At 45.1% G+C, this 72,089-nt stretch overlaps 1 protein-coding gene across 1 annotated transcript; it reads left to right on the top strand.

The window, feature by feature from the left end:
• Nucleotides 1-35,622: 35,622 nt before the first annotated feature.
• On the top strand, nt 35,623-39,924 carry LOC123146391 (uncharacterized). The gene is made up of 7 exons (XM_044566054.1): nt 35,623-35,970; nt 36,895-36,984; nt 37,128-37,208; nt 37,276-37,407; nt 38,886-39,104; nt 39,202-39,294; nt 39,396-39,924. Exons 1-7 carry the CDS (start codon nt 35,725-35,727, stop codon nt 39,576-39,578), a joined length of 1,044 nt encoding a protein of 347 aa, XP_044421989.1. The 5' UTR covers nt 35,623-35,724; the 3' UTR covers nt 39,579-39,924.
• The last annotated feature ends 32,165 nt before the right edge of the window (nt 39,925-72,089 follow it).

Below are 72,089 nucleotides of genomic sequence, written 5' to 3'. Positions count from 1 at the left end.
GAAGCCTTGCATCGATAGAACATCATCATCGTCACCACGCCGTCATGCTGAAGAAACTCTCCCTCAACACTCGGCTGGATCGGAGTTCGAGGGACGTCATCGAACTGAACGTGTGCTGAACTCGGAGGTGCCGTGCGTTCGGTACTTGATCGGTCGGATCGTGAAGACGTACGACTACATCAACCGCGTTGTGTTAACGCTTCCGCTTTCGGTCTACGAGGGTACGTGGACAACACTCTCCCCTCTCGTTGCTATGCATCACCATGATCTTGCGTGTGTGTAGGATTTTTTTTGAAATTACTACGCTCCCCAACAAGTAGTGCCCTGACTCCTTGCACCTGAAACAGGTGATATGATGCAGGTCCTTCCTGGTATCCAATCTACTTCTCTTCCTGGATCTTTCCGTTCCAATCAGGGCTTCTATTCCCTGTAGGTCATACTCTACTTCCTCTGTCGGGAATGCTTCTAGATCCCCATTCAAACAATTATGGGAGATGTGCCCTTCTTCTCCACATGAATAGCATGACTTGGTACAAGGTCTAATTGGTTCTTCTTTAGGTGAGTCCTCCACCTCTTCCTTCATCACAGGTTCTTCTAAAGTTTCCATGAGGGCTCCTTTCATTACTTCTTTCTTCTGCTGGATGGTTCTTTGTACCATAGGATAAATGTGACACTAAGCAGGGTAGTGGGTAGTTCCTTCACACAAGAAACAAGTAATCTGCCTAGTTGGGCATTCTTCAGCTGTGTGACTTCCTTCACAATTAGGGCATTCATCCTTGTGTTCTTTATGGGTGTGTCCTATTACTCCATAAAGCTTGCATGCATGAGGTTTCTTCATACCTTTTCCATAAGGCTTCAACTCCTGGGACACAAGCCGAGACCTTGGCAAAGTCAACTTAAACTCTTTCCAACTGGTTACTCCTTGCCATCCATTGATGGTTTGGTATAACCTCCACCAAGTAGCAGCACCTCTTTCAAAGCACTAAAGAGCATGTTGGGCCATATCCTTTCAGGCTATAGTGTTATTCTCCATATGATCTTCCATATTCTGAATCCATCGATCCGTCTCCAATTGACTCATCGGTCTAGAAAATATAAGCTCGTCTCCATTCATCATCTATTGGGTCCATGGGTTTTGGGGTGAGATAAGAGAGATAGAGAGGGATACACACAATGCAAACAATGGTTTTGAAAAGACAGATTTTTATTGTGGCTGTCGGAAAAACATCAAACAAGTGACAACTCACAATCATTGCATCTAACATAGGCATATAACAGGGGTTTGGTCTTCTAAAGGTCAATAAATCTTCAAAGTCATCAAACTCTTCAAGTCTTGTTCATGCCTCCAATGGCTTCTTCCGATAGTGCTCGCTGACCTTCTCAAGTTCTTTTGCCGGATCATCTCTGTTGACGCGAAGTCTCTCATGACGTCCTTTAGTATTCTAGAGCTGCGTTCCAAACTTCTGGGTTTCAACATCCTTGACCTGAACCATGGTCCTACTGTCCTTCACTTCTCGGCGAATCCCCGGTGTCTTGAGGTTTTGCTCCTCCAGCTTGGCTACTTCAACTACTGGGTCCTAAGTTCTTCACAAAAAGCTTCTTTGTCGAATATAGCTTCCTGCAGGTCCATCTTAAACTTCTTGATGTAATACTCCAGATCCTGGTGATACACCAGCTAAGGTTAAAGCTGCATCCTTTGCTGACAAATGCTCCATCAACCTTCTACCATCCAATCCTTCCGAAGAAATGCAGGCTTAACTCAGCACGGTGACAATAGCATAAGTGGGCATTAACATCATGGATAGCCATGTCTATGCCCATGTTACTGCCATGAGCTTTCATTCCATAATTGATATCTCCTGTCTTAGGGTTTTCTTGACAAAATCTTTGAGCTTTTAACTCTCCATGTTCCGGTCTTTCTCCGATACACCTTGATCTCGGGTATTGACAGCTTTCAATAGTCTGACAAATTCCATAGGGGTAGCCTTTCCTAGGTCATACAATATTTGGAAATTCTTCATAGCCTCCAATTCTCCTAGTCTTCGGAGTCTTCAACCGCTCCATTTTTATAATGCTCGGTAAAATCCTCTTCATTCCAAAGTGGTCTTAGTTGTCCGATATCTTGTACTTCTTGGAGTGGTCTCATCAGTCGAGTCTTCGTGTGGTCAAAAGGGGAAAGGGGTATAGTCTCACTAAAGGGAATATTTGAATAAGCTCAGAAGAGAAGAGAGGTAAAAGATATTTTTGAAAATGAAACTGTAGGGAAAATCTTTCCTATGGGCTTGCCAGTTTCTAGGGGTCATGTCCTACAGTCAACATGTGCTCTGATACCATCTTGTAGCGACCCGACCTCAGACGGTCAAGTCTCTGTGCTTAAGTGTCATCCCTGGATCGGTATGCTGACACACACAGTACTCGAGGATTTATAACAGAGGTAAATCACATGTATAAAATAACGTAAATACTATTACCTCAATCCAACTAGCGGAAGTAACAACAAGGTTGTGGATTCCCATCAACACCAACGGCAAAGTTGAGTGTAGAAATCGTAACCCTAACGTATCACTTACTTGTCGTAAGAATCCTGCAACATGAGATGTTGCAGCCACAAAGGGTCAGTACATTGAATGTACTGGCAAATTCACACCATAGGAGAAATAATGAGTAATAACTATCACTACATGCATATATGGCTGGTGGAAAAGCTCTATGGTTATAATGTTTTTGCGAAAAGCCAATTTTCCCCTGCATCAAAGGAATATATTTTATTAAACTACAAAGTTGGTTGATAAATAATGAGAAGGTTCCTCCAACTCAATCCCAAAATAATAATCATTAACCCAATCAAATTAAATAAATAAAGTGTTGAGATCAACATGATAATCCAAGAACCAGATACTCAAGATTGTCCATAACCGGGGACACGGATAATCATGATTAGTTTGTACACTCTGAAGAGGTTTGCGCACTTTTGCCCACAAGACTCGATCTCCTCCGTTGGATTTCTCACACTACAGGGTGTTTGAGAAACGGATGACCGAGACACAGTCTTTCAGAAGCATTAACTCTCTACTCTGGATAGACAGTACCACCTACAACCCACTACATCTGCTAGTCTACCTCTTCAAGAGCTTCATGCAACACTCAACTATGCTAGAGCCCATAATAGCTTGTGGCTGCACACGAAAGTTTCTAGCATGAATAATCTTACGATCCCTTTGAGCCTGGGTGGCGAGCCGTAGGATGATCACACGGGTCCTCCGGGATATCCGAGGACAACACTGGATTCTCCAGGTGCCCGCAACCAATCCACCCAGATGTGTATTAAAGTAGCCACCTTAAGTTGAACCATTAAGTAAACAATCTCACATCTGTCATGGAATAAACTCAAACCCAATCCACGTATACGAGCATAGCATGGCAATATAAGCATAACGTAATAGTAACTCCCAAGGTTTGAATGCAGGGCAATAGGTTCCTACCTCATCAACTACTTCCCAAATACCCACATGTCATCAAGTCCTAACCATGCAGTGTTTGAGGGTTGAAACTAATGCATAAAAACTGGGTAATGAAAAGTATGATCAAAGTGTGAACTTGCCTTGTATTGATAATGAAGATGATTCGCACTCATAAATCCTGATAGTTCTACTCGTCACACTTCAGTCAATCTATCGTAAGCAAGCAATAGTAACCACACATAAGCAATCACTCAAAAGATCGGAAAGAACGAAGAAGACAATTCGGTAAACATCAAAACCAAGCAAATAACTCTTGCAACATGAAACAATTCCTAACAGTACCAAAATTAAGTGAATTTGGCCTTATCAGAAAGCTTAAGTCAAGAGCTTCAATTTGCAAAAAGAATCAACTAAAACGGAGTTATAAAACTCAAGTTACGATCAAACGAAGTTCAAATACAAAACTGTTTGAATTCAAATATTAAAACTGTCAAAAACATGTTTAAGTTGTTTTACTGGATAGAAGAGATCATAACGAAGAAGTGGGCATTGGTTTCGTTGGATTTGGATAAACTGGCTAAAAGTTGTGACCGTTTGAAGAACAGGGACTATTCGGTAAAAATTTAATTGCGAAAAGGTCCCTGACCTAAATAAAACAGAAAAAGAAAAACATAACCGACGAACGTTCGCTAGAGAAGCATAAGTGACGAATTCGTCCACTACAGAGGCCTAACTAGTAAACGTTCGCTATTTAGAGCATATCGATCGGTTTTTAAAAGAAAAACCTAATCTAATAAAAAACGGAAAAACCGGGTAGTGGTTTTACCGGTTCACGGATCCGGCCGGCGGCGAACTCCGGCGCAGACGTCGGGGCGGCGACAGCATCCGGCGATGCGGGGCAGCGCTGCGAGCGGCGGCGGCGGCGTCCGGCGATGCGGGGCGGCGCTGCGAGCGGCGGCGTGGAATGGGAGCGGGGCGACGGCGGCGGATCTCGTCAGAGCTCGAACTCCGGCGAGTGCGGGCGGTGGCTGCAAACGGCACGACGGCGGCTCGGCTTCGAGCAGCGAGATGCGGGAGAGAGAGGGGTGTCCGAGCGGCGGCTTTATAGGAGGAGGGGAGGCGCGGTGGCAAAGTAGGCGGCAACGCAGGCGAGCAACGGCGGCGTCGCAGCGCGGTGGCGGGATCTGCGGCGGTGGCGCGATGTGGGAGGGCGGCGGCGAAGCAGAGAGAGAGGTGGGGCCGAGGCCTCGGCTTTAAAGGCGGGTGGCGGCTTCTTAGGGGAGGGGGTAGTGGAGGCCGGAGGCGGTACGGCGTCCATGGCGGCGCGGCGGCGGACTCGGGAGGAGTCCCGGTCGAAGACGGAGGCGGACGCGGCGGGGCACTGGGCTGCGGCCTGGCCCGGCTGGGCCAGCCCACTGCGAGGGAAGATTTTTTTTAAACAGAGAGAAAAAGAAAAGAAAATAAAATATTATATTATATAGGCATATAATATATCAAAATTTTCAGAAAAAGATTTCCTACAACAAGAACATTTTTCTAGCATAAAATAAAACCCAAAAAATTTCAAATAAATTAAACAGTGCTACAGCTCTAATAAAATCCAATAAATATCATTTTAAAAATACCAAAATAAATTCAAAGTTATTTCTCTCCAATTTTCTATTGTAGGGAATCATTTTACCCTATTTTCTGTATATTTTATTTTTGGAGAACAATAATTTGAATAAAAACCAAATAACTCCAAATTGAAAAATAATTTCAAAAGGACTTTAAATTTGATCCTCCGGAACTCCCAACTCATATTTCATATGTTTTGAAGAAGTCATTTTATCTTCTCTCATGAAAATCATAGAGTTGCATGAAGTTTATGAATTGGAAATATTTCCGAATGAAATTCAAATCTTTTCAAAACCCTTTTTCATTTAAACAAATGGAAGAAGTCATGTCATCTTCACTCTAGGGTTTTGTATTTGAAAGAATTTGAATTCATGGAGATCACAAATGCAAGCTGAAAGTTTGGGAAAGTCCTTTTATTCCCTCTCATTTAACTTTCAAAAGTTTCAAATTTCACTCACTTTCAGTCATCACAATCAAGCAAACAATCAAAACTATCTATTTAATATAACATTCCAAATTTAGAATTTTGGAATGTTACACCGTCGCTTCCCGTGAGCCTTGGCCGCGCTTGCCGATGCTGCGCCCCTCGCCGGCGCACAAACACGTCGCCAGCCGCGTGGGACCTCCTCTCCTCCTTCCCGAGCTCTCCCCGCGGCTATAAATAGCGCCCCCGAGCTCTCTCACAGTCCTCAAGCCTCCCCAAGCCACTCACCCCTCCCCGGAGTCGCTCTTCAACCACCACCGCCGCCGCGGGTCTCTCTAGATTCCGGTGATCCCGAGCTCCCCTCGATGTTCCACCTCCACCTATGCATCCCCTATGCTCCGGCGAGCCTCCTCGTGGCCTCGGCCTCTCCTCTCCTCCACCGTAGCACCTACCCCACCAGCAACCGAAGCCCTGCTCCGCCGCAAGCCCTGATGCGGCCACTGTGAAGCTCGCCGGTGGCAGTAACCACCACCCCGAGATGCGCCTCTCAGTCCTGCGCATTTCGGTAGGTCGCACGACCCCCACCGTGGCCGGAGTCGCCGTCGAGCGCCGTCGGGGGGAATGCCTCCCTCGGCCTCGCTCGCTCCCAAGCGGAGGTTGAAGACGCCAGGCCAGGCGGGCCACACCCCGCGCGACCCCACCTGTCGGCGAGAGGGTGATGCCAGGTCAGATAAGTGGAGATGCCCCCAGCCCTTTACGTTTTCCTTTAGCCGAACACGTATTTCCTGAAATACGCTTTCTATTCTCTGGAAACGTATTTTCTTAAATGCGCTTTCTCTTTTTCAGCCTCGCCCGCCGAAGTGCTTATTTTGTGAACGTTCACTGCTTTAGTGTATTTTCTACCTAAAAAGTGAACAGCCACAACTTTTCAACCGTAACTCCGATTGAGGTGATTCCAGCGCTTACGTTCTCTGTTCATCGAGCTCTTTCCGTTGGTACCATTTTCATAATGTTTTCTAGTGAAAATGACCAGTTTGCCCTTGCCCGTAAACAGCCCCCTTCGAGAGAGAACTGTTTCCGGTCGATCCCCAGGCAAGCCAACCTCTTATCATGAGCCCCGAACTTGCATGTTGACTTTGCTTGCACCTTGTGTGTGTAGTTGCAGTTGTTTCTTATCGTTTCGTGTGCAGTCATTTCGTTATGCTTATCATGCATGCTTGTGCTTTCATGATAGCTTTTGCCATGCTAATTAGAATGTTGTTATTGCTAATGCCATGTCACCACTCTACTTTATTTTCATGTCATCGTTATAAAATGTTATGATAATTATAATGCACCGTTGATATGTTAGTACTTGATATGTCATGTTCTTTATGTTATAGATGTGCACTTGAGAAGTTCGATATTTTGTCCATGCATTTGTACGCTGCATGCTCATTGTTGCATTCCTGTTAAATATGCTCATGATGATGGAGAAGTTAATAAGATGACTTAATAATAACAAACCTCCTCCGTCATCGATGGGATCGAGTCATAGTGCCACCAAACCAAACTTCTTCAATGCAGCCACATTTTGCCTTTATGGGAAGGCCTTAATGCAATCTATTGTCATGCCTCTCGCCGGTGCCTCCAAAGAGGGAAGGTTATGGGTGCGCGCTACCCTGATCAGGTAGGCGGACATAAGCCTTGTGTTCCTGGGTTTGGTTTTGAGCTCAGGTCCCCGTTTGGGACGTTTATGTTTGGCCACGACGGTGGCCATTGTGTCTTTGGTAGACACGGGGCCACCCAGGACTAGCCTAGTGGGGAGTGAGTCAGAGTGGCCGGGAGAGTATCATGGCAGTAGGTCGGTTTCGTCGGAATGCCGTTGGTCCACCCGAATGGGATGACGAGGCCTTGGGTTCCGTGGTGTGGGTACAGTGCACTACCTCTACAGAGTGTTTACAAAGTCTATCGATAGCACAGAGCTCGTAGTAGCTCACACTATCAGGTCTTGGTCGAAATGGAGGATAAACCTTAAATGACTAATGTGATAATAATGTGATAGAAAGAACGAGGTGACTTGGACTATGAGATAGTCATGAGAAGTCACAGCGATGTTTTGATATGATCACGAGACGAGGTCTTGGTGAGTGTTGGAGACCAAGTGTTGGTCATGGCTGTGATCGCCGGAAAGATCACCATTCGGTTGCGAGGCAACCCGTTGGTAATAGAGTCCCAAGGACTCGGTGCACAAGTTTGGTTGCATTGCATGAGCAATACGTTTGCATTTAAAGCACCATGGCAGAACAAGAGATAGTTGCATAAACTTAACATGTTATGACTGCATTGGATAAGACCGGTAGTTTATGTTCAGCATATTTCATGATGCCATGCCATGCCATGATTGATATGTTAAATTATGCCATGATTGATGCTATGTTTTGCTATTACTATGTTATAAGCATGTTTTGATATGCCATGTTATTTCCATGTTAGTAGATGTTATGATGTTGTTCATGCTCAGTTGATTTATATCATGCCATGTTTAGTAATTGATATGAGATAGGTTGTTGCAGACACTTGGTTCCTGCTTTGTCTTCTGCGTGTTTGGATGCTATGTATTTGGTTGTCTTGCAAGTACATTCAATGTACTGACCTGGCGTGTCATGCCAGTTTTGTAGGTCGTACCCGCATTGTTCGCTTGATCCGTCGTGCTAGGCCGTAACCTTGCCAGTCCTGTGAGTTGTGGAGCCCAGCCAGAGTTGTTATGCTGTCAAACCAAGACTTCCACTGCCATTTAAATAGACTTCCGCTGCCATTTAAATAGCCTTAGAGCTATGCCAGATAATTTTATTCATCAATGATGTATACTTATGCACATGTATTTGATAAATATTATTGTACCTGGAATGTTGTATTATGGACCTGTCGTGCGTCAGGTGTTATCCTGGGCTGGCGTGCGAAGGCCCCCTGCTCCATGTGGATCGGGGTGCCACAAATCCGGTTTTTATTGGCCTACTCTCTTCAAGGATGCTCTTAAGTTTGTCTTGTATTGTGATGAATGTCAAAGGATTGGTAATATTCGTAGACGTCAAGAAATGTCTATGAACTATTCACTTGTTATTGAACCATTTGTTGTTTGGGGCTTTGATTATATGGGACCTTTTCCTTCCTCTAATGGGTATACACATATTTTAGTTGTTGTTGATCACGTTACTAAGTGGGTAGAAGCTATTCCAACTAGTAGTGCTAATCATAACACCTCTATTAAGATGCTTAAAGAAGTTATTTTTCCGAGGTTTGGAGTCCCTAGATATCTAATGACTGATGGTGGTTCACATTTTATTCATGGTGCCTTTCGTAAGATGCTTTCTAAGTATGACGTTAATCATAGAATTGCATCTCCATATCACCCACAGTCTAGCGGTCAAGTAGAATTGAGCAATAGAGAGCTCAAATTAATTTTGAAAAAGACTATTAATAGATCTAGAAAGAATTGGTCCAAGAAACTTGATGATGCATTAGGGGCCTATAGAACTGCATATAAAAATCCTATGGGTATCTCTCCGTATATAATGGTTTATGGAAAAGCATGTCATGTACCTCTCGAACTAGAGCATAAGGCATATTGGGCTACCAAAGAGCTCAATTATGATTTCAAACATGCCAGTGAGAAGAGGCTATTTGACATTAGTTCACTAGATGAATGGAGGACCCAAGCCTATGAGAATGCCAAACTGTTTAAAGAAAAAGTTAAAAGATGGCATGACAAAAGGATACAAAAACGTAAGTTTAATGTAGGTGATTTTGTGTTCCTGTTCAACTCTCGTTTAAGATTTTTTGCAGGAAAACTTCTCTCTAAATGGGAAGGTCCTGACGTTATCGAGGAGGTCTATCGTTCCGGTGCCATAAAAATTAACAACTTCGAAGGCACAAATCCAAAGGTGGTGAACGGTCAACGAATCAAACATTATATTTCAGGTAATCCCATAAATGTTGAAACTAATATTATTGAAACCGTAACCCCGGAGGAATACATAAAGGACACTTTCCAAAAAGTTTCAGACTCCGAAAAGGAATAGGTATGTGGTACGGTAAGTAAACCGACTCCAAAACCGCTCTAATGGCAATTTTTCTCCGTTTTGGAATATTTAATAAAATAGGAAAATAAGAAGTAGTCCGGGAAGGACATGAGGCTTCCACAAGGGTGGAGGGCGCGCCCTACCCCCCTGGGCACGCCTCCCTGCCTCGTGGGCACCTCGTGTGCTCTCCGGACTCCGTTTTCTTGCACGGTACTTCTTTTGGTTGGTAAAAATTCATTATATAATCTCCCGAAGGTTTTGACCACCGTACCACGCAAATATCCTCTGTTTTTGTTTTGAGCTGTTTTTCTGACAGATCTACATCACCATGACGTCTCCAAGTGTCCCCAAGGACAAGTTCTTCGAGAAGGTCATCAACCCCTACCTCACGAAAGTGCTGCAACATCCTCAAACCATTGAGATGCGTGAGGGGTTGCTGCACATCCGCGATGTTGAGGGACCAAGGAGGACTGGAAGCGTGGAGACAAGGCTCGAGGCAATGGAGCAACAAGTTTTCAAGTGTCAGGAGATGGTGGAGCGTGGACTTGACTCCAATCACATAATGATCACGGAGTTCACCAACAACCACAAGCTGGACGCCAAGGACAATGGGGAGGCCATCTTCAAGCTTCATGAGAAAATCGAGCACCTCCAAGCCCAGATCTATGACCTGCAAAACCAAAACTATGAGTATGAATATAGATTCAAGAGGATGAGTTTGGCTGTAGATTTAAGGATCCCGGAGACTCGATCATCCTTCTATGATGGCGAGCCTATGCCCTGGAAGAGGGACGACAAGCCTACATCATTAACAACTCCATCTCCTTCACCAACAAAAGAGATATAATCACACGGGTATGGGCACTCCCCTTGGCAACTGCCAAGCTTGGGGGAGGTGCCCCGATATCTTATCACCATCACACTCCTATCTTTAGGGTTTAGGGTTTAGGGCCCCTGGTGGCCACCGGCGGTTGACAGGTTGGACCAACACTCACGACGAGCACTGGCCCGGGAGGTTAAAATAAAGATGACCCTTGAGTCTGCGGAACCCAAGGGAAAAGGCTTAGGTGGCAAATGTTAAAACCAAGGTTGGGCCTTGCTGGAGGAGTTTTATTCAAAGCGAACTGTCAAGGGGTTCCCATAACACCCAACCGCGTAAGGAATGCAAAATCAAGGAACCTAACACCGGTATGACGGAAACTAGGGCGGCAAGAGCGGACCAGGCATAAGGCCGAGCCTTCCACCCTTTACTAAGTATATAGATGCATTAATTAAATAAGAGAGATTGTGATATCCCAACATAATCATGATCCAACATGGAGCAATCTTCAACTTCAACTTCACCTTCAACTAACAACGCTATAAGAGGGGCTGAGCAAAAGCGGTAACATAGCCAAACAACGGTTTGCTAGGAAGGTGGGTTAGAGGCTTGACATGGCAATATGGGAGACACGATAAACAAGTGGTAGGTAGATGGACATAGCGATAGAGCGAACAACTAGCAAGCAAAGATAGAAGTGATATCGAGGGTAATGGTCATATTGCCTGAGATCCCGCAAGGAAGAAGAACGAGTCCATGAAGAAGACAAAACGGACATAGTCGAACGAATCCTCACAACTCCGGAACGAAACCGAAGCTAACGAGAGAAGCAAACCGGAAAGAAGCAAACAACATGGTAAACAACCATCACATAAACATGGCATGATGCACAAACAAGTATGATGCATGTTCGGTTTAAAGAGGCATGGAAAAGCATGACAAAGTGCACAAACAATACTACAAATTAAGTGGAGCGCAATATGCAACGAGTTGCATATTGACGAGACACCACATCAACTATTTAGTTCTCTCCCCTTTAATCTACTCAACAATATTAAATGTTGGTTAACATGGCAAGAGATGAAGCATAAGTACACTAACTATTTCGGCAAGTTTAAATGAGCCCGGAACAACAAACAACAATTCCGGAAAATCCTCATGTGCATATTTTAGAAATGGTACTGTTCTGCCCTAAACCATATTTTAGAGTAGTTAAACATGCAAAGTAATGTCACCATGTTAAACTATGCATTTTTCCACCCCATTTACATATAAAGTTTATTTAAAATGGAGCTACGGTTATTTAGTTAGGAAATAAAGCATTTTAACATGGAATTTATACAAACTTAATCAAACATCATTTTAAACATGGATGAGAGTAGCATATTATGAAACTATAGGAAAATCTAAGCATTTTTCATATATAAAGTTTTTATATGTGATGCACAGGTTGTGATTTATTAAATGCATGAATCTGAGGGTTTTTCTGTAAAACTGGCAACTCTGGAAAATTAGACAAATTCGCATAGCACGAAAAAAAGGAGCCGGGCCGCATCTCGGGCGGACTGGGCTTCTCACCAGTGGGCCAGGGCCAGTCGATGGAGAGGCAAGGCTGGCAGGCTGACGCAGGGGAGCTGCCGGGCCGAAGCAGAGGAGCGGCTGGGCCGGATCTGGCGAAGGGGAGGCGGCCCAGGTGCGTGCGGTCGAGGGGCGCTCGCCCACGCTGGCGCAGGACTGTCAACGCGGGGCGGTGCTCGTTCCTGGGCAGAACGAGAAGCAGGGCGCGGAGGTGTTCGTCCTCCTCTGGACGCAGGGGAGGCAGCGGCGCGAAGCAGAGGATGCAGCTGCATGGCGGAACTTGGGGGCACCAGCGACGCTTGGCGCGATGCAGGGCTCCGGTGGCGCGGTCAACGGGCAGGAGAGGCGGGGTCGAGGTGCTTGTCCTCCTCTGCATTGCTTTGATGCAGAGAAACAGGAGGCACAGGCGAGGCAGGCATGTTGCGGCGGAGCTGGGGCCCTGGGATGCTGGCGAGGTGGCTGTCCGAGAACGACGCGGGGGAAGGGGACGCAGGGCTGGTGCAGGAGCCCCAGCGGCTTGATCCCGTCGCGTGCGTCGGCGACCTGCAGACAGGCGGCCACGGCGGGGAAGGTTCAAGAGGAGTAGCGAGGAAAAGAGAGAAGACATGGGGAGCGACGGCGTGACTTGGTTGCTGCTGCTGCTTGTCGGCGTCGCGCCGAGCGCACGGGACAGCCGCGGGAGGACGGGGCTCCGCTAGGATGAGGGAGGAGGCGCACGGCTGCTGGTGGTCTCAGCACAAGCAGAGGGCTTGGGCGATTCGGCGTGGCGCAGCTGGCTGGTTGTGCAAGACGAGGAGGTAGGTGGTTGGATGGATCGGGAGGGGATCCCGATGTGGAGAGGACAAGGGGGTGGCGGCGCGATGGATGGAATGGATGGATGGGATAGGAGGCCTAAAAACTAGGGTTGCCCCTATATATAGCATTGGATTTGGTTAGCGGCTAATCGGACCCTTCGATTAAAATCAAACGGTCGAGATAGAAAGGTTAGGATAGTCAAAGAAGTAACCGTAGATATTTTAGGGATGTTTGGTGATGATCCGGACCCGACGGTAATGACAGAGCGGGTCGGGTTCGGAGAAGTTTCGGACGAGCAAGTGAGGGGGACTAAGAGAGGTGATGAAGGCAAAGGGAGAAACGGCAACGACGAGCGAATGCAAGTTTTAAAACATGACGACAACAAAGTGCCGATGCAATGCAAATGATGCCAAGAGATGAGATGCAACAAACAAATAAATACACACGACGATAGCGAAAACATGGAAGGCTTCTGGAGCGCCGGTCTTTGGGCGTTACAATTTGTCGACCCCCAGGCAAGCCAACCTCTTATCATGAGCCCCGAACTTGCATGTTGACTTTGCTTGCACCTTGTGTGTGTGTAGTTGCAGTTGTTTCTTATCGTTTCGTGTGCAGTCATTTCGTTATGCTTATCATGCACGCTTGTGCTTTCATGATAGCTTTTGCCATGCTAATTAGAATGTTGTTATTGCTAATGCCATGTCACCACTCTACTTTATTTTCATGTCATCGTTATAAAATGTTACGATAATTATAATGCACTGTTGATATGCTAGTACTTGATATTGTCATGTTCTTTATGCTATAGTTGTGCACTTGAGAAGTTCGATATTTTGTCCATGCATTTGTACGTTGCATGCTCATTGTTGCATTCCTGTTAAATATGCTCATGATGATGGAGAAGTTAATAAGATGACTTAATAATAACAAACCTCCTCCGTCATCGATGGGATCGAGTCATAGTGCCACCAAACCGAACTTCTTCAGTGCAACCACATTTCGCCTTTATGGGAAGGCCTTAATGCGATCTATTGTCATGCCTCTCACCGGTGCCTCCAAAGAGGGAAGGTTATGGGCGCGCGCTACCCTGATCAGGTAGGCGGACATAAGCCTTGTGTGCCCGGGTTTGGTTTTGAGCTCAGGTCCCCGTTTGGGACGTTTATGTTTGGCCACGACGGTGGCCGTTGTGTCTTTGGTAGACATGGGGCCACCCAGGACTAGCCCAGTGGGGAGTGAGTCGGAGTGGCCGGGAGAGTGTCATGGCAGTAGGTCGGTTTCGTCGGAATGCCGTTGGTCCACCCGAATGGGATGACGAGGCCATGGGTTCCGTGGTGTGGGTACAGTGCGCTACCTCTGCAGAGTGTTTACAAAGTCTATCGATAGCACACAACTTCTAGTAGGTCACACTATCAGGTCTTGGTCGAAATGGAGGACAAACCTTAAATGACTAATGTGATAATAATGTGATAGAAAGAACGAGGTGACTTGGACTATGAGATAGTCGTGAGAAGTCACGGCGATGTTTTGATATGATCACGAGACGAGGTCTCGGTGAGTGTTGGAGACCAAGTGTTGGTCATGGCTGTGATCACCGGAAAGATCACCGTTCGGTTGCGAGGCAACCCGTTGGTAATAGAGTCCAAAGGACTCGGTGCGCAAGTTGGTTGCATTGCATGAGTAATATGTTTGCATTTAAAGCACCATGGCAGAACAAGAGATAGTTGCATAAACTTAACATGTTATGACTGCATTGGATAAGACCGGTAGTTTATGTTCAGCATAGTTTCATGATGCCATGCCATGCTATGATTGATATGTTAAATTATGCCATGATTGATGCTATGTTTTGCTATTACTATGTTATAAGCATGTTTCGATATGCCATGTTATTGCCATGTTAGTAGATGCTATGATGTTGTTCATGCTCAGTTGATCTATATCATGCCATGTTTAGTAATTGATATGAGATAGGTTGTTGCATACGCTTGGTTCCTGCTTTGTCTTCTGCGTGTTTGGATGCTATGTATTTGGTTGTCTTGCAAGTACATTCAATGTACTGACCTGGCGTGTCATGCCAGTTTTGTAGGTCCTACCCGCATTGTTCGCTTGATTCGTCGTGCTAGGCCGTAACCTTGCCAGTCCTGTGAGTTGTGGAGCCCAGCCAGAGTTGTTATGCTGTCAAACCAAGACTTCCGCTGCCATTTAAATACACTTCCGCTGCCATTTAAATAGCCTCAGAGCTATGCCAGATAATTGTATTCATCAATGATGTATACTTATGCACATGTATTTGATAAATATTATTGTACCTGGAATGATGTATTATGGACCTGTCGTGCGTCAGGTGTTATCCTGGGCTGACGTGCGAAGGCCCCCTGCTCCATGTGGATCGGGGTGCCACAAATCCGGTTTTTATTGGCCTACTCTCTTCAAGGATGCTCGTAAGTTTGTCTTGTCTTGTGATGAATGTCAAAGGATTGGTAATATTCGTAGACGTCAAGAAATGCCTATGAATTATTCACTTGTTATTGAACCATTTGTTGTTTGGGGCTTTGATTATATGGGACCTTTTCCTTCCTCTAATGGGTATACACATATTTTAGTTGTTGTTGATCACGTTACTAAGTGGGTAGAAGCTATTCCAACTAGTAGTGCTAATCATAACACCTCTATTAAGATGCTTAAAGAAGTTATTTTTCCGAGGTTTGGAGTCCCTAGATATCTAATGACTGATGGTGGTTCACATTTTATTCATGGTGCCTTTCGTAAGATGCTTGCTAAGTATGACGTTAATCATAGAATTGCATCTCCATATCACCCACAGTCTAGCAGTCAAGTAGAATTGAGCAATAGAGAGCTCAAATTAATTTTGCAGAAGACTGTTAATAGATCTAGAAAGAATTGGTCCAAGAAACTTGATGATGCATTAGGGGCCTATAGAACTGCATATAAAAATCCTATGGGTATGTCTCCGTATAAAATGGTTTATGGAAAAGCATGTCACTTACCTCTCGAACTAGAGCATAAGGCATATTGGGCTACCAAAGAGCTCAATTATGATTTCAAACTTGCCAGTGAGAAGAGGCTATTTGACATTAGTTCACTAGATGAATGGAGGACCCAAGCCTATGAGAATGCCAAACTGTTTAAAGAAAAAGTTAAAAGATGGCATGACAAAAGGATACAAAAACGTAAGTTTAATGTAGGTGATTATGTGTTGCTGTTCAACTCTCGTTTAAGATTTTTTGCAGGAAAACTTCTCTCTAAATGGGAAGGTCCTAACGTTATCGAGGAGTTCTATCGTTCCGAAAAATTAACAACTTCGAAGGCACAAATCCAAAGGTGGTGAACGGTCAACGAATCAAACATTATATTTCAGGTAATCCCATAAATGTTGAAACTAATATTATTGAAACCGTAACCCCGGAGGAATATATAAAGGACACTTTCCAAAACGTTTCAGACTCCGAAAAGGAATAGGTATGTGGTACGGTAAGTAAACCGACTCCAAAACCGCTCTAATGGCAATTTTTCTCCGTTTTGGAATATTTAATAAAATAGGAAAATAAGAAGCAGTCCGGGAAGGACACGAGGCTTCCACGAGGGTGGAGGGCGCGCCCTACCCCCCTGGGCGCGCCTCCCTGCCTCGTGGGCATCTCGTGTGCTCTCCGGACACCGTTTTCTTGCACGATACTTCTTTTGGTCGGTAAAAATTCATTATATAATCTCCCGAAGGTTTTGACCACCGTACCACGCAAGTATCCTCTGTTTTTGTTTCGAGCTGTTTTTCTGACAGATCTACATCACCATGACGTCTCCAAGTGTCCCCAAGGACAAGTTCTTTGAGAAGGTCATCAACCCCTACCTCGCGGAAGTGCTGCAACATCCTCAAACCATTGAGATGCGTGAGGGGTTGCTGCACATCCGCGATGTTGAGGGACCAAGGAGGACTAGAAGCGTGGAGACAAGGCTCGAGGCAATGGAGCAACAAGTTTTCAAGTGTCAGGAGATGGTGGAGCGTGGACTTGACTCCAATCACATAATGATCACGGAGTTCACCAACAACCACAAGCTGGACGCCAAGGACAATGGGGAGGCCATCTTCAAGCTTCATGAGAAAATCGAGCACCTCCAAGCCCAGATCTATGACCTGCAAAACCAAAACTATGAGTATGAATATAGATTCAAGAGGATGAGTTTGGCTGTAGATTTCAGGATCCCGAAGACTCGATCATCCTTCTATGATGGCGAGCCTATGCCCTGGAAGAGGGACGACAAGCCTACATCATCAACAACTCCATCTCCTTCACCAACAAAAGAGATATAATCACACGGGTATGGCCACTCCCCTTGGCAACTGCCAAGCTTGGGGGAGGTGCCCCGGTATAGTATCATCATCACACTCCTATCTTTACCTTTTTCTTAGTTCGATCCTTTTAGTAATATCTTGATCTAGTAGAATAAAAGTTTTAGTATGATTTAGTTTTGAGTTTTTCCTTATGATCCTTCTATGTAATCGAGTCCGTGAGCTCTATATAATAAACATTAGTTTTGAGTCAAGGGCCTGGTGATCTTGCTATGATCATGAGGGAATAAAAGAAAAAGAAAGAATAAAAAAGGGAAATAAAGAGATCATATTGGTCTTATGGAGAGTAATGTCCGATGATTAAAAGTTGTTGAGAGTTGACAAACATAGTTTTGGTCATCGTTGATATTAATAGGAAGTAATAAAGAAAGAGAGGTTCCACATATAAATATACTATCTTGGACATCTTTTACTATTGTGAGCACTCATTAAAATATGGCATGCTAAAGAGTTGATGTTGGACAAGGAAGACAACGTAATGGGTTATGTTTTCTTATATCCGAGATAAAGTATATTGTCATGGATCATCCAACATGTTGAGCTTGCCTTTCTCCCTCATGCTAGCCAATTCTTTGCACCAAGTAGAGATACTACTTGTGCTTCCAAATACCCTTAAACCCAGTTTTGCCATAAGAGTCCACCATATATACCTATGGATTGAGTAAGATCCTTCAAGTAAGTTGTCATTGTTGCATGCAATAAAAATTGCTCTCTAAATATGTATGATTTATTAGTGTGGATAAAATAAGCTTTATACGATCTTGTGATGTGGAACAAATAAAAGCGACGGACTGCATAATAAAGGTCCATATCACAAGTGGCAATATAAAGTCACGTTCTTTCGCATTAAGATTTTGTGCATCCAACCATAAAAGCACATGACAACCTCTACTTCCATCTGCGAAGGGCTTATCTTTTACATTTATCTTCTTCCCTTATGCAAGAGTCATGGTGATCTTCACCTTTCCTTTTTACATTTTATCCTTTGGCAAGCACACTGTGTTGGAAAGAGCCTGATACATATATCCAATTGGATGTAAGTTGGCATGAACTATTATTGTTGATGTTACCCTTGAGGTAAAAGGTTGGGAGGCGAAACTATAAGCCCCTATCTTTCTCTGTGTCCGATTAAAACTCCATACCCATAAGTATTGCGTGAGTGTTAGCAATTGTGAAAGACTAAATGATAGTTGAGTATGTGGACTTGCTGAAAAGCTCTTACATAGACTCTTCCCGATGTTATGATAAATTGCAATTGCTTCAATGACTGAGATTATAGTTTGTTATTTTTTAATGAAGTTTCTGAGTCATACTTGACATTGTGAATAGATTGTTACTTAAGCATAAGAAATCATATAACAATATCCATATATGTTGCTGTTATGAGAATGATCATGATGCTCTCATGTCCGTATTTTCTTTTATCGACACCTCTATCTCTAAACATGTGGACATATTTATCGTTATCGGCTTCCGCTTGAGGACAAGCGAGGTCTAAGCTTGGGGGAGTTGATACGTCCATTTTGCATCATGCTTTTATATCGATATTTATTGCATTATGGGCTGTTATTACAAGTTATGTCACAATACTTATGCCTATTCTCTCTTATTTTATAAGGTTTACATGAAGAGGGAGAATGCCGGCAGTTGGAATTCTGGGCTGGAAAAGGAGCAAATATTAGAGACCTATTCTGCATAGCTCCAAAAGTCCTAAAACTCCACGGAAGTTATTTTTGGAATTAATAAAAAATACTGAGCGAAGAAACTACCAGAGGGGGGCCACACCTTGGCCACGAGGGTGGGAGGCGCGCCCTACCCCCCTGGGCGCGCCCCTGCCTCGTGGCCCCCCTGGCAGGCCTCCGGTGCCCATCTTTGGCTATATGGTGTCTTCTACCCTGGAAAAAATCATAAGAAAGCTCTCGGGACGAAACACCGCCGCCACAAGGCGGAACCTTGACGGAACCAATCTAGGGCTCCGGCAGAGCTGTTCTACCGGGGAAACTTCCCTCCGGGAGGGGGAAATCATCACCATCGTCATCACTAACGATCCTCTCATCGGGAGGGGGCCAATCTTCATCAACATCTTCACCAGCACCATCTCCTCTCAAACCCTAGTTCATCTCTTGTATCCAATCTTTGTATCAAAACCTCATATTGGTACCTGTAGGTTGCTAGTAGTGTTGATTACTCCTTGTAGTTGATGCTAGTTGGTTTACTTGGTGGAAGATCATATGTTTAGATCCATTATGCATATTAATACTCCTCTGATTATGAACATGAATATGATTTGTGAGTAGTTACGTTTGTTCCTGAGGACATGAGAGAAGTCTTGCTATAAGTAGTCATGTGAATTTGGTATTTGTTTGATATTTTGATGAGATGTATGTTGTGTTTCCTCTAGTGGTGTTATGTGAACGTCGACTACATGACACTTCACCATTGTTTGGGCCTAAGGGAAGGCATTGGGAAGTAATAAGTAGATGATGGGTTGCTAGAGTGACAGAAGGTTAAACCCTAGTTTATGCGTTGCTTCTTAAGGGGCTGATTTGGATCCATATGTTTCATGCTATGGTTAGGTTTACCTTAATACTTCTTTTGTAGTTGCGGATGCTTGCAATAGGAGTTAATCATAAGTGGGATACTTGTCCAAGTAAGGGCAGTACCCAAGCACCGTGTAACACCCCGGATGTAACTTTTCATATTTGTAACTCCAACTCTTGCCATTTTCGGCTATGTGTTATGATATTCCCTCCGTGGTTGGGTTTTGTCTTTCGTTTTGCATTTTGTTCATGTCATGCATCTCTTATCATGTCATCGTGTGCATCTCATTTGCATACGTGTTTGTCTCATGCATCCGAGCATTTTCCCCATTGTCCGTTTTGCAATCCGACACTCCCACATGCACCGGCGCACCCCCTCTTGTCTCTTTTCGTGAGCGGGTGTTAAACGTTCTCGGAATGGACCGAGTCTTGCCAAGTGGCCTTGGTATACCACCGGTAGACCACCTGTCAAGTTTCGTTCCATTCGGAGGTCGTTTGATGCTCCAACGGTTAACCGGGTAACCGCAAAGTCCTTTTGTGTGTTGCAGCAAAACCCCCCTCCAAACATCCCAATAACCCATCTAAGCCCCCTCCATGCTCTCGGTCGTTCGATCACGATCGTGTGGGCGAAAACCGCACTCCATTTGGAGTCTCCTAGCTTCCTCTACCTATATAAACACCCCTCCCCCGAAAATTCCGGATCAAAACCACCCCTAACCCTAGATCAATTCCCCTCCGCGCCGCCGGACGTTTCTTCCTCAGCCGACCGGACATGTCCGCCGCCCTCACCGCGCCATGTGGCGCCTCCTGATTCGCCGAGCCGCCGCGCCCACTTCGCCAGCGCGCCCGCACACCGGCCCGCCGTGGCCCGCGCGGGGCCATCCCGGCCCGGGACGCCGCCGCCGCCCCGCGGGCGCCCGGACCCCGCGCCTCGCCGCCCGCCGTCCTCCGCCTCGGCTCCCCCACGCGCGTCGGCTCCGCCGGCCGCCCGCGCCCGTCGCCGGCGACCGCACCCCGTCGCCCCGTGCGCCACCGCCCGGCCCCGACTCCGGCACCGCCCGTCCGGTCGCCGCCTCCCTCCTCCGAGCTCCTCCACCGCGGCCGCCGTCTCCCTCTTCCCCTACGTCTCCGGCGGCAGCCCCGATCTCCGGCGAGCCTCGAGCCGGCCCGATCCAGATCGGGACCGAACGGTTGACTTCTTCCTCCCCTCGATTTCTCTAAGTCCTGAAATTATTGCATTATGTTGCATACTTTGACGCACCATAACTCCTTGAAGACTGCTCCGTTTCATGCGTGTAATATATCGAAATGTTCATCACGGGATGCTCTTCATTTTGTTCCATTGGACCATGCTTATTTGAGCTCATCTTGATGCTCAAATCTCTGATGCAAGAGTGCTATATGATGTTTACTTCTGTTACTTATCAGAACTTGGTGTTTTGTTATTTTTGTTGCATTTAATGTGTGCATCTTATGAGTAGGAGCTCTACATGTGTTTTGATCTATGCCATGCTATCTTTACAGAGGTGTATGCCATGTATTTTTGTGATCTATGTGGTGACTAGCACAAGCATGCAAACTAGACTTCGTGATGTTTCTGTTTTCAGAGACTTGAATTTTGCCAAGTCTTTACCTGCTGATATTTTTTTATGCCATGTAAACTTGATGCTACAGTGAGATCCATGATTATCTTGAGTTACTTCAGTAAGGATGTTTTGAACATATGGTTATTCTCTATCAATCCATGCCCTTGCTTGCAACTATGGAGTGCCATAGCATGTCTTAATCTTGCTCTACTTTTGCTATAAAATGTTTCTGGCAGATTGTTAACATGATATTCAATTTTGCCAAGGTTGTTGTAGTTGATCCATACATGCTATGACTTTGCTCTTGCCATGGTTAGCTTCATAAACATGCCATATTACTGTAGATATGCTTGTTTTGTCATGCATTGCTTTGTGATGAGTGCATCAAGCTAACAAAGATGCCTTCATAATGCTGTGAATGCCATGTTCTGTTTTTTGCTGTCTGAAACCTGTTAACGAAACTTGCTATGTTTACATGGGTGCCATAATATCTTCTGATCCTTTTTGGCTCATGGTCAGTAAGGGACTTGTGTTCTATGCATTTATTAGATTCATTCCATGCGTTGTTTTGCTATGTTAAGTTTCTGTAGCATGTTTATTGCTTGCTCTAAACATTGCTACCTGATGCTGTTTCAGCCATGTCCAATATTTTCTCTTTAAGTCTGTTAAGCTGATATCTTTTTCACTTTTGCCATGCTTGTTTGAACCTGTTATGATATGATCTAGCTGTAGATCAGTGCTCATCTTTTGTCAAGAATCTCCTGTAGATTACTTCTATATGCTTTGTTGCTATGTCAGGTTGCTGTAGCATAGTTACCTGATGTATTCTAAGTGCTATCATGCTGTTAATCGCAGAATCGTGTCATTCTTGTTTTGCTTGCCATTTGCAAACCGTGCATCCGTTTCCGGTGATCTTTATATCGATTTCGACCGAAATCATCTCATCTTTCCAGTGGCATACTTGGTTTGCCAAGTTACTACCTTGTTCATTCTTTTTCTCCTGGAGCACGCATATGCATCGCATATCTTGTCTCGCATATCATGCATGTTTTGCATCATGTTGCTTGTGCATTTCCCGTGATTGATTGTGGTTCCTTTGCTTGTGTTCTTGCTGTGGGTAGAGCCGGGAGACAAGTTCGTGAACGAGGAAACTGTTGAGTACGCTTACGAGGATCAAGCTTTCGACAACTCTGAGAACCTTGCAGGCAAGATGACCATACCCTCGAAATCACTTCTATCTTTGCTTTGCTAGTTGTTCGTTCTATTTGCCATGCTGCGCTACCTACCACTTGCTATATCATGCCTCCCATTTTTGCCATGTCAAGCCTCTAACCATCCTTTCCTAGCAAACTGTTGTTTGGCTAAGTTACCGCTTTTGCTCAGCCTTCTTATAGCGTTGCTAGTTGCAGGTGAAGTTGAAGTTGGTTCCATGTTGGAACATGGATATTTTGGAATATCACAATATCTCTTATTTATTTAATGCATCTATATATTGGTAAAGGGTGGAAGGCTCGGCCTTATGCCTGGTGTTTTGTTCCACTCTTGCCTCCCTAGTTTCCGTCATACCGGCATTATGTTCCTTGAGTTTGCGTTCCTTACGTGGTTGGGTGATTTATGGGACCCCCTTGACAGTTCGCCTTGAATAAAACTCCTCCAGCAAGGCCCAACTTTGGTTTTACCATTTGCCACCTAAGCCTTTTTCCCTTGGGTTTTCGCGAGCCCGAGGGTCATCTTTATTTTAAACCCCCGGGCCAGTGCCCCTCTGAGTATTGGTCCAACCTGTCAGTCGCCGGTGGCCACCAGGGGAAACTCTGGGCTCGCCTATCAGAAGCTTGGACAATCCGGTGTGCCCTGAGAACGAGATATGTGCAGCTCCTATCGGGATTTGTCGGCACATTCGGGTGGCTTTGCTGGTCTTGTTTTACCATTGTCGAAATGTCTTGTAAACCGGGATTCCGAGACTAATCGGGTCTTCCCGGGAGAAGTTTATCCTTCGTTGACCGTGAGAGCTTATAATGGGCTAAGTTGGGACACCCCTGCAGGGTATTATCTTTCGAAAGCCGTGCCCGCGGTTATGAGGCAGATGGGAATTTGTTAATGTCCGGTTGTAGAGAACTTGACACTTGACTTAATTAAAATACATCAACCGTGTGTGTAGCCGTGATGGTCTCTTCTCGGCGGAGTCCGAGAAGTGAACACGGTCTGGGTTGTGTATGCACGTAAGTACTTTCAGGATCACTTCTTGATCATTTCTAGCTTCGCGACCGTTGCGTTGCTTCTCTTCTCGCTCTCATTTGCGTATGTTAGCCACCATATATGCTTAGTGCTTGCTGCAGCTCCACCTCATTACACCATCCTTTCCTACAAGCTTAAATAGTCTTGATCTCGCGGGTGTGAGATTGCTGAGTCCTCGTGACTCACAGATTCTACCAAAACAGTTGCAGGTGCCGTCGATACCAGTGCAGATGACGCAACCGAGCTCAAGTGGGAGTTCGACAAGGAACGTGGTCGTTACTATGTTTCTTTTCCTGATGATCAGTAGTGGAGCCCAGTTGGGACGATCGGGGATCTAGCATTTGGGGTTATATTATTTTCATTTGGATTTGACCGTAGTCGGTCTATGTGTGGATTTTGGATGATGTATGAATTAATTTATGTACTGTGTGAAGTGGCGATTGTAAGCCAACTCTTGTTATCCCATTCTTGTTCATTACATGGGATTGTGTGAAGATGACCCTTCTTGCGACAAAACCACAATGCGGTTATGCCTCTAAGTCGTGCCTCGACACGTGGGAGATATAGCCGCATCATGGGCGTTACACACCGGTCCACCCACATATCAAATTATCAAAGTACCGAACGCGAATCATATGAGTGTGATGAAAACTAGCTTGACGATAATTCCCATGTGTCCTCGGGAGAGTTTTCCTCCATATAAGAATTTGTCCAGGCTTGTCCTTTGCTACAAAAAGGATTGGGCCACCTTGCCGCACCTTGTTTACTTTTATTACTCGTTGCTCGTTACCAATTACCTTATCACAAAACTATCTGTTACCGATCATTTCAGTGCTTGCATAGAATATCTTACTGAAAACTCCCTATCATTTCCTTCTGCTCCTCGTTGGGTTCGACACTCTTACTTATCGAAAGGACTACGATAGATCCCCTACACTTGTGGGTCATCACTTTTGCTTTCTCCATTGCATGTGCCACCTTCTCGTCGATAGTCACTTGACTGAACTTCTTTCTATCTCTTTTGGCCTCAGGGTCCTTGTTATAATAGTACTTCCATGTGGCGCCATCCCCAGCGCCGTGCACACGTCCATATTGCGGCCGCTGGCCGGGCGGGTGTCCCATCATTATGTTCATGGCCCATTTGAAAGGAGTGTCCCACTTGTACTTCGCCGACGACTGAGTCAACTGAGTAGACGAGTCGCTTTCGGCCGCAAGCTTGTGTTGCTCTCTCTGCAAAATGGACCGTGAATCATTTACGAATGCGACTAGAATGTAGTAGACTTCATTGATTAGAAGCTAATATGTAAGGTCGTAAAAGGATAATTACGAGTAGTCTCATGAATTTCCTAGTCGGCCCGTCGGTGAAAAATATCTTTTTTTGGGGTCCCACGAGAATCGGGCCCTGATGAAGTCGTGCTCCTGTTGGTCGGTGAACTCAGTCAATGGGTCTGGGATTCCCTGACGTTCACGTTCTGCATCCCCCTTAGCCCACACGGGCCTCTTTCCCATGTAACCACGACTTCCAAGGCGGTGGTTCCCCCTGTTCTTTGCCTGCAGGTGCTTGCCTCTCTCCGACCTGGCCTTGGCAGCTTCTTCATTGCAAGTCTCCTTAAACTTTTCAAAGTCCTCTATCGTAATTTTCGGATTGTCTGCAACAATCTCGGCGTAGGTTTCATGGTCTACTTCAATCGCCTTTTTCACCCTAGTTTTCCAAGCGCTCAATGCGTTGCTGAACTTCCTTAGGGCTTTGTTGTTGATTTTTTTTCATGACATCATCATCCCATGGGTTGACATCGTCATTCCGACCGGGGAACAAGAATCTTGTGTGCAACCTAGTTAGGATCAGCTTCTTCAAATTTTCATTCTTCCGTATTTTCGTAGTGTTGATGTTAGCTGTATCCCGTAGGATGCATGCTAGTTGGTTGCCGTAACACGCTGCCACTTCTCGTGGCTCTATTGGCTCGAACTCGCCAGGGTGCACCGCTGTGACCACCAGTCTTCCGGTGTCGAGCTCATTTCGGCGTCGTGTCCTCTTTTCCATCTTTCCCTCACTGGCTTGGGAGGTCCCACCTTCCGTGCTGTAGTTAGGAACATCATCAGCGCCAGTCTCAGTGCCGGTGTCGTCGGTGGCATCAGTGTCGGTGTCGGCGCCACCACCGTCGTCATCCATCATGACAAGGGGGTCCTGACACCCAGCTTGCTGTCTCTCCTGATCCGCCAAAAAGTCGAGGTAGGTGTGTGCTCGACCTAATTGGGACAAAGAACCTCCGGCCTCATTGGTGTCGGTCATGTTTCCTAGGGTTCAATGTCGTAGTCGTTTAATTATCGAGCTTTATATAATAAAGTGAATAATGAAAAAAAGTGACCTTTGTTTTGCCAGAAATGTCGTTTCATTCCCGTCACGACAAATCTCGAGCACTCGATATGTCCTACTTTCTAGCACAAGTCATGCCGAATTCACGGAAAATTTCGGCATGACCTTTGCTAGAAAGTGCACATATAGAGCGCCTGAAATTTGCCGGAATGGAAATGAATCAACATTTCCAGCAAAACATAGGTCACTTAGCAATCGGTTTCCGGCAAAACAAGTGTGAGCATGAGCATACTCATCTGCATGTCAAGTGATGTGTATCAGCACAGACATAGTAGCAGCAACATAAGCTAATTAAAAATCCTAATTTAAAAATCTAAACTAAACTACCATTAAAAATTCTCATTTTCATCATTTTCTAGTGTGCTGCAAAAGTGATAATCAACGGCTCTGGCATTCTAACACCACACATTTGGCTCCAGCATTTAATATGATTTTTCATGTGCTTTGATATAATAAACAATACTAACATTTTCAGTCCACACACTCTGAAAATATGTAGATTGGCAACATAATACAGCAACTGCAACTTCCTACTAAACACCTCCTAAGAGGCCACTAGAGCCAGTAATCAAGCTATCATCCAAGGCAACATCATGAAAACAGTAAATGGACAGGAATGGAGCTGATTACAATCCAATTGCGGGTCTTGGAGAGGCAGCGAGAGAGCGCGTGGATGCAGTAGGCGATGTCGGCCCGCGGCCTCGCAATGGACGTCGCCGCAGCAATCTCTGCACCACCACCACACAGAGACACACACAATCAATCAAACACCAGCACCAACAGAAGGAAAAGTAGGCCTGCCCGTACACACCAGGTAGCCAGGTAGCTTCGCAGTAAGTAAAATTGCATGAAAATTGAGGACATATGTTCCTATTCCGCCGTCGGTGGCCTATGTTAGAGAAAGCTGTTGCTGCTTGCCATAATGGCACAATCAGACATTGGGGCACATAGTCACAGGAAAGGAGGGGGTGGCTCACCGCGCGTCAGGGTCAGGGTCGCCGGGGCTGAGGGGGTGGCGTCGGGGTCAGGGATCTCTGGGGCTGAGAGGGTGGCGTCGGGGTTGAGGACGTCAGCGGCGTGGTCGGGGTCTCTGGGGCTGAGGGCGTCCTTCTCCTCCTCACTGAGCCCTGTCGATCTGCAGAGACCAATCCCGGTGAGAGAGAGAGACCTGCTGTCGGAGAGAAGATGGCGCCGGTGGTGGGGACTGCACGGGGGAGCGGCGAAATGGGGGAGGGGCCGGCCGAGGGCACCACAGGGGGAGGGGGTGACGGGCGGCCGGTGGCATGGGGGAGGGGCGGCAGGGGCAGGGGTCGGCTGAGGCGCGCGTCGACGGTGGCGTGGGCGGGTGCGGCGTCGGCGGTGGAGTGAGCTGAGAAAGGGGATCTGATCGAGCGAGAGTGAGAGTGAGAGAGAGGAAAGAGATGGGTGTAGTGGCTCTGTATAGGCAACTTAGCCATAGCGCGTCTTGGCAAAACGCGCTATAGCTAAGTTAGCTATAGCGCTTGCCAAGCCAAAGCGCGCTACTGCTAACTTTTCTTTTTCTTTTTTTCTTTTTCTTTTTCTTTTTCTTTTTCTTTTTCTTAGCTATAGCGCGTCTTGGCAAAATGCGCTATAGCTAAGTTAGCTATAGCGCTGCCCTAGCCAAAACGCGCTACTATTATATAGTGGTATTGCTCCAACGACAGTGGTCTTTTGCAAATGATGTAATATATATTATACTAATTATTATCCGGAGGTCTATCATTGGAGCAATACCACTGTTATCCTCCGGATAATAATTAGTATAATATATATTACATCATTTGACCGCTAACGCCGGTATTCAAAATAGACACACACAAAATTTGTGGATTAGTTTGTCAGCTTGGGCGACGACGACGCTTCAGACTGATCTTCTTCCCTCTTTTGTTCGTTGTCAAATAATTGAGCCCATGGTCATGGCTTTTCCTTCTCCAGGGATTACGATCTTTCGTAGGTAATGTAGTCTTCATTCTTCTTTTGACGTATGTTTCATCGTCATCAGCATCATCTTCCCTCATCGAATCACCGTACTGGTCGTAGTCTTCCTCGTTGGTGACTCCATCCATTCCGGTGATGCTCCTTTTGCTTCTCCTCACGACAACACGACTGGGATTGATCGGATCAGTTATGAAGAAACATTGTGTCACGTGTTTAGCGTGTACCCATGGCTCATTTTTGACGATGGCATTGACGGTACCGCTATCGGAGTCGGGTATACACATGGTAGTGAAATGTCGGTTTTCTCTCAGTACATTCTTAGACCATCTGACATGGAACATCGTCGCGCTATGCAATCCAGAGTAGTTAAGCTCCCATATCTCTTCGACCCTTCCGCAATATCTTTCACTTACATTCTCGGTCATGGCTTCCATCGTCACCCCTGAGTTTTGGTCATCACTGTTTATATCTTTCTCCTCCGTGTAGAACATGTATCCGTTGATATCGTATGCTTGATAAGTCGCGAGGTTGGTCGAGGGGCCATGTGCTAAGGCGTATATGAGCGTTCCATTCGAACAACCCTCTTCCGGGGGATTAGCCAGAACTCGCTCTTTGAACCAACGCAAGAAAGTGGAGTTATGCTCTCTAATAACTTCAGCGTCCGTCCTGTCCACCCCACGGTCACGGTATTTCTTTGCGATGGTCTCTTTGTGCAGTGTCACAAAATCTTCTAGCACATTTAGGTGTTGTAGCACTACTAATTTTGCCTTGTCAAGGTCGTTTTGTCGGCCCGAGCGTAACACATTCACATCCCTATGACCGTTGTTGTGACCTTCGCCTCCGAGCCTTCCACGGTGCTTATTGACGGGCAAACCAACAACAGGGTCTCCGGTGCCTACTAGATAACTCTCACAGAAAGAGATGCACTCTTTGGTCAGATATCCTTGGGCTATGCTTCCATCTGGACAGGACATATTACGAACGAATCCTTTGATGACCCCGTTCATCCTCTCGAACGGCATCATGCTGTGCAGGAATGTCGGCCCTAGGTCGATGATGTCGTCCACGATGTGGACACATAGATGCACCATGGCATCAAAGAACACGGGCGGGAAGTACATCTCTAGCTCATTCAGTATGACAACGATCTCTTCCTGTAGCCTATGGAGTTGCTTCACACTGACCGACTTTCGAGAGATAGCATCAAAAAAGTGGCATAGGTCAGTAAGCGTCTCACACACACGTGTGTCCATAATCCCTCTAAGTGCAACCAGGAGTAACTGCATCATCATCACATGACAGTCGTGAGACTTCATCCCACTGAACCTTTTTTCTTAGTGTCCAGATATCTGCTTATCTTCCCACAGTATCCGGAACTAACTTTGATTCCGGCAAGGCACTTGAACAATTGATCGACCTCCTTCGGATCTAAGGTGAAGCAAGAGGGGGGGGTAATATTGTTCTTCCTTCTTGTTTACTTTTTTGCCCCTATCTTCCGTCTCCGTCTCCGTCTTGGTCTCCTCTGACGACCTTTTACCGGGCATTTGGAGATCTTTCCTAATATTCAAAAATTCCAAGTCTTTTCTTGCCTTCGGCCCATCCTTGGTCCTCTCCGGCATGTTCATCAATGTTCCAAGCAAACTCTCAAGGATATTTTTTGTGATATGCATTTGATCAAGGCTATGAGGCATGTCGAGTATGGGCCAGTATTCCAAGTCCCAGAAAACAGATCTCGTCTTCCATACCTTCAGCAGGGGCTCTGACGCCTTTTTCTTCGTCTTTCCCGGCGAGGGGCACTCTTCCCAGTTCTTCAATAACTTATGTATTTCTGCACCGCTACGCTTACGTGGAGGACCTCGATGCTCAGCCTTACCATTGAATAGATCTCCATGCTTTCTCCACGGGTCATCCTTCTTGAGCCATCTTCGATGCCCCATGTACACGATTTTCAAAGACCCGCCATCTTTCGATAGCTGCAGAGAAGTTGTATCATCCATGCACCTCGTGCATCCGCAATATCCATGGCACACCTGGCCGGAGAGATAGCCGTAACCGAGATAGTCCTGCACCGTCGTGATCAGCGCGGCTCTCATGTAGAAATACTCTCCTTTGCTTGCATCCCATGTCTTGGCCGGCGTTGTCCATAAGGTCTGTAGCTCCTCTTTCAGTAACCCGAGATACAGATTTATATCATTTCCCGGTTGTCTCGACCCTTGAATAAGCATAGACATGTGTATGTATTTTTCCTTCATGCACAACCAGGGGGGAGGTTGTACATCCATACAAACACGGGCCATGTGCTATGATTGGTGTTCTGGTTGCCAAATGGATTCATGCCATCACTACTAGCACCAAGCACGATGTACCTTGGATCATTTGCGAAAAAATCAAATTCAGCATTTAATGCTCTCCACTGGCTAGCATCTGCGAGGTGTCTCAGCTTCGGCTCATCTCCGTCATCTGGCTTCACCCTCTCCGCGTGCCAGCGCATAAGCTTTGCTTCCTTAGGATCTACGAAATACCGTTGTAGACGCAGAGTGATCGGAAAGTACCATACAACTTTCTGTGGAGCTTTCTTTCCGGCCTTTTTATATCGTGAAGCATTGCACTTTGGACAGATGGTTTTTTTCGCGTGCTCGTTCCGATATATGATGCAATCATTGATGCATGTGTGATATCTAATGTGTGGCAGATCAAGAGGGCACACGATTTTCTTTGCCTCCTCGACACTAGTAGGACACAGGCTTCCCGCGGGAAGAACCTTCTTTAGATACTTCAGAAGCTCATCCAGGCTTGCATCTGTCCATTTGTTTTTGCCTTCGTCTTTAGAAGTTCTAGTGTGAAACTCAAGCGGGTCACCTCGGGATTGCAACCATCATACAAAGGAGTCATCGAGTCTACCTCCAGTTGCGCCAGTTTGGCCTCCTCTCTAGAAGTAGCTCTATCGCTAGTCGTCTTCTTGCGAAGCAGGTCTCGAACATGCGGGTCCTGCATGGCTGAACTTAGTAGCGATGAAGACGACGGCGTGTTCGCGTCTTCTCCGCCTTGAATTGCCTCTTCGCCATCGACATTTCTGAGGCCGTCTTCCTCTTCGGGCACATAATCGGTCATCTCTTCGTCTGGTGGCCCCATGTCATTATTTCCTACCCCGTCGACGTCCTCATCATCATCATCTTCACTTATCCACCGAGTATGGCCATGCATGAAACCATGCATGAGCAGGTGCGCCTTGAATGTACCACCCTCAAAGGGGTCGAGCCTGACTATTCCTTTGCATTTTCGACACGGACATAAAACATCCTTCAGTCTTTTTTCATACATGTCGTCCACAGCGGATTGCCAGTATCTTTCCACCATCCTTCCATTGACCTTCAAGATCACCTGCGCGCGAAACAAATATTATAACCACGTATATATGCATGCATGGATCAAATTCATACAAAAATTCGGCATGACCTTTCCTAAACATAGGACATATTGAGTTTGCCCAAATTCGCCGAAACAGAATTGAATCGACATTTCGGCAAAACATAGGCAACTCATGTCACCCACATTATTTCATCAAATACACAATGTAGGCAACTCAAATTATGCCACACACAATTCAGTATATTCTCATATCGCCCATGTATATATATATATATATATATATATATATATATATATATATATATATATATATTATATATATATATATATAGTTTCGGTCCTATCCACAAACACTTTTTTTGCTCGCCTATGTGTCGAGAGGGATATCGAGCACCTTTCTTCTTAATTACCTAGTAGCTCTAGATATATATATAGCTCTAACTAGCTAGCTAGCTCCCCAGGGAGAGAGAGAGCAAGGGAGAGAGTGGGAGGAGAGGGAGAGAAGAGAAGAGGGAAGGCATTAATGGAAGGGGGTGGTGGAGGACAAAGAAGAGGGGGAGAGGGAGGGCATTAATGGAGGGGGGGTGGTGGAGTGCAAAGAAAGAGGGGGTGGTGGAGGGCAAAGAAGAGGGGGATGGGAGGGCTCTAATGGAGGGGTGTGGTGGAGGGGCAAAGAAGAGGGGGGTGGTGGAAGGGCAAAGAAGAGAAGAAGGGAGGGCTCTAATGGAGGGGTGGTGGAGGGGGAGCATTGGAACAAGCAAGGTGCAAGGAAAGGGGAAGAAAGGAAGGGGGAGAGGAAGAAGAAAGGGGAGGAAGGAGGGGAAAGGTGGTAGGTGGCTGGCGACCATAACAGTAGCGCGGGACGCCAAAGCACGCTACTGCTATGAGTGCCAACCAAAATATCTACTGGTAAGTAAAACTAGCTATAGCGCTTGTACAGAAACCATGCTACCAGTATCAGTTTACCCATAGAAGAAATAGCAGTAACGCGTCTAGGTGCACAGGCGCTACAGCTATTTTCTTAGCAGTAGCGCTGGTTAGACTACAAACGCTGCTAATAGTTTTTGGTAGGATGGTGTGCTGTGGCAAACTTACCAGTAGCGTGGCCTCCAGAAACCCATGCTGCTGCTATGTTGTACTAGTAGCGCGCTCTATAACAGACGCTACTGGTAATTATCAGTAGCGTAGGGTCCAGAACACACGCTACTGGTAAACTTCTATGTATAAGCCTTTTCCTAGTAGTGCACCTTGCTAGTTGAGAGGAGCTCGCATCGGTTCATAAGCCCCACCGCGGCTACCGTGTCGAGCTCCTCTCTAAGCAGGCCTTTGTGGGCCTATTGCAAGTCTTCTGCCCTGTGGGGCCTATTGAGCCGTACGGGCCTGCATCCTGGCCCAACTAGAGGTTGGGTTTCTAGTCGTATGCAGGCCGTGTCGGCCCAGTAGGTGGGCTGTTTTTGCTTTATTTAAAAGAATCAGAAAAAATTACCAACCGGAACTAAAGGTCCCCCAGACCACGGCGCGCCTCGTGCCACGTGGTGGCCCTTTAGTGCCGGCACTAAAGGGCCTTACGAGCCGGTGCTAAAGCCCGGTTCTACACTAGTGTACTGTGTTAAATAACGATAGCAAACATAAAACAAAAAACCTAGTAGTGAACTAATTAATAAGGCAACACGTGTGGAGAAGTGCATCCCTGCACGCAGCGGCAGCTGCACGCAGGGCATCGACGGCGCGCGTGCCATCACGATTCGGCCAGCTGGATGTGCTAGTTGAAGTATAGGCGAACGTTTGGATAGTGATATGTAGCGTATATGCGTATTTCAGAGGACCCCGCACTGACAGCACGATCTGACACGCTGAGGTACACGCACAGACGAGGACGAATGTGACCGTTCTACACCCCCTGTTGCTGTTGCTGAAAAAAGTGTGACTATACGACATCTAGAATTTTCTTTGCAGTTTTGCACATAATTTTTTAAAATCCACCCACCCACCCACAAAACACCATCTAAAATGCACAAAACACCATCTAAAATGCACCAGACTAAAATCGCCCAGAGAACCTACTCCTGCAAGACCAATAGTACTTAGTAGAAGCAATTCACGGGGTTTCCTAAAAATAAATCAAGCGAGAACTACATTGGCTTCCAGCCAACGCCGATAGTGGTGTTTGCCACTGTCGGAGCACCGGGGCTGAAGGACTGAATCGCGCTGCACGAGTCTGACGGCGCACGCCATGTCGCCTGTGCCTGCGCCTGCCGACGCCACACTTTCCGCCACCACAACTGAACTCGTGCAGGACGCGCCGGACAAATCGACATCAGACAAGTCGCCAACCGGGCCCCGCTCCGCCCTGACCTGATCTACCGGTCGTATCTCCGGCCGAATCGGCCACGGAGGGACCGGCGGCGCCCCAAACAGACGCCCCCTCGCGCACCACTGAATCGGTTGCCATGCACTATATGCTGTTTTTGCAAAAGTAAAAGTCCAAAATAAACCTTTAACTTATAGACGAAAGCTAAATCCAACCCTCAACTTGTAATCCCGGAAATCAGCACATCCAACTCTCTGATCTCACTTTATTTTAAACCTTGAGAGCGTTTTTAAATAGGGATTGTTGACGTGGCATTGCTGAATCCCGGGATTATTGACTGTAGTCACGACTGTGCCATCCCAAACGATTCTTTTTTCGTATAACAGGCTAAATGAAAATACCGAAAGGGATGGTTGACGGACTAGGCCGGCCAGCAGACGTGAAGCGAGTTTTTTTTTTCCCTTTTTCGTAACAAGCCAAGTAAAAAATCTCTGGAAAATCAAACTTGCGATCTGCCTCTCCTAAACTGATGCAGCTACCTTTAGCTAATGTTGCTATACTGAGAGGCCAGAATAATTTATCCACGCACAACAGCGTTGAGATTTGACATATTCTTTAAGGGCAAAAAAATATTAGAAACGTAACAATTTTTAAATCTCCGATTTTTTTAAAGTGCAAACACTTTTTCAAATCCTGAATAATTTTTTAAAAAAGAACGAACATTTTTCGAAAACACAATCCATTTTGAGTTAGCACTATTTGAGACATAAACATTTTTGGAAAAAATGTGAACAGATTTTAAAATCTGAAGAATTTTTTAAAATGGTTATATAGTTTTATAAAATGTTTATTTTCATTAAGAAAATGTAAAATGTGCATCGGGCAAAATGTTACTGTGTCACATTTTTCAAAAAAAATGTTTTGTAATTTCGTAAATTATTTTCGTTTAAAAAATATATTCGGTATTTCAAATTTGTTTACAGTTTTTTTAAAGAAATGTTTCAGAAAAAAATTCAAAATCATTTCTGTTCTTGTATTATAGTATGCGCTAAACATAATCATTAGTATGGTCAATTGGTTAAACAGTACGCCACGTAGGCAGAATACGGAACCGAAGCTGTACGTGGATGAGATTTCGTAACTATATTTCAGGTATTCTTATTATAGTCATTTGAATGAGCCAATTGAAATTTAGGAACGAGTGTGGTGACCTCCCTCCCTCCGGTTAATTTTATAAGGGAAACGTTTGCGTTCGGCGCGCCGGCCGGTCACGTGCGCAGCGTTCGATCGACACGCAACGTACGCTCCTATTTTATGCCACGTCATCTACCCAGCAGCACACACGCGTGCGGGTGAGTGGGACCACGCACCGCTGGTGAGAAACCTTATCCCCTTCGATTTCTTTTCTTGGTCTAACCTTTCTCATCGAGAGCATGACCGGCCGACCCCCTTCCCCCTTCTCCAGATCGGTGAGACTACCCCGCTAAGGCAAATCACTGGGGAGGGCCACCACATGCCATGTGGTTTCACCCACGTGAGGAGGCGACCATAGTGGGGTGCCCCCGCGGTAGCACAGATCGCCTGAGGTAGGATGAGACGATGTAGCAGGGGAGTTGCAAGGCGCTGTTGTGCACGGACGGTGCTGTGACGGGGGGGGGGGGGGGGGAGTTTACCCACGCAGTGATGGCGTACCTCCCGTGCGCAACCGGCGAACGACGGACCTGGACCCGGCTACGGCGAAGTTGCAAAAGGCAGTGGCAAAGCTGCAAGTGGGGGAGGGAGCTAGAACCGGACCGGCCAGGGAGGGAGTTTGCAGCGGGCGAGGGGTGTGGGGGAAACGAAACGATGGGGAGGCGGGGCCTTGAGTTTGTTCCTCGCATTTTTGTTTTCTAGTTTGCGCCGGTGAGAGAGACGGGTGAGGAGAAAGATGTCAGGGGAGTGGATCCGACGGTTGACGTTATCTAAATCGGACACGTGGTAATTTAATTGATTGATCTGGGTGTTGTCCATCTTGGATGGCCTTCCCTCAACAACAAAAAAAGAGATTGGAGTGCAGCACGAATCTTGAGGTGGTGCCCTGCTGCAGATGAGATGAGATGAGATGAGATGGGTTCCCTTCCCTTCCCTTCCCTTAAAGTGGTGTGGACTGTTTGTTATCCCCTTCCCTCTCCGGCCGGCCCTCACGGCGGAGAACCCAACCAAACACACCAGCCGCCGCCGCCGACGACATGCCGCCGTCCCTCCTACTCCCCGCCTCCGCCTCCGCCTCCGCCTCCGCCTCCTCCTCCTCTGGTATTAGTATGGGGAGGCTGTCACCTCGGCAGCCGCCCACGCCCCTGCTCGTCTGCTTCCCCGCGCGCCGCAGCCGCAACCGCCTCCATGCGGATGTGGGGCTCCGCCTCGCCGCCGCCGGACCCAACGGCGTCAACGGTGCGGCCTCTCCCGGTCCAGGGGACGGCGGCGCCAACAACCTGGTAACTAATCGAAACCACCTTCCCTCCTTCCTGCTAAGGCTAATGCTCATCTAATCTGATCTGATCTTGCCCCCTCCCTCTATTGGATTGGATTGGATTGGATTGAATTCGATTGGATTGGATTCGATACTGTATGTGTATGTGTATGTGTATGTATATCTAGTTTCAAATCAAATCAAATCAAATCAAATCGGCAAAAGTAACAAATACTACTACTGTCTAGTAAGTAGTAGTAGTATTATCATCATGTCTTGTCTTGCCACGTGAGTTTAATTTGAACAAAATCAAATCCATCCATTATTATTCTACTGATCTATCCACCAGAGTTCCTCCTGACAGTACGTACAAAGACAACTGCATTGCCTGACCTAGTAGTATCATCATTACATATATGCATGCTTCACATGAGCTGAGGTGAGGTGAGGGAATTACCAACAACTCCTCAATCATACTCACATGGCATCATGCTTCACACCCCAGCCAGCAGCGCACAAACTTACTTATGTATTCCACCTACAGTACAATTCTACTATATCTTTCCTTCCTAGCTATTCTACCCTGCCGCCTCCCCCTCTTGTTGTTGTTAATTGCGTCCACTCACTCTGCAGAGCAGGATTTACAATTAGAATTGTTGTTAGCTGCGTTCGACTCAACTCTCAAGTGTTGTTGTTAACTCACTGAATAAATATTACATATATATATATGATGCCCATTCACCCGCCTCATTGCAACTGCTGACTGTTAAAGCTATGTATGCAAGATTACATACATATATGTATGGTCCCATATTAATTCTTATGCTTAATTACCCCATGTCCCTCCCTTGTAATGCTAATCTTACATAGAAATCTTCCTCTCCAACCACATAGCTAGCTAGCCGTGTTCAAATCTATGCTTATCTGCTATTTTGATTGATACTTGCAGCCCAAAAACCGGAGGGATATTCTCCTGGAATACGTAAAAGGCGTCCAGCCAGAGTTTATGGAGCTTTTCGTGAAAAGAGCCCCAACACAGGTTCTTTTATCTCTTTTACCTCTCCTTTCCCCCATGTCTTGATCATAACCTATATATGTTTTCAGTCTAGAAATACTGGTGGCTAATATTGCTAAAATGTATCTTTATATGCTGAAATTGCCTTCATAACTTTGTCCTCCAAGGTTGTCGATGCCATGCGCCATACAGTCACAAATATGATTGGGACTCTGCCACCTCAATTTTTTGCTGTAACCGTCACAACGGTAATGAAATATCATCTGAAATATTCATTTCATCGCGACATGTTACTAATCATTTTCATCAACACAGGTTGCTGAAAATCTGGCACAGCTTATGTACAGCGTTTTGATGACTGGATACATGTTCAGGAATGCACAGTATCGTCTGGAACTGCAACAGAGCCTGGAGCAGATTGCTCTTCCTGAACCCAAAGGAGAAAAGGTTCTTTTCTACTAATGTTAGCACAATATTACTTTTCACATGCATGGATGTATTGATTCAACAGCTGTGCTGATATTTCTGTCTCAAAATGATTCCACCTGCCTCAGAGAACAAACAAATTGCTTAGCAATTATTTAACAGTCCAATCTTGGTATTTTATAGTGTTTGCTGTTTAGTAGATCTGACTGAAAAAGTTGGTCAATTACTTTACTTTTTGTTGTTCCACTGAAATTTGTATGAAATTACTGATGGGTAACAATTGTTTTGAATATGCATGCGTTCAAATCTATGTTTGGTAGAAGAGTGATCTTTAGAGTGCTGTGTTGGCTGTTTTCACATGCAAGCTCGCTACTTTGATGGTGTTCTCTTACTGGTTTGGTACCCAGTGCTTAGCAAAGGTATAGATGCAATATTCATTTTTCTGGGTTAGATGTTGCCACTGTGAGATGGTTGACCTGCCTAGACACCTCACCTTCCCGATTGATGCCACTGCTCAGAGACCAAAGTAGTGCATCCATATTGCTTTGTACCTTCCCGATTCATGCCACTGCTCATGGATATATTGATTCAACAGTTGTGCTGATATTTCAGTCTCTAAATGATTCCACTCGTCTCAAAGAGGGAACAAATCACTTATTTCACAGCAATATTAATGGGCTTGTCATAATCCTGTCACGTATATTTGATCTATCATTGCGTGATTAATTGATTATTGTGTTAATTACCCTGATATTTTACAGTGCTCAGTACATCTTGCTGAAAATGTTGGTACATTAACTTTTTGTCGTTCGCTGCAATATGTATAAAACTACTAGTGAGTAACATTTGTTTTGAATTTGCACGAGTTCAGATCTATGATTGGAAGAGGCGCGGTGTTTAGAGTGTTGTATTAGCTGTTTTCACATGCAAGCTCGCTACTTTGATGGTTGTGATCACCCGATGTTTTGACGACTTCATATCGCGTGGAAGACTAAATTCTGTTTGCTAAGAAATCATGTTCATATATGATGATTATTACTGGTGCTTTTTTATTGCTGGTTTGGTGGTACCTAGTGCTTAGCAAGGTATAAAAATGGCGATAGTTCAATATTCATTTACTCTGGGTTAGATGAAGTTACAGAACACATGCAGGCTTACCGTGAGATGTTGCCAGTGTGGGATGGTTGACATGCCTAGGCACCTCAGTGACCTCACCTGCCTGACTTGTATCACTGCTCAGAGAGCAAAGTACGGCATCCATATTGCTTTGTACTAGCTTTGTTATTTGTGTAGAACATTGAAAAGAGATGCTGTGACCTGGTGTTATGGTTGATTGACTGGTGTATCTGCACTTGCTACTCCTAGTTTTTAGAATCATGTGCCTTGAATTCCTAAACATATACCCGTGTTGTTTAAGCTATCATAATAGCAAAATTCAATTTTAGTTGTTTGGTTTGATTGTATATATATTATGTAATATGCATGGTTGGCATCTCTAGGGCTCAGAAGATTATGCTCCTGGAACCCAGAAAAAGGTGAGTGGGGAAGTGATCCGATGGAACAAGACCACTGGACCAGAAAAGATTGACGCTGTGAAATATATAGAATTGCTTGAAGCAGAAATCGATGAGCTGAGCCGTCAAGTTGCTAGGAAATCATCTCAAGGAAGCAATGAGCTCCTGGAATACCTAAAAACCCTAGAACCTCAAAATCTAAAGGTATATCCATCCGTATATGTTGTTGATACTGTTGGCTTATCATCGTAGCTAGTTTGATGAATGGTTTAGCTAATTAAATGGTGATTTTGTTTTGTAGGAACTGGCGAGTAGTGCGGGTGAGGACGTTGTATTTGCAATGAACGCATTCATAAAGCGTCTCTTGGCTGTCTCGGACCCTGCGCAGATGAAGGTAAATTGGATCTAGTATCACCACTCCACCAGCATAAGTAGTTGAGAAGCATGTGTATGTATGTATATGTTGTTGCTGACTTGGCGTGAATGGTGACGCAGACGGCGGTTTCGGAGACGAGCGGTGCCCAGCTGGCGAACCTGCTGTTCTGGCTGATGATCGTCGGGTACAGCATGCGCAACATTGAGGTGCGTTTCGACATGGAGAGAGTGCTGGGCGCCGCCCCCAAGATGGGCGGAGAGCTGCCGCCTGGTCCTGGAGACAACACACAGACACAACTATAGCTGCTAGATAACAAGCACAGCGCGTGCGGTTGCAGTTGCAGACGATTTGTTAGTTTGGTCTGCTGAGAAGTGTGTGTTTTTGTACGGATATATGTATGTTGTTCTGTCTTAGCTGGTATTTAGATAGCAAAAAGAAAATTTACAACCGCATGTATTTTTGGGGGAAGAATGCACACTTGAAAACAAGCAGCCTTCCAAACAGGTACTCCCCTCCCTCCGTCCCATAATATAAGAACGTTTTTGACACTACACTAGTGTAAAAAACGTTCTTATATTATGGGTGGGACGGAGGGAGTAGAAGTGATCTTGAGCTGTTAAATGCAACTAAAATCTTTATTAGGTTCAACAGTTTGATTGCCTGTGATGAGATCATTTGGTCTAGTGCTGGTATGCTAACATGGGCAATTTGGTTTGGCAATTTGAGGCCATTACGAGTTTCGGTCCATTTATTTGGTCGAACTAGTTGAGATAGGGCTATTGTATTTTTAGGGGAAGTTGTCTCCACTCCTACCTGTAGGAGAGATAGGGTATCTTGTTATTTCCTTTGGTTTTTGCCTTTTCTGAGTTGACTACTTTGTGTCTGCTTGGCTCTTTATTAGCTATTTATTTGTCTTGAAAATGAAGAACATTTCTCTTGTGCCTTTGCCTTGTTGAATGAAGAATTTCCTTTGTAACATTAATTAACATGGAGATCAGAAGGTAAGCCATGACAGGACAGTAGTAATGTTTGCTCTGTCTTTGTCTCCAACATATTTTCTTTTATTAAGGAAAAAAATCCCTTGGTAGCTATGGCTTTTTTTTTTTTACCTTTACAGTGTCTTGTGCTTATTCAGCGCTTACATGGCTTAGTGAGAACGAAACAGCTAAAACAACTGAAAATCAGCAGAAGCACACTAAAAGAAGAGTTTTTGTATAGATTTTTGCTGGCTGAGTTGATGCTGCTGATGGTCAGGTACAGGTAAAAGTGCTAGCTTGTCATGGATCTCTTCTATTACTCTGTTCACTTTTGTAAGACCTTGAAGACATTTCAGACAATGTGCAAAACAAATCTTTTTGAGTTGTCTGAAACGACTTACAAAAGTGAACGGAGGGAGTATTAGAATTTGATGTATCACAGTCTCCAGTGCCCAAGAGCCAGAAACTGCTTGTGAGTCAGAGAGCAGAGAACCCAAGGAATTGTTTTGGTTGATGTTACAAACTGATAAGAAATGCTGCTTATTCTGGCGCATTTATTCTTTGAGTAGACTAGCTGAAAGTAGAGAAATGACACACATTTTGAATTGCAGGGGATTTGGACGACGCTTATTAGAGCGATCTCAACATGTTTACAGATATGCCTACAGCTGCTGGAACACACATTGAAAAATCCCCCATGAAGACAATGCAGAGATGAAGCTAACTGCCTGCCCTGGGAATGTTGATGCTTCATTCTGTGAAGAGGAACACTCAGGTTCTTGTGGCGCTATTGTTCGGGACCACCGAGGTAATTTTATCATAGCATCCACGTCTAAACTCCAGCATGTGGCCGACATTATTACTGCGGAAACAGCTGCGTTGCAAGAAGGGATCAAACTTATTCAAAGTATTGGAAGCAACCATGTCCTGGTAAGAATGGACAATGTCACCATGGTGGAAGCTTTGAGGCACAACGAAGGTCATTCTATGGTAGCAGCTCCTCTCCTCGAGGGCTGCAGAATGTTACTTAGAGAAATCGGGAAGAGGTTACTATCGAGCATTGTAATAGAGAGTCGATCGAACGTAGTTGCTCATGAGCTAGCAAAGTGGGGACGTGCAAACAATCCATCCTTGTGGGTAGATGCACCCCCGATTTTATTTCTATATCTTTAGCGGATGATGTATGAAGGCCTTCCCGTCAAAAAAAAAAAACTGCCTGCCCTTGGTATTCTGTAGCTAAAGTGGGGGAGAAGTATGTACTGTACCAAATTATGCGAAGCTCTGTAATTTCTCAGTAGACATGAAAACTTTGTCCCTGCTCTGTAATATGATGAAGATTGCCAATTTCAGCTCTGGTATATATAGTGCTGCTATGCATAATATGTGCATTTTGCCAGTTGTGTAGCATGGGCATTTTGGTCCACTAACCGCAGGGCCAAACTAGTTTGACATAATAATAATACACCAGCCCTAACAGGGCATACACCAGCGAGAAAAGAAGAGCTAAAAATGAAAATAATCAGAATATAACATTTATTCTGCTTGCTGAGTTGCTGCTATTCTGGCTGATAAGATCGTCAGGTACAGGTAAAAGGGCCAATTTCAGGTACAAGTGCTGTTCTGGCTGATGTTTCCGAGACAAGCAGCAAAACAATGTTCAGGTAGGCAAAAGTGATGGAAGTTTGATGGTGTCACAACACAAATGGACCCAAAATACGATGAAATTATTGGCGCCCAAATTTGAGAAACATATTGCCAGAATAGTAAAGAGTCTCAAATATGTTACACAACACACATGATCGATGTTGATGCTCACATGGGCACTAAATTTCACTTGGGCGCGCGGTGCGGCGGCATGACTTTACTAGCGGTGCCACATACTTATTTTCTTACTAAACAACATACAAACAAACTTGTGTCGTCATTTTCTTTTTGAGACGAAACAAGAGTTCATTGCATAGCAAGACAATATTCGTAGGAATATATACAAATAACATCCGGTGCAGGCTGAAACATGGCGGTCCATCTGCCCCAAAGAAATTAATGGCCAATCTTGCAACATCGTACGACAAATTTAACACAAAGTAACATAAATAACATGGCGGACTGAAGTCACTCTCATTTTTTTTAGAAAAGGGGGTTGTTCCCCGGCCTCTACATCAGAACGATGCATGCATACGGCCATATGAAGTCACTCTCATACGCGCACACGCACGCACACAACTTCCGTCAAGAGGAAAACTTAAACAACCATAAACCGAAATAACACAAGAAAATGAAGCATTGTATGGTATCCCTCAGACTGGGCTAGAGATACCTCCATTCGATGACTGACGGTTGAGTCTACCCTGGGACGTACTCCCTCTGTAAACTAATATAAGATCGTTTAGATCACTATTTTAGTATTCTAAATGCTCTTATATTAGTTTACGGAGGGAGTGGCCAAAATAATGATCTCTTTTTGTGTCGGCTTTTGGAGCTTGTCCGCCAAGGTCTCCATGTTATCTAGAATTAGGTAGGTAGGTTTTAAAGATTGGTTTCGCTTCCTAAAATCATGGACTTGTGAAACGACGTGATGTGTGGGCACGCATGCATGCATGCAGTTATGAGTTTCCTCCAATCCAATCCAATCCAATAATCACGCAAGGAAACAGCGCCGGATTCCGAGTTCGGATCCCTAGCTATTTCAACTTCTGATCTGAATCGGAATCAATCTCATCATCCATAAATACTAGTCCTCCAAATCACGGATCATCCAGCATCCAAAATCTTCCCTCCGTCCCTCCGGCCGCCTACCCTATTTATCAACCAACCAATACCAATATACCAGTAGGAAGGAAGGCAAGAAGAAGAAGAAGAAGAAGAAGATGGTGAGGCCGGACCGGAGGACGATCCCAGGTTCGAGGCCTCCCTGTGCCTTCCGCCGGACCTCCTCTCCTCCGGCAACACCCACCTCCATCCTAGCCCTAGCCCTAGCCCTAGCAGTAGCAGCTGGGCGCTCCTCGAGTCGCTCGCCTACATGGTGCCCCCCGGCGGTGCAGTCCGTAACCGCACCACCGCCCAAACCCTAATGCCCGACGGCCGCACCGCTCCTACTGGTGCATCTCAGTCTGCCCCGATTCTGCTGCTCATAGTCATAGCGACCAACAAGACCAAGACGACGGCAACCCCTTCGACTCCATCCCCAAGATCGTCTCCTCGGCGGAGGACCTCGCCCTCATCCAAGTCGGCTAGCTTAACCACCTGCAAGCACTTGCTGTGGCTGGTCTACTCCGCCTCCGCCAGAGGGCCGCCGTCGCTCGCCCTTCTCCCGGACATCCACGACCATCAACCGCTGATGGAACCCTATCGTCAAAGACCCCAAAGCCACGGCTCACTTTGTCCCCATGCCGACACCACTGCCCGGCAACCAAGACCTCTACGGCAAGGATTATTCCTCGGCGCGGTCGCTGCGCGACGTCACCTTCGGCCACGGTCACATCAGGTGTGTCGAGATTGAGCAGCTGCTGAGGCCCAAGCCCAAAGCAACAACGGTCGTGCACGATCCCTCCACCTTGCTTCTGCTCTTCGATTCCCAATCACCCATGGTCCCGGAGAAAGTCGAATACGAGGTCGTCGGCTGGCGGCTCATCACTTGGCTTAGGGCGCTCACTTGGGGCCATTGGCAGAGAGGAACCATACTCCATTCCGATCAACTCGGAAATATTGTTTCATGGAAGGACCTGCAAACGTGCACCCCCGTTCTGTCCCTGTGTGACGATGATGACAGCCTTGTTTACCTCACGTGCATGCTCAAAAACCGTCGCCCCCAGGACGAAACCGCCTGGATGGTCGCCGTTGGCACCAACACAAACGGAAAGTCCCTGCCACATGAGCCTATGCCATTCTCCGACTACCCAAACCTCATCCCATGCGCGCTCACCAGATATCTCATGCCCTAGCTAGAAGGCATTTTTCATTTCTTTTCTTTTCTTTTTTACCGTCCGTGCGTGCGTGGACAGAGAGCGGCATTCACTAAGTTAGTTTCTTTTGAGTTTGCTTGAAAGTTGATACATTCTGTCATATAAACAGTTCCGCCACAACCATGACGACATTCTTGTAAACTTGTCATGCTGCATCGATCGATGGTGCCAGCTGCCAGCTCTACACAGAATGATGATTTAAGTCTTACGATCTGGTTGCATTTGATGCTTCATGAAGATGGCATACATACTTATTACATGGTTTCGTATAAATATATGTCAACTTGGTTGTGGTTTAAAACTTTGTCATATTTATTCTAGGGTGTTATGTGGACATGGTCACAACGGCAAAGTATTATGAAACGACCTTCCCGGGCTGCATACTAAGACTCGTCTTTGTTCTGATGACCTACTGTTGTGTTCTTATTGCTACCAACAAAAGCTATGAGATTGTAACTTGTTGCTACCGGTTGCACAACTTCACTGAATTCCCACACCTTCTATTTATATATTGGAGTGATGTTTATCTTTTTCAATAAAGCGTGAATTTTGTTGACTCAAAATGAAACATTAAAAGGATACAAACACAATGAATACACATCTGGCATGTGCATGGATAAAATGCAACATCCAACACTAATGGACGCACACAAAAAAGCATGCTGGCAAATAGCAAGGTCATATAAGACCAAGGATATGCCTAAGCGAGGAAAAATAAAATAGAACCCAAAGCAGAGAAATCCATGATCGCCAACCTACAACTATGACCATATCTGCACCAATCATCCAATGGCATCACAAGGACAATGAGGTCTTCCAATAGAAAAGCCTTCGGGAAGGTAGCTATTCTCATGCGCCACCATTGTTAGAATAAATCCAAGGCATACCGTCGATCATCCGAGGGCCAAGAAATCACACGAGCATGACACCGAGATTTGTTAACGAGGTTCACCGATATGGCTACATTCCCGGGGCTTGACTATGGGCGCTCCTCCCCATGACACCGCTACAATACCGCACCCGGTCGCCCTGGACACCGGCACATGCCGCCGGCTTCCCCTGCGTTCCGGTGCTATTATGTTGGCATAGGTTACATCGTGTGTCTACCCCCACTATATATGAGAGGCTTAGGATACAAGTGTCCTACTAAGACATGACTCCATATCCTATCTAAACACAATACTACACAGAGTCCAACTGTAACCTACCTTGTACATAATATTCGACACAACTCTAACAAACTCCACCTTGGCGAATATTCTCCACCACCTTGAATTCGTCCATGTGTCAAACTTCCATGTAGATTGGACTTGAGCTTATCCCATGCGTACAGCTGCTACTCCAAAGACTCCATGTGACTCCACCTGCAACTTGTAGTCCCTCCTTTTCTTGACCACAATCAACACTCGAGCAAAATTAACTTCCTTGTCACTCTAGTTTGTGCTCCCCACTTCCAGAGTATCCGTCCAACGCCATCACACACAGATCATTGACCTGCGTGAAAGTGAGCAACTCACATATTGGGTGTCTGCTACGTCTTGAGCTTACGTTGGTTTTCCTTGAAGAGGAAAGGGTGATGCAGCACAGTAGCGTAAGTATTTCTCTCAGTTTTTGAGAACCAAGGTATCAATCCAGTAGGAGGCTCCTCAAGAGTCCCACGCACCTACACAAACAAACAAGAACTCGCAATAAAGGGGTTGTCAATCCCTTCACAACCACTTGCGAAAGTGAGATCTGATAGAGATAATATGATAAGATAAATATATCTTTGGTATTTTATGATTTAGATAGGAAAAGTAAAGATGCAAATAAAAGTAGATGGTAAACTTATATGATAAAAGATAGACCCGGGGGCCATAGGTTTCACTAGTGGCTTCTCTCAAGATAGCATAAGTATTACGGTGGGTGAACAAATTACTGTCGAGCAATTGATAGAAAAGCGAATAATTATGAGATTATCTAGGCATGATCATGTATATAGGCATCACGTCCGTGACAAGTAGACCGACTCCTGCCTGCATCTACTACTATTACTCCACACATCGACCGCTATCCAGCATGCATCTAGAGTATTAAGTTCATAAAGAACAGAGTAACGCATTAAGAAAGATGACATGATGTAGAGGGATAAACTCATGCAATATGATATAAACCCCATATTTTTATCCTCGATGGCAACAATACAATATGTGCCTTGCTGCCCTGCTGTCACTGGGAAAGGACACCGCAAGATTGAACCCAAAGCTAAGTACTTCTCCCATTGCAAGAAAGATCAATCTAGTAGGCCAAACCAAACTGATAATTCGAAGAGACTTGCAAAGATAACTTAATCACACATAAAAGAATTCAGAGGAGATTCAAATATTTCTCATAGATAAACTTGATCATAAACCCACAATTCATCGGATCTCGACAAACACAATGCAAAAAGAGTTACATCGAATAGATCTCCAAGAAGATCGAGGAGAACTTTGTATTGAGATTCAAAGAGAGAGAAGAAGCCATCTAGCTAATAACTATGGACCCGAAGGTCTGTGGTAAACTACTCACAACTCATCGGAAGGGCTATGGTGTTGATGTAGAAGCCCTCCGTGGTCGAATCCCCCTCCGGCGGAGCGCCGACGAAGGCTCCAAGATGGGATCTCGCGGATACAGAAGGTTACGGTGGTGGAAATAGTTTTTCGTGGTCGCCTCTGATGTTTTTGGGGTACGTGGGTATATATAGGAGGAAGAAGTAGGTCGGTGGACGCCCGAGGGGCCCACGAGATAGGGGGGCGCGCCCAATAGGGGGGCGCGCCGTCCACCCTCATGGCCGCCTCGATTGTTTCTTGACTTCCACTCCAAGTCCTCTGGATCACGTTCGTTCCAAAAATCACGCTCCCGAAGGTTTCATTCCGTTTGGACTCCGTTTGATATTCCTTTTCTTCGAAACACTGAAATAGGCAAAAAAAACAGCAATATGGGCTGGGCCTCCGGTTAGTAGGTTAGTCCCAAAAATGATATAAATGTGTAAAGTAAAGCCCATAAACATCCAAAAAGGGTAATATAATAGCATGGAACAATCAAAAATTATAGATACGTTGGAGACGTATCAAGCATCCCCAAGCTTAATTCCTACTCGTCCTCGAGTAGATAAATGATAAAAACAGAATTTTTGATGTGGAATGCTACCTAGCATAATTCTCAATGTAATTTTCTTTATTGTGGCATGAATGTTCAGATCCAAATGATTCAAAATAAAAGTTCATATTGACATAAGAAATAGTAATACTTCAAGCATATTAATCAAGCAATCATGTCTTCTCAAAATAACATGACTAAAGAAAGTTCATCCCTACAAAATCATATAGTTAGGCTATGCTTCATTTTCGTCACACAAAAATGCTCCCATCTTGTACACCCCCGATGACAAGCCAAGCAATTGTTTCGTACTTAAATAATCTCAAACTTTTTCAACTTTCATGCAATACATGAGCGTGAGCCATGGGTATAGCACTATGGGTGGAATAGAATATGATGATGGGGATTGTGTGGAGAAGACAAAAAGGAGAAAGTCTCACATTGACGAGGATAATCAACGGGCTATGGAGATGCCCATCAATTGATGTCAACATGAGGAGTAGGGATTGCCATGCAACGGATGCACTAGAGCTATAAATGTACGAAAGCTCAACAAAAGAAACTAGTGGGTGTGCATCCAACTTGCTTGCTCACGAAGACCTAGGGCATTTGAGGAAGCCTATCTTAGGAATATACAAGCCAAGTTCTATATGAAAAATTCTCACTAGTATATGAAAGTGACAACATAAAAGACTTTCTATATGAAGAACATGGTGCTACTTTGAAGCACAAGTGCGGAAAAAAGATAGTAACATTGCCCCCTTTTTATTTATTTTTTTATTTTTTTCTTCTTTTTTCTTTTTTCTTTTTTCTTTTTTTCCTTTTTTTTTCTTTTTTGGGCCTTTTTTTTTCTTTGGCCTTTCTTTTTTTTTATTTGGGGACAATGCTCTAATGATGATGATCATCACACTTCTATTGATTTACAACTCAAAACTAGAACAAGATATGACTCTATATGAATGCCTCCGGCAGTGTACCGGGATGTGAATCAAGAGTGACATGTATGAAAAATTATGCATGGTGGCTTTGCCACAAATACGATGTCAACTACATGATCATGCAAGGCAATATGACAATGATGATGCGTGTCATGATGATGAATGGGACGGTGGAAAGTTGCATGGCAATATATCTCGAAATGGCTATGGAAATGCCATAATAGGTAGGTATGGTGGCTGTTTTGAGGAAGATATAAGGAGGTTTATGTGTGATAGAGCATATCGTATCACGGGGTTTGGATGCACCGGCGAAGTTTGCACCAACTCTCAAGGCGAGAAAGGGCAATGCACGGTACCGAAGAGGCTAGCAATGATGGAAGGGTAAGAGTGTGTATAATCCATGGACTCAACATTAGTCAAAAGAACTCATATACTTATTGCAAAAATCTACAAGTCATCAAAAACCAAGCACTACGCGCATGCTCCTAGGGGGATAGATTGGTAGGAAAAGACCATCGCTCATCCCCGACTGCCACTCATAAGGATGCACAATCTAAGAACACCTCATGTTTCAAATTTGTTACACAACTTTCACCATACGTGCATGCTACGGGACTTGCTAACTTCAATACAAGCATTCTTTAAATTCATAATCACCCAATTAGCATGACTCAAATATCACTACCTCCATATCTCAAAACAATTATCAAGTATCAAATTGATCATAGCATCCAATTCACTTTCTATGATAGTTTTTATTATACCCAACTTAGATGCCCATCATTCTAGGACCAATTTTATAACCATAGCAAATACCATGCTGTTCTAAGAGACTCTCAAAATAATATAAGTGAAGCATGAGAGATCAACAATTTCTACAAAATTAAGCCACCGCCGTGCTCTAAAAGATATAAGCGAAGCACTAGAGCAAAAACTATCTAGCTCAAAAAGATATAAGTGAAGCATATAGAGTATTCTAACAAATTCCAATCGTGTGGGTTTATCCCAAAGGTGTGTACAGCAAGGAAAAGTGATTGTGGTAAACTAAAAAGCAAAGACTAATAAAATACAAGACGCTCCAAGCAAAACACATATCATGTGGCGAATAAAAATATAGCTCCAAGTAAAGTTACCGATAAACGAAGACGAAAGAGGGGATGCCTTCCCGGGGCATCCCCAAACTTAGGATTTTGGCTACTCTTGAATATCTTGGGGTGCCATGGGCATCCCCAAGCTTAGGCTTTTGCCACTCCTTATTCCATAGTCCATCAAATCTTTACCCAAAACTTGAAAACTTCACAACACAAAACTCAACAGAAATCTCGTAAGCTCCGTTAGCGAAAGAAAACAAAACACCACTTCAAGGTACTGTAATGAACTCATTCTTTATTTATATTAGTGTTAAACCTACTGTATTCCAACTTCTCTATAGTTTATAAACTATTTTACTAGACATAGATGCATCAAAATAAGCAAACAACACACGAAAAACAGAATCTGTCAAAAACAGAACAGTCTCTAGTAATCTGTAACTAACGCAAACTTCAGGAACCCCAAAACTTCTACCAAAATAGGAAGTTCTAGGCACTTTGTCTATTGATCTACAGAAAAAAATAATCAACGCAAAATCACTTTTCTGTGATTTACTAAAAAATTTCTCGTGCGCGCAAAGTTTCTGTTTTTCAGCAGAATCAAATTAACTATCACCATAGGTTATCCTATAGGTTCTACTTGGCACAAACACTAATTAAAACAGGAAAAGGCATCTAAACAGAAGGTAGATGATAAATTTATTATTAAACAGAAACAAAAACAAAAAACACAAAGTAAATTGGGTTGCCTCCCAACTAGCGCTATCGTTTAACGCCCCTAGCTAGGCATAAAAGCGAGGATAGATCTAAGTAGTGCCATCTTTAATTTTCAGTTTTTTAGCGGAGTCATGCTCGAATCCGGGAGATTCTTTACGTTTCCCTTCATACTCGGAAATTTTTAGATCTAAAGAATCCAACCGCTTATTGCAAAGAGTAATCAACATATTCATGCGGTGAAGATTTCTGCTAACACTCTTAAGAGGTTCAAGAGATTTTTGTAAGATATTTGTTACTTCGCAAATCTTTTCAAACACTTGTGTTTCTTCTTGGGTAGGATGTGATCCCCCTTTTTGAGGTAGTGTTCCCACTATTCCCTCTATAATCTCATGCGCAATACTGGGATCAATTTCAATAAAATTTCCTTTGGCAATGCAATCCAAGAGTTGTCTATGGGACATATTTAGCCCAACATAAAAATTGCGAAGTAAAATTCTAAAATTCACCTCTAAAGTGCAATTACGATAGGATCCCATCATCCTATACCAAGCATATTTTAAATTTTCTCCTTGCCTTTGCTTGAAGTGAAGAACTTCAAACTCGGGAGACATAGGAGCGGATAAGGGACTAGCCATAACGACGACTAAACGAACTAATCACACGAGCAAACAAAAAGGCAAGTGAAAGAGAGGAGATTGGGAAAGAGAGGGCGAATAAAAACGACAAGGGTGAAGTGGGGGAGAGGAAAACGAGAGGCAAATGGCAAATAATGTAAATACGAGGGAGATGAGTTTGTGATGGGTACTTGGTATGTCTTGACTTGAGCGAAGACCTGCCCGGCAACGGCGCCAGAAATCCTTCTTGCTACGTCTTAAGCTTGTGTTGGTTTTCTTTGAAGAGGAAAGGGTGATGCAGCACAGTAGCGTAAGTATTTCCCTCAGTTTTTGAGATCCAAGGTATCAATCCAGTAGGAGGCTCCCCAAAAGTCCCACGCACCTACACAAACAAACAAGAACTCGCAACCAACGCAATAAAGGGGTTGTCAATCCCTTCACGGCCACTTGCGAAAGTGAGATCTGATAGAGATAATATGATAAGATAAATATATTTTTGGTATTTTATGATTTAGATAAGAAAAGTAAAGATGCAAATAAAAGTAGATGGCAAACTTATATGATAAAAGATAGACTCAGGGGCCATAGGTTTCACTAGTGGCTTCTCTTAAGATAGCATAAGTTTACGGTGGGTGAACAAATTACTGTCGAGCAATTGATAGAAAAGCAAATAATTATGATATTATCTAGGCATGATCATGTATATAGGCATCACGTCCGTGACAAGTAGACCGACTCCTGCCTGCATCTACTACTATTACTCCACACATCGACCGCTATCCAGCATGCATCTAGAGTATTAAGTTCATAAAGAACAGAGTAGCGCATTAAGAAAGATGACATGATGTAGAGGGATAAACTCATGCAATATGATATAAACCCCATCTTTTTATCCTCGATGGAAACAATACAATACGTGCCTTGCTGCCCCTGTTGTCACTGGGAAAGGACACCGCAAGATTGAACCCAAAGCTAAGCACTTCTCCCATTGCAAGAAAGATCAATCTAGTAGGCCAAACCAAACTGATAATTCGAAGAGACTTGCAAAGATAACTTAATCACACATAAAAGAATTCAGAGGAGATTCAAATATTTCTCATAGATAAACTTGATCATAAACCCACAATTCATCGGATCTCGACAAACACACCGCAAATAGAGTTACATCGAATAGATCTCCAAGAAGATCGATGAGAACTTTGTATTGAGATTCAAAGAGAGAGAAGAAGCTATCTAGCTAATAACTATGGACCCGAAGGTCTGTGGTAAACTACTCACAACTCATCGGAAGGGCTATGGTGTTGATGTAGAAGCCCTCCGTGGTCGATTCCCCCTCCGGCGGAGCGCCGGCGAAGGCTCCAAGATGGGATCTCGCGGATACAGAAGGTTACGGTGGTGGAAATAGTTTTTCGTGGTCGCCTCTGATGTTTTTGGGGTACGTGGGTATATATAGGAGGAATAAGTAGGTCGGTGGACGCCCGAGGGGCCCACGAGATAGGGGGGCGCGCCCTCCACCCTCGTGGCCGCCTTGGTTTCTTGACTTCCACTCCAAGTCCTCTGGATCACGTTCGTTCCAAAAATCACGCTCGCGAAGATTTCGTTTCGACTCCGTTTGATATTCCTTTTTTTCGAAACACTGAAATAGGCAAAAAGACAGCAATACGGGCTGGGCCTCCGGTTAGTAGGTTAGTCCCAAAAATGATATAAATGTGTAAAGTAAAGCCCATAAACATCCAAAAAGGGTAATATAATAGCATGGAACAATTAAAAATTATAGATACGTTGGAGACGTATCAGTGTCACACAAAAGAGTTACCTGAACTCAACATCACCGCTCCTTGCTTGACCGCCTGTCTGAAACTTGAAGGAATTTCACCGTTGCTTGTAGTCATCCCGAGTTAAATTCACAGTTGTCTCACCACATGTATGACCACCAGAGCCCTGGCCAGTCTCCATGCCCCATGCGTACCGCACGCCTCGCCGCTATTACTGCGTCGAGCATCCGCTGTCCTGATCGAGTCTTAAGGGTCACGAACCCACACCACTCAACCCCACTGCAGAGTATCACCGATCATCACCGACCGATGACGAGTTTCACGCTTCCATCAGACCATTGGGCTCCAGTTCGAACTACGTGCCACTCGCTTTTCCCATCTGCTGAATAGGCTTCGATTCTCTGGATCCTTACACCGTAGCCCCTCAATCCAGCTCCACCTTCAACATGACTCCATGGTGGTTGTACTTGCCACCCCGCGCCTCGTCGACTCCAAGCTCTCATGTGCACCGTCTTGAATCAACCCTGCGTCATAGTCTTGTCGAAGCCACACAAACCCTTAGGCATGCGCCATGTGTTTCCACGCCCAGAAGTCGGTCACCATCAGCATCACGCTCCTACGTCACCAACGCTGATTTCACCACCGCCTTCTGTACCAACCGACATCCAAGTCGATCCGTCAGACTGTCCAGTCCGACCCAGCCGAACTCGTTCGACTGTATGACACGCTCAAGGCTTCCAAATCGTCTTCCGCGAATTTCCATCCATCACAGCTGACATGACTTCCTGCAACGCCTTCAAGCATACCTCTTGTGCCAAGAAATCTTTCACCATTATCTATCATAACTCAAGGTTTTCAGTCCCATCAAACTTCTCCACCTCAAACCTAGTACCGAATGGCACCACAATTTTTTGTACGACTGACCCTGCGAAAAATTATCCGAGCTTTCTCACGTGATGCCCAAGTACACAAGCAAATCTGTAGTACTAGCAAATTCCAACCAAGAACAACCTTATGGTCTTCACGTGTGTAGCTCCCTGGCACTCAACTCCCGATGCTAGTGTTGCATGTCAATGTCTCCTGCTAATTCCCATGGATGCATATCCCTTGATGGATTTCTTTCCGCCGATCTGATCAGGCCGCCTCCGTGTCGCATAGGAGGGGCCGCTGCCTGCAGGGACTCGGTCCCTATCTTTTGTCCAAAACAAATCTCAACTTGCCTCGTAGCTTCAACGTGTCACGAAATCCACGATGCTCCTGGACGGACCTCCCGCACGCCGCCTAGCTGCTCAACTCGGGGCTTCCTGCACACCTATGGGCCTCCTGCGACTAGGCTTTTCTGGGCACGTAGCCACACCTCGCCAACACCTTGGGCCACGCCCACGCGCACATGGAATTCGCCGCCGCCGCTGGTTTAGCGCACGCCCGATCCAATCTGCATGTTTCGCCGCTATACGCTCGCCCGATCAATCCACCAATCAACCGCCGCACATCACGTCTGCTGATTGCACATGTATCTCGCTCTGATTTGCTTTTTCCGATCTTGCAGAGAACCACGCCACAGTCGGCTGCATCTCAACTCAATCCTTCATCTAAATCAACAACCTAGCCTCCCATCATGATACTACTTGTTAGAATAAATCCGAAGCATACCGTCGATCATCCGAGAACCAAACAATCACACGAGTACGACACCGAGATTTGTTAACGAGGTTCACCGATATGGCTACATCCCCGGGGCTTGACTATGGGTGCTCTTCCTCATGACACCGCTACAATACCGCACCCGGTCGCCCTGGACACCGGCACATGCCAGCTTTCCCTGCGTTCCGGTGCTATTATGTTGGCATAGGTTACATCGTGTGTCTACCCCCACTATATATGAGAGGCTTAGAATACAAGTGTCCTAGGACATGACTCTATATCCTATCTAAACACAATACTACTCAGAGTCCAACTGTAACCTACCTTGTACACAATATTTGACACAACTCTAACAACCATCATCGGATCCAACCACTAAGGTCAGAATCTGAATTTTCACCCCGAAGAATCAGACCTAGCGTATCCGAGCAATGCCTTTAACAACATAACGATATAGAAACATCGTCATTGCCAGCTATAATCAACATGGGTTACAGTATTCACCTCGGAGTTCGTTGAAGTCAATCATGTGGTGTTGCGACAACTTTTGCGTGATCATCTCTTGAACTATGCATCCAAATCACAGACCATTTTCACCATTGAATTTCTTGCATTCAGATCTCTGAAAGTAGATCCCATGTTAATAGGTTTCAATGAAAAAAAAGGAAAATACCGGGAATTGAAAAAAAAACAGGAAAAACGAAGGCCAAAAACCAAAAACAATGGAAACCCCAAAAAAGGGACACCGGAAGCACAATTATGCTTTTTCCTTTTTTTTGGATGCACAATTATGTTTCTTGTGGAAGCACTTGTTGTGCTTTCCAATTATCAAGAAGCACAATTGTGCTTCTCGTGGAAGCACATGACGTGCTTTTCAGCATAGCTCCGCATATTTTTTTCCCGGGAAAGCACAGCTATGCATTTTCCTTTTTCGGGAAGCATAAACTTTTCTTTTTCCTTTTTGTGGAAGTAGAGCCATGCTTCTCACGGAAGCATAAGTTATGCTTTTTACATTTTCAGGAAGCACAGATCGTGCCTTCCCCTTTACGGGAAGCAAACCCGATAAAAAATATTGCTTCAAAACCAATTTTGTTTTTTTGCTAAAACCTAGGGAAGAACAAGAAAAAGCTGAAAATCCAAAAAAAAAAACTCAAAAACACATGCGAAAAACAACTAAAATTGTGCGGGTGCGCCCAACATGCGACATGTGACGGTGGCTGGGAGCACCACTCGACGTGCTCCGAGCCCCAAGAAAGTAACCTCTGCCGGAGCCCTCCAAGGGGCGCAGAGACTATATCTTGCTTACTGTGAGTATAGCGTTTGTCCCACCTGAAGGATCCCTATACACGTGTAGCTACTATGTCAGCCCATTTTTTGTGTTATTTTTCCGTTCGCTGGGTCTCGATCAAGACACTTCTGGTTTTGTTCGGTCGTTGTATTGGTTGGTTCTCGATTTTTTGTAGTTTTTTTCTCAATTTCTCAATTTTTTTCTTTTCTCTTTGGTTTTCTTTCTTTCTTCACTCATTTTTCTTCAGTTTTTCTGCTTCTTTGTTCTTCCATCGGGTTTCTTCGTTTCCTTCTTGGTTTACATTGTTTTTTCTTTCCTTTTTCTTTGTTTTTCAATGGTTTTCTTTGTTTTCCCTGTTTCACCGTATCTGGTTTACCTTTTTGTCACTTTGTTGGTTTTCACTAGTTTTTCTTTTTGTAACACATGTCTACTTTTTCAGTATATAATATACATTTTTAATGTAGGCATGATTTTTTATACATGTTAAATATTTTTTAAACGCATGTTGTACATTTTTCTTTTATATGGTTTTGTAGACTTTTTTCCAATTCATAGTCAACATGTTTCAATGTCTAAATACACATTTTTAAAAGTTAGAAAATTTAAGAAAAAATCCCGCATGTAAATCCGAACATTACATGTGTGTGCATCAAGTTTCGATGCAATAGGAAATTTTTTTTGTGGCTTGTGTAAAAAAGACAATTTTCGATGCATGATTACAGCTATTCACAGGGTATTTTTTATCTTTCTTATACATGCCACGAAAAATGTATATATATATAATAAGTCTAGGTTTAGCATCTTTCTTTTTCATAAGATATTAATAGCAGCATGATCGGTGCGAACGGTCACTTTGGAACCAACAATATAAGATCTGAACTTATCGCAAGCAAAAACAACTGCTAAGAATTATTTTTCAGTAGTAGCATAATTTCTCTGGGCATTGTCTAGAGTTTTACTAGCATACTGTATAACAATCAACTTCTTATCTACTCTTTGTCCTAGAACAGCAACAACAACATAATCACTAGCATCACACATAATTTCAAATGGTAAATTCCAATCAGGTGGTTGAACAATAGGTGCAGAAATCAAGGCTTTCTTAAGTATTTCAAATGCTTCTACACCAATCATCATCAAAAACAAAAGGAACATCTTTTTGCAAGAGATTAGTGAGAGGCCTAGAAATTTTAGAGAAGTCTTTAATAAACGTCCTATAGAAACCAGCATGACCAAAAAAACTTCTTATACCTTTGATATCTTTCGGACACGGAATCTTTTCAATAGCATCTACTTTAGCTTTATCAACTTCAATACCTCTTTCAGAAATCGTATGCCCCAAAACAATGCCTTCATTAACCATAAAGTAGCACTTCTCCCAATTCAATACAAGATTGGTTTCTTCGCATCTCTGCAAAACTCGATCAAGGTTGTTTAAGCAATCATCAAAAGAAGTTCCGTAAACAGAGAAATCATCCATGAATACCTCAACAATCATTTCACAAAAGTCGGAGAATATAGCAGTCCTACATCTTTGAAAGGTAGCAGGTGCATTGCATAAACCAAAAGGCATACGTCTATAAGCAAAAGTACCAAAAGGGCAAGTAAAAGTGGTCTTTTCTTGATCCTCTTTTGACACAGGTATTTGAGAGAAACCAGAATAACCATCTAGAAAGCAAAAATGTGTATGTTTAGATATTCTTTCTAGCATTTGATCAATAAAAGGTAGAGGGTAATGATCTTTCTTAGTAGCTTTATTCAATTTGCGAAAATCAATTACCATTGTATAACCTGTAAAAATTCTTTATGGGATCAATTCATATTTATCATTAGGAACAACAGTAATGCCTCCCTTCTTGGAGACACAATGATCAGGACTTACCCACTGACTATCAGCAATAGGATAAATAATACCTGCCTCTAGAAGCTTTAGTATTTCATTTCTTACCACCTCTTTCATCTTCGGATTTAATCATCGTTGGTGATCAACAACTGGTTTAGTATCACGCTCCAACTTAATTTTGTGTTGGCATAATGTAACGCCCCGGACCCGATGCGCCAGGTGTCTGCCAGTTATTCGCCGTCCTTGCCTTTTCATCTGCTTGCGTGTTGCTTTTTGCCATGTCATCATATGCATTTCATATCATGTCATCATGTGCATCGCATTTGGATACGTGTTCGTCTCTTGCATCCGAGCATTTTCCCCGTTCTCCGTTTTGCAATCCGGCACTCCGTTGTCACCCGGCGCCCCCTCTTGTCTTCTTTCCGTGAGCGGGTGTCAAACCTTCTCGGAATGGACCGAGTCTTGTCAAGTGGCCTTGGTATACCACCGGGAGACCACCGGTCAAGTTTCGTTCTATTTGGAGGTCGTTTGGTACTCCAACGGTTAACCGGGTAACCGCAAAGTCCGTTTGCGTGTTGCAGCAAACCCCCCTTTCAAACAGCCCCAAAACCCATCTAAGTCTCCGCCATGCTCTCGGTCCTTCGATCACGATCGCGTGGGCGAAAACCGCACCTCGTTTGGACTCTCCTAGCTCCCTCTACCTATAAATAGGTGCCCTTTCCCGGAATTCGCGGATGAAACCCTAGTCATCTTCTTCCTCGCGCCACCGGACATGTCCGCCCGCGCCGGACGCGTCCACCGGCCACGTCGCCCCGGCCAATCGTGGATCGCCACCTCGCCCTCCGTCGCCGCGCTACCCTCCTCATCGACCGGAGCCCCGCCGGAACCTCTCGTCACCGGCGCCGCCACTGCAGGATCCCGTCGCCGGCGCCTTTCCCCGTCGACTAGCGCCCGAAGGCCGCCGCCGCCATGTCCACACCTCCCGTCGCTCTGCAGCGCCGCCCCACGAGCTCCGTCGAGCTTCCGCCGCCGGGAATGGATGGATCCGGCCAGGATCCGCCAGATCCGGACATCCCCGGCCTCCGCCCCTCGCCGGAGCACCTCCCCATCGCCGTTGACCGCGGGTCGCTGTGTTGGGAATCGTAGCATAATTTTAAAATTTTCCTACGCTCACCAAGATGCATCTATGGAGTCTACTAGCAACGAGGGGAAGGGAGTGCATCTACATACCGTTGTAGATCGCGAGCGGAAGCGTTCCAATGAATGTGGATGACGGAGTCGTACTCGCCGTGATCCAAATCACCGATGACCGAGTGCCGAACGTACAGCACCTCCGCGTTCAACACACGTACGGTGCAGCGACGTCTCCTCCTTTCTTGATCCAGCAAGGGGGGAGGAGAGGTTGATGGAGATCCAACAGCACGACGGCGTGGTGGTGGATGTAGCGGTTCTCCGGCAGGGCTTCGCCAAGCTTCTACGAGAGAGAGAGAGGTGTTGCAGGGGAGGAGGGAGGCACCAAAGGCTGTAGTGTTCTGCCCTCCCTCCCCCCCTTTATATAGGCCCCCTGGGGGGTGCGCCAGCCATAGGGATCAGATCCAAGAGGGGGGGGCGGCGGCCAAGTGGGGGTGAAGGGGTGCCTTGCCCCCCAAGGCAAGGGGGGAACTCCCCCCCCCCTAGGGTTTCCAACCCTAGGCGCATGGGGGGAGGCCCAAGGGGGGCGCCCCAGCCCACTAGGGGCTGGTTCCCTTCCACTTTCAGCCCATGGGGCCCTCCGGGACAGGTGGCCCCACCCGGTGGACCCCCGGGACCCTTCCGGTGGTCCCGGTACAATACCGGTAACCCCCGAAACTTTCCCGGTGGCCGAAACTTGACTTCCTATATATAATTCTTCACCTCCGGACCATTCCGGAACCTCTCGTGACGTCCGGGATCTCATCCGGGACTCCGAACAACTTTCGGGTTTCCGCATACATGTATCTCTACAACCCTAGCGTCACCGGACCTTAAGTGTGTAGACCCTACGGGTTCGGGAGCCATGCAGACATGACCGAGACGCCTCTCCGGTCAATAACCAACAGCGGGATCTGGATACCCATGTTGGCTCCCACATGCTCCATGATGAAATCATCGGATGAACCACGGTGTCGAGGATTCAATCAATCCGTATGCAATTCCCTTTGTCAAACGGTATGTTACTTGCCCGAGATTCGATCGTCGGTATCCCAATACCTAGTTCAATCTTGTTACCGGCAAGTCTCTTTACTCGTACCGCAATGCATGATCCCGTGACTAACGCCTTAGTCACATTGAGCTCATTATGATGATGCATTACCGAGTGGGCCCAGAGATACCTCTCCGTCACACGGAGTGACAAATCCCAGTCTCGATCCGTGCCAACCCAACAGACACTTTCGGAGATACCCGTAATGCACCTTTATAGTCACCCAGTTACGTTGTGACGTTTGGCACACCCAAAGCACTCCTACGGTATCCGGGAGTTGCACGATCTCATGGTCTAAGGAAAAGATACTTGACATTGGAAAAGCTCTAGCAAACGAAACTACACGATCTTTTATGCTATGCTTAAGTTGGGTCTTGTCCATCACTTCATTCTCCTAATGATGTGATCCCGTTATCAATGACATCCAATTTCCATAGTCAGGAAACCATGACTATCTGTTGATCAACGAGCTAGTCAACTAGAGGCTTACTAGGGACAGGTTGTGGTCTATGTATTCACACATGTATTACGATTTCCGGACAATACAATTATAGCATGAATAATAGACAATTACCATGAACAAAGAAATATAATAATAACCATTTATTATTGCCTCTAGGGCATATTTCCAACAGTCTCCCACTTGCACTAGAGTCAATAATCTAGTTACATTGTGATGAATCGAACACCCATTGCGTCCTGGTGTTGATCATGTTTTGCCCTAGGGAGAGGTTTAGTCAACGGATATGCTACATTCAGGTCCGTGTGTACTTTACAAATATCTATGTCTCCATTTTGAACACTTTCACGAATGGAGTTGAAGCGACGCTTGATATGCCTGGTCTTCCTGTGAAACCTGGGCTCCTTCGTAAGGGCAATAGCTCCAGTGTTGTCACAGAAGAGAGTCATCGGGCCCGACGCATTGGGAATCACCCCTAGGTCGGTAATGAACTCCTTCATCCAGACTGCTTCCTGTGCTGCCTCCGAGGCTGCCATGTATTCCACTTCACATGTAGATCCCGCCACGACGCTTTGCTTGCAACTGCACTAGCTTACTGCTCCTCTATTCAAAATATACACGTATCCGGTCTGTGACTTTGAGTCATCCGGATCTGTGTCGAAACTAGCGTCGACGTAACCCTTTACGACGAGCTTTTCGTCACCTCCATAAATGAGAAACATATCCTTAGTCCTCTTCAGGTACTTCAGAATATTCTTGACCGCTGTCCAGTGTTCCTTGCCGGGATTACTTTGGTACCTTCCTACCAAACTTACGGCAAGGTTTACATCAGGTCTGGTACACAGCATGGCATACATAATAGACCCTATGGCCGAGGCATAGGGGATGACACTCATCTCTTCTATATCTTCTGCCGTGGTCGGGCATTGAGCCGTGCTCAATTGCACACCTTGCAATACAGGCAAGAACCCCTTCTTGGACTGATCCATACTGAACTTCTTCAATATCTTGTCAAGGTATGTACTCTGTGAAAGACCAATGAGGCGTCTTGATCTATCTCTATAGATCTTGATGCCTAATATGTAAGCAGCTTCTCCAAGGTCCTTCATTGAAAAACACTTATTCAAATAGGCCTTTATACTTTCCAAGAATTCTATATCATTTCCCATCAATAATATGTCATCCACATATAATATGAGAAATGCTACAGAGCTCCCACTCACTTTCTTGTAAACACAGGCTTCTCCATAAGTCTGTGTAAACCCAAACGCTTTGATCATCTCATCAAAGCGAATGTTCCAACTCCGAGATGCTTGCACCTGCCCATAGATTGAGCGCTGGAGCTTGCATACTTTGTCAGCATTCTTAGGATCGACAAAACCTTTCGGCTGCATCATATACAACTCTTCCTTAAGGAAGCCGTTAAGGAATGCCGTTTTGACGTCCATCTGCCATATCTCATAATCATAGTATGCGGCAATTGCTAACATTATTCGGACGGACTTCAGCTTCGCTACCGGTGAGAAAGTCTCATCGTAGTCAACCCCTTGAACTTGTCGATAACCCTTAGCGACAAGTCGAGCCTTGTAGATGGTCACATTACCATCCGCGTCCATCTTCTTCTTAAAGATCCATTTGTTTTCTATGGCTCGCCGCTCATCAGGCAAGTCAGTCAAAGTCCATACTTTGTTTTCATACATGGATTCTATCTCGGATTTCATGGCTTCTAGCCATTTGTCGGAATCCGGGCCCGCCATCGCTTCTTCATAGTTCGAAGGTTCACCGTTGTCTAACAACATGATTTCCAGGACAGGGTTGCCGTACCACTCTGGTGCGGAACGTGTCCTTGTGGACCTATGAAGTTCAGTGGTAACTTGATCCGAAGCTTCATGATCATCATCATTAACTTCCTCTCCAGTCGGTGTAGGCACCACAGGAACATTTTTCCCGTGCTGCGCTACTTTCCGGTTCGGAAGGGGTGACTATCACCTCATCAAGTTCCACTTTCCTCCCACTCAATTCTTTCGAGAGAAACTCCTTCTCCAGAAAGGACCCGTTCTTGGCAACGAAGATCTTGCCTTCGGATCTGAGGTAGAAGGTATACCCAATAGTTTCCTTAGGGTATCCTATGAAGACGCATTTTTCCGATTTGGGTTCGAGCTTTTCAGGTTGAAGTTTCTTGACATAAGCATCGCATCCCCAAACTTTTAGAAACGACAGCTTAGGTTTCTTCCCAAACCATAATTCATACGGTGTCGTTTCAACGGATTTCGACGGAGCCCTATTTAAAGTGAATGCGGCAGTCTCTAAAGCATAACCCCAAAATGAGAGCGGTAATTCGGTAAGAGACATCATAGATCGCACCATATCCAATAGAGTGCGATTACGACGTTCGGACACACCATTTCTCTGAGGTGTTCCAGGCGGCGTGAGTTGTGAAACTATTCCACATTTCCTTAAGTGTGTACCAAATTCGTGACTTAAATATTCTCCACCACGATCTGATCGTAGGAATTTTATTCTTCTGTCACGTTGATTCTCAACCTCACTCTGAAATTCTTTGAACTTTTCAAAGGTTTCAGACTTGTGTTCCATCAGGTAGACATATCCATATCTACTTAAATCATCAGTGAGAGTGAGAACATAACGATATCCTCCGCGAGCCTCAACACTCATTGGACTACACACATCGGTATGTATGATTTCCAATAAGTTGGTTGCTCGCTCCATTGTTCCGGAGAACGGAGTCTTGGTCATCTTACCCATGAGGCATGGTTCGCACGTGTCAAATGATTCGTAATCAAGAGACTCCAAAAGTCCATCTGCATGGAGCTTCTTCATGCGCTTGACACCAATGTGACCAAGGCGGCAGTGCCACAAGTATGTGGGACTATCGTTATCAACTTTACATCTTTTGGTATTCACACTATGAACATGTGTAACATCACGTTCGAGATTCATCAAAAAGTAAACCATTGACCAGCGGGGCATGACCATAAAACATCTCTCTCAAATAAATAGAACAACCATTATTCTCGGATTTAAATGAGTAGCCATCTCGAATTAAACGAGATCCAGACACAATGTTCATGCTCAAAGCTGGCACTAAATAACAATTATTGAGGTTTATAACTAATCCCGTGGGTAGATGCAGAGGTAGCGTGCCGACGGCGATCACATCGACCTTGGAACCATTCCCGACGCGCATCGTCACCTCGTCCTTTGCCAGTCTCCGTTTATTCCGTAGTTCCTGTTTTGAGTTACAAATATGAGCAACCGCACCGGTATCAAATACCCAGGAGCTACTACGAGTACTGGTAAGGTACACATCAATTACTTGTATATCACATATACCTTGGGTGTTGCCGGCCTTCTTCTTGTCCGCTAAATATTTGGGGCAGTTCCGCTTCCAGTGACCACTTCCCTTGCAATAAAAGCACTCAGTCCCGGGCTTGGGTCCATTCTTTGACTTCTTCCGAGTAACTGGTTTACCGGGCGCGGCAACTCCCTTGCCGTCCTTCTTGAAATTCTTCTTACCCTTGCCCTTCTTGAACTTGGTGGTTTTATTCACCATCAACACTTGATGTTCTTTTCTGATCTCCCCTTCCGCTGATTTCAGCATTGAATATACCTCGGGAATGGTCTTTTCCATCCCCTGCATATTGTAGTTCATCACAAAGCTCTTGTAGCTTGGTGGAAGTGACTGGAGGATCCTGTCAATGACCGCGTCATCCGGGAGATTAACTCCCAGCTGAGACAAGCGGTTGTCCAACCCAGATATTCTGAGTATGTGCTCACTAACAGAACTGTTCTCCTCCATTTTACAGCTGAAGAACTTGTCGGAGACATCATATCTCTCGACCCGGGCATGAGCTTGAAAAACTAATTTCAGCTCCTCGAACATCTCATAAGCTCCATGTTTCTCAAAACGCTTTTGGAGACCCGGTTCTAGGCTGTAAAGCATGCCGCACTGAACGAGGGAGTAATCATCAGCACGTGATTGCCAAGCGTTCATAACGTCTTGGTTCTGTGGGATTGGTGCATCACCTAGCGGTGCTTCTAAGACATAATCTTTTTTGGCTACTATAAGGATGAGTCTCAGGTTCCGGACCCAGTCCGTATAGTTGCTGCCATCATCTTTCAGCTTGGTTTTCTCTAGGAACGCGTTGAAATTGAGGACAACGTTGGCCATTTGATCTACAAGACATAGTGTAAAGATTTTAGACTAAGTTCATGATAATTGAGTTCATCTAATCAAATTATTAATGAACTCCCACTCAGACAGACATCCCTCTAGTCATCTAATTGAAACATGATCCGAGCTCAACTAGGCCGTGTCCGATCATCACGTGAGACGGACTAGTCAAGATCGGTGAACATCTCCATGTTGATCGTATCTTCTATACGACTCATGCTCGACCTTTCGGTCCTCCGTGTTCCGAGGCCATGTCTGTACATGCTAGGCTCGTCAAGTCAACCTAAGTGTATTGCGTGTGTTCCGAGGCCATGTCTATACATGCTAGGCTCGTCAACACCCGTTGTATTCGAACGTAAGAATCTATCACACCCGATCATCACGTGGTGCTTCGAAACGACGAACCTTCGCAACGGTGCACAGTTAGGGTGAACACTTTCTTGAAATTATTATAAGGGATCATCCTACTTGCTACCGTCGTTCTAAGCAAATAAGATGCAAAAACATGATAAACATCACATGCAATCAAATAGTGACATGATATGGCCAATATCATCATGCTCCTTTGATCTCCATCTTCGGGGCACTATGATCATCTTTGTCACCGGCATGACACCATGATCTCCATCATCATGATCTCCATCATTGTGTCTTCATGAAGTCGTCACGCCAATGATTACTTCTACTTATATGGCTAACGCGTTTAGCAATAAAGTAAAGTAATTTACATGGCGTTATTCAATGACACGCAGGTCATACAAAATAATAAAGACAACTCCTATGGCTCCTGCCGGTTGTCATACTCATCGACATGCAAGTCGTGATTCCTATTACAAGAATATGATCAATCTCATACATCACATATATCATTCATCACATCTTCTGGCCATATCACATCACATAGCACTTGCTGCAAAAACAAGTTAGACGTCCTCTAATTGTTGTTGCAAGTTTTTACGTGGTTTGTAGGTTTCTAGCAAGAACGTTTCTTACCTACGTATGACCACAACGTGATTTGCCAATTTCTATTTACCCTTCATAAGGACCCTTTTCATCGAATCTGTTCCGACTAAAGTAGGAGAGACAGACACCCGCTAGCCACCTTATGCATCTTGTGCATGTTAGTCGGTGGAACCTGTCTCACGTAAGAGTACGTGTAAGGTCGGTCCGGGCCGCTTCATCCTACAATGCCGCCGAAACAAGAAAAGACTAGTAGCGGCAAGAAGAATTGGCAAACTCAACGCCCACAACTACTTTGTGTTCTACTCGTGCATAGTAACTACGCATAGACCTGGCTCATGATGCCACTGTTGGGAATCGTAGCATAATTTTAAAATTTTCCTACGCTCACCAAGATGCATCTATGGAGTCTACTAGCAACGAGGGGAAGGGAGTGCATCTACATACCGTTGTAGATCGCGAGCGGAAGCGTTCCAATGAACGTGGATGACGGAGTCGTACTCGTCGTGATCCAAATCACCGATGACCGAGTGCCGAACGTACAGCACCTCCGCGTTCAACACACGTACGGTGCAGCGACGCCTCCTCCTTTCTTGATCCAGCAAGGGGGGAGGAGAGGTTGATGGAGATCCAACAGCACGACGGCGTGGTGGTGGATGTAGCGGTTCTCCGGCAGGGCTTCGTCGAGCTTCTGCGAGAGAGAGAGAGGTGTTGCAGGGGAGGAGGGAGGCACCAAAGGCTGTAGTGTTCTGCCCTCCCTCCCCCCCCCTTTATATAGGCCCCCTGGGGGGTGCGCCAGCCATAGGGATCAGATCCAAGAGGGGGGGCGGCGGCCAAGTGGGGGTGAAGGGGTGCCTTGCCCCCCAAGGCAAGGGGGGAACTCCCCCCCCTAGGGTTTCCAACCCTAGGCGCATGGGGGGAGGCCCAAGGGGGGCGCCCCAGCCCACTAGGGGCTGGTTCCCTTCCACTTTCAGCCCATGGGGCCCTCCGGGACAGGTGGCCCCACCCGGTGGACCCCCGGGACCCTTTCGGTGGTCCCGGTACAATACCGGTAACCCCCGAAACTTTCCCGGTGGCCGAAACTTGACTTCCTATATATAATTCTTCACCTCCGGACCATTCCGGAACCTCTCGTGATGTCCGGGATCTCATCCGAGACTCCGAACAACTTTCGGGTTTCCGCATACATATATCTCTACAACCCTAGCGTCACCGGACCTTAAGTGTGTAGACCCTACGGGTTCGGGAGACATGCAGACATGACCGAGACGCCTCTCCGGTCAATAACCAACAGCGGGATATGGATACCCATGTTGGCTCCCACATGCTCCACGATGAAATCATCGGATGAACCACGGTGTCGAGGATTCAATCAATCCGTATGCAATTCCCTTTGTCAAACGGTATGTACTTGCCCGAGATTCGATCGTCGGTATCCCAATACCTAGTTCAATCTCGTTACCGGCAAGTCTCTTTACTCGTACCGCAATGCATGATCCCGTGACTAACGCCTTAGTCACATTGAGCTCATTATGATGATGCATTACCGAGTGGGCCCAGAGATACCTCTCCGTCACACGGAGTGACAAATCCCAGTCTCGATCCGTGCCAACCCAACAGACACTTTCGGAGATACCCGTAATGCACCTTTATAGTCACCCAGTTACGTTGTGACGTTTGGCACACCCAAAGCACTCCTACGGTATCCAGGAGTTGCACGATCTCATGGTCTAAGGAAAAGATACTTGACATTGGAAAAGCTCTAGCAAACGAAACTACACGATCTTTTATGCTATGCTTAAGTTGGGTCTTGTCCATCACTTCATTCTCCTAATGATGTGATCCCGTTATCAATGACATCCAATGTCCATAGTCAGGAAACCATGACTATCTGTTGATCAACGAGCTAGTCAACTAGAGGCTTACTAGGGACAGGTTGTGGTCTATGTATTCACACATGTATTACGATTTCCGGACAATACAATTATAGCATGAATAATAGACAATTACCATGAACAAAGAAATATAATAATAACCATTTATTATTGCCTCTAGGGCATATTTTCAACACGCTGCCGCCCCAGTCCCTGCTCGGGGTCGATCCAGGAGGACGACGCCCGCAAGCCGCGTCGACCCCGCGTGGGCCGGCCTCACCTCCAAGGCCCAGCCGGCGACATCGGCCCGGTCCAGGTCCCCAGTGCCGGCCTGCCTCCTCCCTCGTCGTGGGCCGAAGCCCAGGGTGAGCCGCCCCCCTATCCCACGCCCTGGGCATCATTTAGCTATATGTCGCTCACCTGTTTTTTTTTTCTGTTTTTGACTAAGTCCTAGATTTTTTCCCATCTCATGTGCACTTGTTTGACCTAGCGTAACTTGCTGCTCGTAGATCCATTTTGCATATATGATATGTCAATTTGTTCGTCTCGTGATGCTCTACATTTTGTTCCATTGCACCTTGTTCATTTGAGTCCATCTTGATGCCCTAATCATCGTTGCAAGAGGCCTAGTTGCTGTTATTCTCTGGTTCTTATCAGAACTTGGAGATTTGTCATTTTTGTATCTTTAATTCTGTGCATCTTATGGGCATGAGCTCTACATGTGTTTTGAAGTATGCCATGCCATCTTTCCAGTGGTGTAGTCCATGTATTTTTGTGATCTCTGTGGTGACTAGCACAAGCATGCAAACTAGGCTCCGTAATGTTTATGATTTCAGGGACTTGGTGATTTCTCTAAGTCCTTGTCTGCTGTAATTTTGTTGCCATGTAAACTTGATGCTACAGAGAGATCCATGCATATTTTGGAGATGTTCAGTAAGGATGTTTTGTATATATTGTTGTAATTGATCCATTCCTGTCCTTGTTTGCATTTATGGAGTGCCATAGCATGACTAAAGCTTGCTCTACTTTTGCTATAAAATATTTCTGGCAGATTCTTAACATGATATTCATTTTTGCCAAGCTTGTTATAGCTGATCCATACATGCTATGCTTTTGTTCTTGCCATGGTTAGCTTCATAAACATGCCATCTTGCTGTAGGTATGCTTGTTTTGTCATGTATTGCTCTTTAGTGAGTGCATCAAGCTCACAAAGAGGCCTACATATTATTATTTCTGCCATGCTCTGTTTTCTGCTAAGTCTGAAACCTGATATCAAAACTTGCTATGTTTACATGCTTGCCATCATATCTTCTGGTCCGTTTTGGCCTATGGTCAGTAAGGGACTTTTGTCATATGCTTTGAGTAGATTCATGCCATGCTTTGTTTTCCCATGTTAAGCGCCTGTAGCATGTTCATATCATGCTCTGAACATTGCTACCTGATGTTATTTCTGTCATGTCCAGTAATTTCACTAAGTCTGTGAATCTGTTATTATTTTGCAATCTTGCCATGTCCTTTTGAGCATGTTCTAGTGATTTCTGGAGATAGCTCAGTGTTCATGTTTTGTTGTGCTTTACCTGTACATTATGACCATACCTTTTGTTTTCATGTTGAGTTGCTGTAGCATATTGTTTTGATGCTTGCTAGATGCCTAGTTGCTGTTTTGTGGCAGTATGTTGCTATGTATTCTTTGGAGTGTATGTGTTGCACCGTTGCTCCGTTTTGAGCATGCTCTATTTGAAACTTGCTTAGAATTGTATGTAGTTCCATATTATCATGTTGCATCCTTGTTTTGAGGTGTTTGCTTGATGTTTGTATGCATTTTGCATCAATGCCATGTTTAACTTGTTTTGCTCATATCTTCTAGGCCGTAGCTCCGAATCTAATGAACTTTATATGTAACTTGACTAGAATTTCGTGTAGATCATCATGGTGCTCTTTAACTTGCTGTTTAACAACTTCAACTTAATGCTTGTTCAGTTCTGGACCAATTTCGAAATTTGCTTATGAGGACTTACCGGAATTGTTATATGTTGTTTCCGGCCTCATTTAAACTTGCCTTGGTGTGTTGTTCTTGTATGCATCATCTTTTGTCATGAGTAGCTTCATATAGCCTTGTCATGCATCATTCTTGGTTGAGCATCATGCCTTGTTCATGTGTGGTGTGTTTACCTTGTTGTGTGCTTCTTCTCGATAGTTCCCGTGTCGTTGCGTTCGTGAGGATTCGTTCGTCTTCGTGGCTTCATCTTCTTCATGGATTCGTTCTTCTTCCTAGCGGGATTTCAGGCAAGATGACCGTCACCTTGGATCTCATTACTATCATTGCTATGCTAGTTGCTTCGTTCTATCGCTTTGATGCGTTACCTATTCACTTGCTCCTCAAGCCTCCCAATTTGCCATGAACCTCTAACCTTTGTCACCCTTCCTAGCAAACCATTGTTTGGCTATGTTACTGCTTTGCTCAGCCCCTCTTATAGCGTTGCTAGTTGCAGGTGAAGATGAAGATTGCTCCATGTTGGTTTATGTTTATGTTGGGATATCACAATATCTCTTATATTATTAATGCATCTATATTCTTGGTAAAGGGTGGAAGGCTTGGCCTTATGCCTGGTGTTTTGTTCCACTCTTGCCGCCCTAGATTCCGTCATACCGGTGTTATGTTCCCGGAGTTTGCGTTCCTTACGCGGTTGGGTGATTTATGGGACCCCCTTGACAGTTCGCCTTGAATAAAACTCTTCCAGCAAGGCCCAACCTTGGTTTTACCATTTGCTCAGCCTATTTCTTTTCCCTAGGGAGTCGCTCTCTCGAGGGTCATCTTATTTTACCCCCCCCGGGCCAGTGCTCCTCGGAGTGTTGGTCCAAACTAGAGCCACTTGCAGCGCCACCTCGGGGAAACTTGAGGTCTGGTTTTAGTTGTACGTAGTGTTCATCCGGTGTTGCCCTGAGAACGAGATATGTGCAGCTCCCATCAGGATGTCGGCGCATCGGGCGGCTTTGCTGGTTTTGTTTTACCATTGTTGAGATGTCTTGTAACCGGGATTCCGAGACTGATCGGGTCTTCCCGGGAGAAGGAATATCCTTCGTTGACCGTGAGAGCTTATAATGGGCTAAGTTGGGACACCCCTGCAGGGTTTTATCTTTCGAAAGCCGTGCCCGCGGTTATGTGGCAGATGGGAATTTGTTAATATCCGGTTGTAGAGAACTTGACACTTGACCTTAATTAAAACGCATCAACCGCGTGTGTAGCCGTGATGGTCTCTTCTCGGCGGAGTCCGGGAAGTGAACACGGTTTCTGAGTTATGTTTGACGTAAGTAGGAGTTCAGGATCACTTCTTGATCATTGCTAGTTTCACGACCGTTCCTTTGCTTCTCTTCTCGCTCTCATTTGCGTAAGTTAGCCACCATACATGCTTAGTCGCTGCTGCAACCTCACCACTTATCCTTTTCCTTTCCCCTTAAGCTTTGCTAGTCTTGATACCCATGGTAATGGGATTGCTGAGTCCTCGTGGCTCACAGATTACTACACCACCAGTTGCAGGTACAGGTTCTGCGATGATCATGACGCGAGAGCGATGTTTACTTGTTTGGAGTTCTTCTTCTGCTTCTTCTTCGATCAGGGGATAGGTTCCAGGTCGGCAGCCTGGGCTAGCAGGGTGGATGTCGTTTGAGTTTCTGTTTATGTTTCATCCGTAGTCGGATGTTGAGTTTATGTATGTTGTATTGATGTATTCTTGCGGCATTTGTATGCCTTGTATGTATCCCCAATTATTATATAATGTTGATGTAATGATATCCACCTTGCAAAAGCGTTTCAATATGCGGTTCTATCCTTGGTGGGGCCTTCGAGTCTCTTTAGGATAGTATCGCATATTGGGCGTGACAAGTTGGTATCAGAGCCTCGACCGACCCTAGGAGCCCCCTTGATTGATCGTGTAGTTTGGCCATTGTTGAGTCTAGAAGAAAACTTTTTCCGAGTCTAGTTATATCGGAGAGTAGGAATTCTTTTTACTCCTCAGCCCCTTTGTCGCTCTGGTGAGAAATATTGACGTAGGTGTTTTGAACTATTCCTCTTCCCTTTCAAATTTTTCTTCAGGATCACGTGGTTAGTTTTCGTTCGTTGCCCATTCTTTTTCAATCCGGCGCATTTCTCTTCGAATGTTTTCGGTCCTCGTCATCTTTTGCGAGATCAGTCCTCAGTTATTTCTCTTCCGATGTTGTTTCCTTGTCCGAAGTTGTCCTTGTTTTTCCCACCCGCCCACCCTTCTTCTTCTCAGAACCGGAGTTCGTAATCGAGTATCCATTCTACTCGTGCGAAATCTTTGCATTCTCTCCTCAATGATTTCAACCGGTGCTTTTCTCTTCAAAGTTATTCGTCGTTTTCCCCTTCCAAGTTGCCGTTGTTTTTTCCTGCCCTCCCACCCTTTTTATTCTCGGAGTCTGAGCCGCTATTCAAGCATCTATTTCATTCGTACGGAGCTTCTTCAGTCTTTCCTCAATTATTTCTACCGGTGAATTTTTGCCTCGTTCGACATCCTTCATCTCTTTTCTTGTCCGGTGGACACAATTCAAGTTTTTTTTTCGGTGTTGACTATGTTCTTTCCTCCGCTCAAATGTTTCCCGCTGCTCGTTCCCCTCTCGTCAGTTAATCGTTCCGGAGTGATGAAGACACCTCAGGAGATTCGTCTGTGTTCGAATTAATTCGAGGTTGTCACCTCATTCTAATATTTCAATTGTTCCGATGCATCATCTATCTGATCAACAATCCTTTTCTCAAGGGTGTTTCTTTTCGGTGGGCCCTAACCCACAGGTCTTTTCCCAGGATCTTACCTGACTCTTCTAATTTTCCGGAGATATTCTCAAATCCTTTTCGAAGTCTGACGTAAGAATGAATTTCATCAGTCAGATGCCTTTCCAAGATCAATTTCAAATTATTTTCATTGTTAACCATAGCAATATTAGGTTCAACTTTGATTTTTTCAGGTGGTCTAGGTGCTCTAATATTACTTTTATTAACCACAGTTGAAGCTTTAGCATGATCCTTTGTTCTAACAGGAAAAGGTGGTTTCTCAATATAAGCAGTAGGAATAATAGGATCAACATTATAAGTAATAGTTTCTTCTTCAACTTTAATTGG

The sequence above is a fragment of the Triticum aestivum genome, chromosome 6D (assembly GCF_018294505.1).
Source record: "Triticum aestivum cultivar Chinese Spring chromosome 6D, IWGSC CS RefSeq v2.1, whole genome shotgun sequence".
NCBI classification, from domain to species: Eukaryota; Viridiplantae; Streptophyta; class Magnoliopsida; order Poales; family Poaceae; genus Triticum; species Triticum aestivum.
Note: the sequence above shows the minus strand (reverse complement) of the source record. Positions and strands in the feature narration are given on the sequence as shown.

Coding starts and splice junctions, on each gene's coding strand:
- LOC123146391 (XM_044566054.1), top strand. CDS start 35,725: ATGCCGCCGTCCCTCCTACTCCCCGCCTCCGCCTCCGCCTCCGCCTCC. Junction 37,209..37,275: donor TTGCTGTAACCGTCACAACG/GTAATGAAATAT, acceptor TCATCAACACAG/GTTGCTGAAAATCTGGCACA. Junction 37,408..38,885: donor CTGAACCCAAAGGAGAAAAG/GTTCTTTTCTAC, acceptor TGGCATCTCTAG/GGCTCAGAAGATTATGCTCC.